A 72089-nucleotide genomic window follows, 5' to 3' on the forward strand; every position below is an offset into this window, starting at 1 on the left:
TTATTTATTTTTTCAGGACTTAAAAACGGTGACCCCGGACATGCCGAATTTGCGACATTCTGGAAAGGACCCAAAAAATCATTTTTAACCATTTTTCACAAAAAAGTGATTTTTTTAAATTTATTTTTTCGGGACTTAAAAACGGTGACCAGGGACATGCCGAATTTGCGACATTCTGGAAAGGACCCAAAAATAATTTTTAACCATTTTCACAAAAAGTGATTTTTTAAATTTATTTTTTCACAAAAAAGTGATTTTTTTTATTTATTTTTTCGGTACTTAAAAACGGTGACCCCGGACATGCCGAATTTGCGACATTCTGGAAAGGACCCAAAAAATCATTTTTAACCATTTTCACAAAAAAGTGATTTTTTAAATTTATTTTTTCAGGACTTAAAAACGGTGACCCCGGACATGCCGAATTTGCGACATTCTGAAAGGACCCAAAAATAATTTTTAACCATTTTCACAAAAAGTGATTTTTTTATTTATTTTTTCGACTTAAAAACGGTGACTCGGACATGCCGAATCCGGACATGCCGAATTTGCGACATTCTGGAAAGGACCCAAAAATAATTTAACCATTTTCACAAAAAGTGATTTTTAAATTTATTTTTTTCACAAAAAAGTGATTTTTTTATTTATTTTTCGGTACTTAAAAACGGTGACCCCGGACATGCCGAATTTGCGACATTCTGGAAAGGACCCCAAAAATAATTTTTAACCATTTTCACAAAAAGTGATTTTTTAAATTTATTTTTCACAAAAAAGTGATTTTTTTTATTTATTTTTTCGACTTAAAAACGGTGACCCCGGACATGCCGAATTTGCGACATTCTGAAAGGACCCAAAAATAATTTTTAACCATTTTCACAAAAAAGTGATTTTTTTAATTTATTTTTTCGGGACTTAAAAACGGTGACCACGGACATGCCGAATTTGCGACATTCTGGAAAGGACCAAAAATCATTTTAACCATTTTCACAAAAAAGTGATTTTTAAATTTATTTTTTCACAAAAACGGTGACCCCGGACATGCCGAATTTTCTGAAAGGACCCAAAAATAATTTTTAACCATTTTCACAAAAAGTGTTTTTTTTATTTATTTTTCGGGACTTAAAAACGGTGACCACGGACATGCCGAATTTGCGACATTCTGGAAAGGACCCAAAAATAATTTTTAACCATTTTCAAAAAAAATGATTTTTAAATTTATTTTTTCACAAAAAGTGATTTTTTTATTTATTTTTTCGGTACTTAAAAACTGTGACCCCGGACATGCCGAATTTGCGACATTCTGGAAAGGACCCAAAAATAATTTTTAACCATTTTCACAAAAAAGTGATTTTTTTTAATTTATTTTTTCTGGACTTAAAAACGGTGACCACGGACATGCCGAATTTGCACATTCTGGAAAGGACCCAAAAATCATTTTTAACCATTTTCACAAAAAGTGTTTTTTTATTTCTTTTTCGGACTTAAAAACGGTGACCAGGACATGATTTTAATTCTGAAAGGACCCAAAAATCATTTTTAACCATTTTCACAAAAAGTGATTTTTTTTATTTATTTTTTTCGGACTTAAAAACGGTGACCACGGACATGCCGAATTTGCGACATTCTGAAAGGACCCAAAAATCATTTTTAACCATTTTCACAAAAAATTGTTTTTTTTATTTATTTTTTCGGGTCTTAAAAACGGTGACCACGGACATGCCGAATTTGCGACATTCTGGAAAGGACCCCAAAAATAATTTTTAACCATTTTCACAAAAAAGTGATTTTTTTTATTTTTTCACAAAAAGTGATTTTTTTAATTTATTTTTTCGACTTAAAAACGGTGACCCGGACATGCCGAATTTGCGACATTCTGGAAAGGACCCAAAATAATTTTAACCCTTTTTGCAAAAAAGTGATTTTTTAAATTTATTTTTTCGGGACTTAAAATGGTGACCACGGACATGCCGAATTTGCGAATTCTGAAAGGACCCAAAAAATAATTTAACCATTTTCACAAAAAAGTGATTTTTTAAATTTATTTTTTTTCGGGACTTAAAAACGGTGACCACGGACATGCCGAATTTGCACATTCTGGAAAGGACCCCAAAAATAATTTTTAACCATTTTCACAAAAGTGATTTTTTTTATTTATTTTTTCGGTACTTAAAACGGTGACCCGGACATGCCGAATTTGCGACATTCTGGAAAGGACCCAAAAAATTTTTTTAACCATTTTCACAAAAAAGATTTTTTAAATTTTTTTTTCAAATGATTTTTTATTTATTTTTCGGGACTTAAAAATGGTGACCCCGGACATGCCGAATTTGCGACATTCTGGAAAGGACCCAAAAATTTTTTAACCATTTTCACAAAAAGTGATTTTTTAAATTTATTTTTTCGGGACTTAAAAACGGTGACCCCGGACATGCCGAATTTGCGACATTCTGGAAAGGACCCCAAAAATAATTTTAACCATTTTCACAAAAGTGATTTTTAAATTTATTTTTCACAAAAAGTGATTTTTTAAATGTATTTTTCGGGACTTAAAACGGTGACCCCGGACATGCCGAATTTGCGACATTCTGGAAAGGACCCCAAAATAATTTTTAACCATTTTCACAAAAAAAGTGATTTTTTAAATTTATTTTTTCACAAAAAAGTGATTTTTTAAATTTATTTTTTCAGGACTTAAAAACGGTGACCCCGGACATGCCGAATTTGCGACATTCTGGAAAGGACACCAAAAATATTTTTTAACCATTTTCACAAAAAAGTGATTTTTTAAATTTATTTTTCACAAAAAGTGATTTTTAAATTTATTTTTTCATGATTTTTAAATTCATTTTTGGACTTAAAAACCACGGACATGCCGAATTTTTCTGGAAAGGACCCAAAAAATAATTTAACCATTTTCACAAAAAAGTGATTTTTTAAATTTATTTTTTCGGGACTTAAAAATGGTGACCACGGACATGCCGAATTTGCGACATTCTGGAAAGGACCCAAAAAATAATTTAACCATTTTCACAAAAAAGTGATCGAGGGAGAGCGATTTAAGAAACCCCTCACCTGCTCTTCACTAACAGCTCTCTGTGTCAATTCTGATATTCCAAAACGGAACCGTTGGCTAGGATACTCGCCGACGCTGCAGGGCCAAAATCATGAGGAGACGCTCCTCCTACAGCGTTTAAGCTAGAAATGCAGTTCCAATATCAACAAATTCGCAACGGTCTCGATCAAGTTGTTTGTATAGAATTTTTGATATCTGTTATACTGTTTCCGTTTTTTCACTTTCTTGTCCACTTTATGCCCTCCTTCCGCTTTCATTGAATCTCTCAAGAAACTCAAGTGCCCCATTGTGACGTCATCACTTCCAAGTGACATTCTTTGTAAGTGAAATCAAGCCATTGACACAAATCAGCTAATAAATCCACTTTGCAACCACTTAGACAAGACATGTCAAGTGTTCCAGCTTCGTCTACTTCTCTGCTACTCAAATCTGGAGTTTGGATAGAAAAATTATACTCGCATCAAAAGTTACAGGAGGTTAAGTAACAGCACCAACATCAGTTTCTGTAACATTTTGGCAAGCAGTGTCTATTTTGACCAATACTGCAACAAGTTAGACAAGAAGTTAGAATGAATGCGATATTCGTCTACTTCTCCGCTATTCATGGCTGTGTGCAGAATCAAAATATTCCACACGGAACTACGGTACAGCGGTTTTTGTAACTGCATTACCACGTGTTTTTCAACCTTCGTTTGACCACTTTCTGAGCATTTTTGAGGAAAAAAGTTCCGCAAGCTAAAATCTGCCCCTGCTTCTCTGCTCTTCATAGAAAAAGTTGGATTTCAAATCGGGGCTACCAATCTCTAACTATAGCCATTTTTGTAACCCATCGCCTCACTTTCAAGTGTCTGTAAATCATGCCAGCAGCAAGGCAATTTATTACTTTCCCAAACAACTATTGTTTTGACCACTAAACAAACAGTTACACAAACATAGTTTGGCATAAAATCTTCCTCTACTTCTCTGCTTCTCAAGGGCGGAAACGCTTTTAAAATTGGGTCTACCGTTCTCGAGTGAGAGCGATTTAAGAAACCCCTCACCTGCTCTTCACTAACAGCTCTCTGTGTCAATTCTGATATTCCAAAACGGAACCGTTGGCTAGGATACTCGCCGACGCTGCAGGGCCAAAATCATGAGGAGACGCTCCTCCTACAGCGTTTAAGCTAGAAATGCAGTTCCAATATCAACAAATTCGCAACGGTCTCGATCAAGTTGTTTGTATAGAGGAGCCTCTTAAAGAAGAAGTTACAGGTCTGTGAGAGCCAGAAATCTTGCTTGTTTCTAGGTGACCAAATACTTATTTTACACCATAATTTGCAAATCAATTCATAAAAAATCCTACAAATGTGATTCTGGATTTTTTTTCTCATTTTGTCTGTCATAGTTGAAGTGTACCTATGATGAAAATTACAGGCCTCTCTCATCTTTTTAAGTGGGAGAACTTGCACAATTGGTGGCTGACTAAATACTTTTTTGCCCCACTGTACATCCACATCCTTTCTCCTGGACCCGTCTGCAGCACTTGAAGCTGTCTGTGATCAGATTTTAACTGTGTGTGTATGGTGTAAGTTGAAGCTTACTGGCGTAAATGAAGATTTTTGAGACTCAAATCGTGTGCGTGAAATACGCTTGATATTCATTAATATCGGTATGAATGAGGTCGGGGACCAAGCGAGTGTGGTACATTAGGTATTACAGTTGGAGCTGGTACCGGGGAGAATGATGAAAAAGTCGCAGGCTTGCTGATGAGATGTTTGCACAGAGTTATATCATAGAATATTGAGGGGGTGTGCATGTTGGAAAAAGTGTTAAACTCTATTAACGTAAAATTCTGTGTGTAGATTTATATTATGAGGTTTGAACTATACTAATATTGTAGAATTACATAATCAACATCTGAACATACTTACGTTAAACATTAATTGAGCCACTGAGTAATAGATAAGATATATACACTAGGTACGGGAGACGGGGCGACGGGTGTGGTCGATGTAAGACGGGAGTGGTGTTCTAACCAAGTGCTGAGAAATAAGGTAGATTTGTTTTGTTCTTTTAATTAATTTACACAAGTACTTCCCGGTTATTGATTTTGGTTTGATTGTTCAGATAACACCATAGAAATTAAACAGGAGGTTAAGGTATACTAACATTAGAATCTGTTTTCATTATGGGGAACAATGAAAGGCCCGCAGATTGGATTGCAGGCTGATTTTATTTTATGTTAAAGGGACAGTGTACATTTATCACAGTTGTGTGTCTGTCTAATGGCAGGGTATTTAAGAAGTATTTTGGGGAGACAATTTGGAGAAACACGAATAAGACATGAAACATCGAGACAAATTATTTGAGTTTGAGGGGATTATCATAATTATTAGGTTTTGTTTTTGTAGTAAATGTTTTGGGTTTAAGGGGATTTCCATGTTCCCAGAGACATGATATGAAATATTATAAGTTTTTATTTTCTGAGTCTTAATTAAATAAGTGAAATCTTTTGATAAAGGAATGTTGTTTAATATAGTAAGGAACACTTCTTTGGAGGGGTGGTATGACTTATGACCTCCATTGTAACTTTCCTTTGTGGTCTGATCAGCCTCATTGGAAAGCCATTTGGATGGAGAATCTAGGGTCATTTGTAATACTGATATTAAGGTAATTTAATACAAAAAGGCAGTGAAATTTACATTATAGTGTCATTATATTTTCTCTGATGAACGTACGAAAGTTGCATTTGCCATTTATTACTTAGCTAATAAAAAATGCATAGTATAAAATCGGTGACTCATTGTTATATTTATCCTGATACCAGATTCGAATTTACGCAACTCTAACAGATTGATTTATTTGGATGATTTACCAGAAATCATGAAAATGGAGTTGACTTGCCAATAACAAGGCAAGTCAAGTGTGAGAATCCCGATTCTATTGGAAAAAACACTCATTGTAATAGGATTTTTTTACTTGGGGGCCAGGGCTCAGGGTTGGAACATCCATTGCAGTGTGTAATGCAACCTAGTTTTATTTACACCATCTCAGCAGCTATCTTAGAAATATAACTTTGCTCTGTGCTTCTCTGAGCATGCACTTCGTAGCCTATAGGCTATGGATAATTTGAACGTTTTCTTTTGTAAAGACCATTAATGCATAATGAAAAGGCTAGGCTAAGCTATGTAGAGCGTTTTCGAAGGTGTAGCTAGGCTACAGGTTGATGCACATTAGGTACATCATGTGGGGGAAGAACTTTATTATTTAAGGAATGGTAAATACTTAAATGGCGAGCCTACATTTATTTTTAGGAAAGAGCGCCTCTCCACCTTTGACCTGGATTACCATAGCAACAGGGACGCGTCAGGACTTGTCCATTGTAAGCAGTGTCATTATTAAAAATATATTTTTTCAACCTCCTTTATTAGCTAACCTTGATGATAAAGCAAATATAAAAGCTGTAACATCAAATGTACAAGTATTTCCCGATAAAGTGTTTGTAAATAACAGGCTTACAAAATAAAATAAATGGAACATGCCTGGCAACCGTAGTATCTGGTGAAATGGCGTCTGGTTACCTTGTGCTCGGTTTATTTTAGCTATTTGATTAGCAAGCTATATTCAATAACCTTTGACTGTGAATAGAAGTTCATTTTCAATAGAATAAATAACGTCATTGTTATATATTTCAAAATGTCTGACTCAGAAGAGGACAGTCAAGATAAGCAACTTAAAATTGTAGTCATCGGGGACGGCGCATCAGGGAAGGTAAGTGATTTTCAAGCTAAATGAGCTAGCAAGCTAACAGACAGACTTGTTATTTTGAGTAGTGTTAATTTAGCTGGCTAGCTAGAAACATAACTATGTGGCTAATTGGGTAATTACTTTGCAGTAGGTAACTTTAGCTCAGAAGTATTTTACAGAATGTTCATACATAGCAGCGTGTGCTATGCCAACGTTTTGGCTATGCTTGTTAGCTGTTTAGCTAGCTAGTTAAAGTTAACTAGCTAGCTCTTCAGCCAGGTAGAAGGGAAAACATCACCTTGGTTTGTCAGACAGGCAATGTTTGTTGTCGCATAACTATAGCCAATGATGCAATTTTTGGGGGTAATGTTATAGTTACCGTCTTAATTTTGCACAACGGGCAGAGTAATGTTAATAGCTAGCTCTGGTCTGGGGTCGAAACGTTAGCTAGTTTACGACATGGAATCCAATCCCAGTTACTGTCAATAATAGGAACAGTGTCAACATACGGGACAATTAAGCCTGTGGTGCGCAACATGTTGCCTGGCCACAGACGGTGACAAGGGCCACGTTTGTAGAACGTCATCATTCTTGAAGGAGACCGAAGAAGTCGCAGCCTAATCTGCCACATTTAGGGCTGATGAGTTCAGTAGGCTAATATATTGCTCTGATATAATCTATAGGCTATGTGTTCAAAAAAAGTTTGAGCAGCTGAGTGCATCAACATGCCTAAACTAGGTTGGTTCATAAATGGGGTGAAAGTAGGAATATATTTATTCCTGGTACGGGACTTCCGATATATACCACATTTTTCATGGGCATAATCATAGAATTACAAATAGACTCCCTATGAATTCAATATGATCTCTGTGGGCCTAGTCGTAAAGATTTGTCTTAACTTTTTAAAATGTATTACCTTTTATTGTGGCATAAACACAACCAGTCATCATGTTTTTATTTAAGTCAAACAATCACTTCAAAGGGCATGTTCATCCACTCGCAACATACAGTATTTCCAGCCTCTAATGGAAAGAGACACAACACCAAAAAAGTGTATTGACATTTGCCAATTGTCATTAGGCAAGAATTTATGCATCCACTGCTGTCCTCACGTGTCTCGATGTTGGCCACTCATCTTTGCTTTGGCAAAATGTTGAATCACTTCACATTTTGGCGCGTAGGCTATACCACCCGTTTTCAAATCCATTCGTTCATTTTCTATGCCTCTTGACATGCGGTAATGATAAGTGGTAAATAGCCTATAGTTTTCTGGACATTTGTTTTTCATTATTGTGATAGGCTCATGTTTTACCGGTACGCCGTACCCCTGCTATTTATTTTGCAGGACCACCTTACTGTCATCCCTGAATACATCTCAAAATATATGCTCCAATCTTCAATTCAGAATTGTTCAGAGGGAGATTGCCAAGGTGATCACCAGATCCATAAACTGCTTCGAAGCATATTGGATTTAAATCTGTCATGAATCCTGTTAACCGTACCTGACCCTTAATCCAGGTTACATGTGCTTTTGGAGAGGTTTTCTGGAGAGCTTTGGACCGTAGTACTCTGGTTGTCTAATGTTACTTTGTTAGCCACTGTTTACAGGTAGGCCACACAGGTGTGTGTGTGTGTGTGTGTGTGTGGAATACACAATAATTAAGTTGCTGTATTGCCTAGTACAACGTGGCCTAACAGACTATCCTACATATAATGTTTAAAGCCTCTTTTCACAATCAATGTTGTAGGTCTAAGTTACAGGGAAATAATATGGGCCTCATTTGCTCACGCAGGCATAACATTCAATGTATATAAAATTGTGCCTAGAATGTAAAGCTTGATTGTTGAGTAGGGAAAAAAAGTGTAGCCTATATCTTAAAGCAAACCATTCCTTGCTCTATATTCAGGAGTGAATGTTCTCATTTGACTCCCTGCTGCTTTAACATGACGGCTGGGATCTTGCAGTAATGACCGTTTCCTTCATACGAACCAGCAGGGGACAAGTCTGTCTGCCGAAATGGGATTGATCTCGTTCCAGATTGCACACACCTAAGACTCAAATGGCGTTTATGGATTTCTTAGGCTTACACTGAAAGCTTATCATTAATTTCTTCTATTACATTTGGAATTGAACCAACTGTGGTAGAAGTTTAGTTGGAAGAGGCATGGAGAGTTGTGCACTGATAAAATGTTCAGGCGGCATCTGAATCGTTGTTGGGCGACTTGCTTGCTGTCAACAATGAGGCCAGTAATAAAACCTGTTACCATTATGGACACGTTTTCTTTAAAACAAAAACAAAAACTAGAAACTCAAACCTCACCTAAAACTTTTAACATTCTATGCATAGGCTTTAGACCCAGCCTAGACTGTTTTAAACTGTACATATTTGATGAGTCATTCATTCATTCTCTTCTTGGTAGATATAGGCCTACATTTTCCAGACTAGCCTACTTTGCAGAATAGCCTGAATGCAAATGCTCAGATTTATTTGAAGATACATTTTCATTTATTGGCAAATGGTTAATGAGACTGCTTGGTCTGCATGGTCATGATGCAGGTAACACAAATGTACCAACATTTGTCTTTGTCACAGCACAGACTGTTTGCAGCAAAGAGGTTGTCGTGACATTGCGGCAGCTGCAATGTTTCTTCTTCACTGAATCCTGAAATGATTTGAGTGTGAATATGCTGCATTGATTTTAAGTGCATTTTGGCTTCACTCACCTGTATTGAAAATACAGAAATAAACAAAATAAATAGAGCAATACATGTAGTTCTGCTGCTGTATGCGTTGTGTCTGCAGACTATTCTCCCACTGCACACAATAACACCTTATGTAGTTTAGTCACCCAACCAAAGTATTTTGTTCATTTTAAAATCCGGCAGACGTCAACTTGGTTGTAAAACTGACTAAAACCCAGTCGGTTGATTATTGACAAGTTTTTCTAACACTTGATAAACAGGGCAAAGTAGAAATAGGCCTATAACAGTTAGGATCAGCTTGATCTCCCCCTTTTCATAAAGGACAAACGGTGGCTGCCTCCAAAGCAATGGGAACCCCAGAAAGGAGAGACCGGGGCAGCAGCCTTAAAGGGTTAAAGAAGAAAGGGTCTAAACCATCTGACCCAGATGTTTTTTTTGGGGTCAAGTTTAAGGAGCTCCTTTAGCACCTTGGACTCAGTAACTGCCTGCAGGGAGAAACTTTGTTGCTGGGCAGGGAAAAAGAGGGACAAGCATCGGGGATAGTCGCATTAGAAGGGCTGGGAGATGAGGAAATGTTGGATGGGCAAGGAGGCATGGCTGAGTTGAACAGGAATCCTGACTTAAATGAGTTGGTGATTTAAAGAGCTCAGCCATGTGCTTGTCAGTAACCACTACATAATCAACATGAAGGGACATGGGCAGCTGTTAGGAGGGGGGTTTATTCTCTAGGTCTTTAACCATTTTCCAGAACTTCTTGTGGTTAGACCCACAGAGAGAACTGCTCCTTAAAGTAACTAACTTTGGCCTTCCGGATAGCCTGAGTGCACTTAATTCTCATTTACCTGAACGAGAGCCAGTCAGCCCGAGTGCACTTACTTCTCATTTACCTGAACAAGAGCCAGTCAGCCCGAGTGCACTTAGTTCTCATTTACCTGAACAAGAGCCAGTCAGCCCGAGTGCACTCACTTCTCATTTACCTGAACAAGAGCCAGTCAGCCCGAGTGCACTCACTTCTCATTTACCTGAACAAGAGCCAGTCAGCCCGAGTGCACTCACTTCTCATTTACCTGAACAAGAGCCAGTCAGCCCGAGTGCACTCACTTCTCATTTACCTGAACAAGAGCCAGTCAGCCCGAGTGCACTCACTTCTCATTTACCTGAACAAGAGCATGTGCATGTGCCGAGCCTTTCACCAAATGCAATTTTTGTGGTGGAGTAACTCTGCAAGATCACGGTAGAACCAGGTGCTGAACCTGTTTTTTTAATTATAATTTTCTTTATGGGGTTGTGTTTGTTATCAATACCCCTGAAAATATCAAAAAAGAAGGTCCAAGTGTCTTCGACAGAGGGGATCAAGCTGATCCTATACCATATTCATAAGGTGAACGCACCAATTTGTAAGTCGCTCTGGATAAGAGCGTCTGCTAAATGACTTAAATGTAATGTAAATGTATATTAGAGGCCAGTTTATGAAGGAAGGCTTGTTCATTAAAGTTTTTTTTAGCAAGCGTCTATGACCAATCAGGACAGATCGTTTCACTGAGCAGCCATTCATAACACCGTGATCACAGTAAACACCAGACTGATACCTATCAGGACTATTTGTGAGGATAACATCGATGAGAGTAGCCTTTTCTGGGTGTTTGGGAGTCATACCTTGTGGGATTGGTATTAATCTGAGATATATTTAGGGAGTTCCATTGCTTTAGGACTAGGTCAGGTGATTTAAGCTTGTCCCAGTTTAGGTCACCTAGCAGGACAAATTCAGACTTAGTGTAAGGGGCCTTGAGAGCGCTTAGGGTAGGTAGGGCACAGGCCGGTGCTGATGGGAGGACGATAGCACCCAGCAACAGTCAACAAAGAGCTATTTGAAAGTGTAATGCTTAAAACCAGCAAATCACCAAGTCTGTCCCCAAACAATTTGGAGACAACCGAGCACTGAAGGTGTTCCTTGGTAAAGATTGCCACTCCCCCACATTTGGAAGATCTGTCTTGCTGAAACAAATTAACCAGAAAGGTTAACATCAGTATTCAAAACACTCTTCCTTAATTAGCCATGTCTCAGTAATGACCAACACATCTGGATTGGAGCTGTGAACCCACCCATTCAATTGATCCATTTTAGGTAATAAGTTTCCAGTGTTAATGTGCAGTTAACCATTGAGGTTGAAACACTCAACAAGTTGACTTTCTCAGACCTTTTCTTCAATTCAAGATTTTAGAGTCACAGGCTTAAGTTGAATGAATATATAAGGACACTGCAACCTATGTTGAAATAGCCAAGGGCATCTAATGAAAATCTGTCTTTCTGGTTAAGTCTCCAACAGCTTTCCACATCTGGATTGTACAATATTTGTCCATTTTATTTTAAAAAATCAAATAAAAATTGGTTGTTTATCATCAGCTAGACAACCATTATCAGGTCAAGCAATTCGCTACACCAGCATTAACATCTGCTAACCATGTGTATGTGACCAATAACATTTGATTTGAACAGATTTAAGTTTGAAAAGGAAACCTGTATAGATTTTTTTTTAAATCTATCAATTAGGTTAGTATTGTGCAGTAACTACATTGTTGTTGATCCATCCTCAGTTTTCTCCTATCACACCCTGAGCGGTTTCCTTCCTCTCCGGCAACTGAGGACGCCTGTATCTTTGTAGTGACTGGGGGTGTTGAGTCACCATCCAAAGTGTAATGAATAACTTCACCGTGCTCAAAGTGATATTCAATGTCTGCTTATTTCTACCCAACAACCAATAGGTGCCCTTCTTTGCGAGGCATTGGAAAACCTCCCTGGTCTTTGTAGTTGATCTGTATTTGAAATTCACTGCTCGACCAAGGGGACCATACAGATACGTTTTGTCACATGCACAAGTACAGTGAAATGCCTTTCTTGCTCCAAACCCAACGATACAGTAATCAAATCAATGCAATACTAAAAATAACATAAGGTACGACAAACAAGGCAAGAAATACCATTAAGAACACAAGAATGTAGATAAGCATACTATATACAGGCTCAGTCTGTTCCAAATACCATATTTACAATGTGCAGGGATACTGGAGGGATGGAGGTAGATACTGTAGGTATAGGAGTAAGGTGACAGGGATACTGGAGTGATGGAGGTAGATACTGTAGGTATAGGAGTAAGGTGACTAGGCATCAGAATATATGCTAAACAGAGTAGCAGCAGCATATGTGATTATCAGTGTGTGTGTGAGAAAATGATTCAGTTTGTGGAGTGTTAGTGTGAGTGAGTATGTAGAGTCCTGTGTGTGCATAGACGGTGCACAAATAAAAGGGTCAACATTGTTAGCTATTTAGCAGTCTTATTGTTTTTGAATAGAAGCTCAGGAGCCTGTTGCTGTCAGACTTGAGATTGAGATATGTGTGTAAACACTCCAGCCAGCTGGTCTGCGCATGCTCTGAGCCATTGAATTGCAACTCCACTTTGTCTGATTGTTTGATTGCTTTACGGAGGGAATAACTACACTGTTTGTATTCGACCATATTCCCAGTCACCTTGCCATTGTTAAATGCAGTGGTTCATGCTTTCAATTTTGCACAAATGCTGCCACTGTCCACGGTTTATGGTTTGGGTAGATTTTAATAGTCACAGTGGGAACAACGTCCCCTATACACTTCCTGATGAACTCTGTCACCATGTCCGTATATCCGTCAATGTTATTCTCTGAGGCAACCCGGAACTTAACCCAGTCCGCCTGATCAAAGCAATCTTGAAGCATGGATTCCAATTGGACAGACCAGCGTTGAATACACCTTAGCACTGGTACTTCCTGTCTGTGTTTCTACCTATGGGAAGGGAGGAGCAGAATGGAGTCGTGATCTCAATCATTCAAAGGTATTTATCAAGTCCTTTTTTACATCAGCAGATTCAGCTATACAGAAACCCAGCCTAAAACCCCAAACGGCAAGTAATGCAGATGTAGAAGCATGGTGGCTAGGAAAAACTCCTTAGAAAAGGCTGGAACCTAGAAAGAAACCTAGAGAGGAACCAGGCTCTGAGGGGTGGCCAGTCCTCTTCAGGCTGTTCCGGGTGAAGAGGAACCAGGCTCTGAGGGGTGGCCAGTCCTCTTCTGGCTGTTCCGGGTGAAGTACATAGCCACTTAAGGCCAGATTGTTCTTCAAGATGTTCAAATGTTCATAGACGACCAGCAGGGACAAATAATAATCACAGTGGTTGTAGAGGGTGCAACAGGTCAGTACCTCAGGAGTAAATGTCAGTTGCCTTTTTGTAGCCAAGCATTGAATTCGAGACAGCAGGTGCGGTAGAGAGCAACAGCAGGTCCGGGACAAGATGGCACATCCGGTGAACAGGTCAGGGTTCCCTAGCCGCAGGCAGAACATTTGAAACTGGAGCAGCAGCAAGACCAGGTGAACTGGGGACAGCCAGGAGTCATCAGGCCAGGTCTTGGAGCAGCTTCTGGGATGAGTTCAATTGCCCTGGGGTGTACAAACAAAGGATCCAGTTCGGGAAAGTGGTATTTCTGGTCGTAATGCTGGTGATTTACCACCGCTCTGATATCGGCTGTATGTAATAACACAAAGTGTTCTGGGCTAATAATGGAAGAAATAACACAGAAAAAAAAAATACTGCAAAGTTGCTTAGAAGCTAGAAGCAGAGCTGCCATGTCTGTCGGCGCCATGTGAACGAGGGCAGTACTGTTGCCAATTAAGATTCTCTCTATGTTGCAGCTGTATAACTATTTGAGGGCCCATGCCAAACCTTTTCAACCTCTTGAGGGGGGAAGAGGTGTTGTCTCGCTGTCTTCATGCACCTTGCACGTGCAGACCACTTTTATGTCCTTAGTGATTTGGACATTGAAGAACTTGAAGCTCTCGACCCGTTCCACTGCAGCACGCCCCCCTGCAGGGTGGGGAATTCTCATACTAATTACAATGGCTCGGATAAACGTCATCCCAAACAGTTTCCTTTTTAAAAAGATTTATTGAGAAAAGTCATAGGCCCACGTAATTTGCAGTTAAGGAACAGGCCTGGTTGTCATACAGAACACTACTCCAACACTCAAGCTTGTTCATAAGGCTTGAAATTCAATGAATTTAGTCGTTCGCTTAGCATGATTTCTCTCTGTTTCAGACGTCCCTCGCCACCAGGTTTGCACAGGAGGCCTTTGGGAAACAATACAAACAAACCATTGGCCTTGATTTCTTTCTGAAGAGAATAACTCTGCCAGGTAAGACCCCTTCATCCTTTAGGATTGCCGGCCTGCTCTGTACCACACCACAGATACAGGCATACATTTGCACATGCATGTACACACACGGTAACACACGCGCACAAACTGAACTTTACCTGTTATAGGCACACTGATCAAATCAACGTTTATTTGTTGCGTGTGCCGTGCGCAGTGAAATGCTTACTTACAGGCTCTAACCAATGGTGCAAAAAAGGTATTAGGTGAACAATGGGTAACTAAAGAAATAAAACGACAGTAAATGGACAGTGAAAAATAACAGTAGCGAGGCTATAAAAGTAGCGAGGCTACATACAGACACCGGTTAGTCAGGCTGATTTGAGGTAGTATGTACATGTAGGTATGGTTAAAGTGACTATGCATACAGTGGGGCAAAAAAGTATTTAGTCAGCCACCAATTGAGCAAGTTCTCCCACTTAAAAAGATGAGAGGCCTGTAATTTTCATCATAGGTACACTTCAACTATGACAGACAAAATTAGAAGAAAAAAAATCCAGAAAATCACATTGTAGGATTTTTTTAAATGAATTTATTTGCAAATTATGGTGGAAAATAAGTATTTGATCAATAACAAAAGTTTATCTCAATACTTGAGATTGCCAACAAAGGGTATATAACAGAGGTCAAACGTTTTCTGTAAGTCTTCACAAGGTTTTCACACACTGTTGCTGGTATTTTGGCCCATTCCTCCATGCATTCCTCCACCCTACTTGTAGACCAGTCAAACGCCAATCACGCCTCATCTCTTTCATGTTGGCAGAACAATCTGTGCCTCTGTCATACAGTACGCTTTTAGTTTTCATAGGCTACCTAGCTAAAATTCTTGCTAGATGATCCAGAAGAAGATTGGGAGAATGTCATATGGTGATGAAACCAAAGTAGAACTTTTTGGTAAAAACTCAACTCGTTGTGTTTGGAGGACAAAGAATGCTGAGTTGCATCCAAAGAACACCATACCTACTGTGAAGCATGGGGGTGCTAGAGCATTGTATCTGGGTGCTAGAGCCGTCACTATATACCCTGGTTTGATTCCTGGCTGTATCACATTCGGCCGTGATTGGGAGTCCCATAGGGTGGCGCACAATTGGACCAGCGTCGTCCGGGTTTGGCCGGGGTAGGCCGTCATTGTAATAAAATGTGTTCTTAATTGACTTGCCTAGTTAAATAAAATATAATATGCTGCAGTGTCAGACTTTAAATATCTTAAATACTGTTTATGCATATCTACAATTATTTAGACATTATTAAAGTAGCCTTAATTCGTTTGCCAATCTTAGGTTGTGCCGAAGTTTACTTTTGAATTTCTTTGCAATTTGTTTAAAAATATGTAGAATTTTGTATTTCCTTCCCTAGCGTTTCAGGGTAGAACCAAACAATTTTGTTCCTTAGGTTATCTCAAGATTGACGGTTTCTTTCTTGGTACCACCACATTGTGGAGAATCTGCCCCTTCTCAACCTTATTCATTCTGAAAGCTGTTGTCTCTCGAACAAACACCAGGCTTTTCCCCCCTCCATGAAGCCAATGCACAACTTATGTCCAGAGGGGTGAGCCTTACATTCTGTGGGCACAGTACAGTGTAAATACATTTGAGTATTTTATATTTATCATTCTTTTATATTCATATAATTTAATAGCATAATGGCGATGGAGGGGATGGCTGACATTTTACGGGCTCCTAACCAAATGTGCTATTTTTTTTCTTCATTTTGTACGTAATGTTGCTGCTACCGTCTATTATGACCGAACGAGCTTCCGGACATCAGAACAGCGACTACTCACTTCGAACTGGACAAATATTTTTTTCTTTAATGAATCCGATAGGAAGGATATACTGCTTTGTCAAGATGAGGCCCAAATCCCCGTCATCAGCTTGAAAAAAAGGGGGAGGAGGGCGGGGTGCCTTGTAAGAATTCGCCGATGAGGGTAGTGGTGGTTTACCTAATCAGCATTATTGGCCAACGTACAATCATTGGAAAACGAACTGGATTATCTACGATCTAAGACTACCCTACCAAAGGGAAATTAAGGACTGTAATATCTTAAGTTTCACTGAGACGTGGCTGAACGATGACACCGATACTATAGAGCTGGCTAGCTTCTCTGTGCATCGGCAGGACAGAGCAGCTACGTCTGGTAAGACGAGGGGCGAGGGTGTGTGTCTCTTTGTCAGTAACAGCTGATGCCTGAATTTAATACTAAAGAAGTCTCGAGGTATTTCTCACCTGTGGTAAAATACCTCATAAGCTTTAGACCACTCTATCTACCAAGAGTATCTATATTATTTGTAGCCGTCTATCTACCACCACGAATCGATGCCGGCACTGAACAAGCTGTATAAGGCCATAAGCAAACAAGAAAATGCTCATCCAAATGCGGAGCTCCTAGTGGCCGGGTCTTTAATGCAGGCAAACTTCAATTCGTTTTACCTCATTTCTACCAGCATCACATGTTCAACCAGAGGGGAAAAAAATTCTAGACCACCTTTACTCCACACACAGAGATGCATACAAAGTTCTCTCTTGCCATTCATTTGGCAAATCTGATCATACTTTTATTCTCCTGCTTACAATCAAACCAAAGTAGGTAGTACCAGTGACTCGCTCAATACAGAAGTGGGCAGATGACGCGGATACTATGCTACAGGACTGTTTTGCTAGTACAAACTGGAATATGTTCCGGGATTCATCCAATGGCATTGAGGAGTATACCACCTCAGTCACCGGCTTCATTAAATAAGTGCATCAACCCCACAGTGACCGTACGTACATTTCCCAACCAGAAGCCATGGAGCTGACATTTTCAAGGAGTGGGACACTAATCCTGACGCTTATAAGAAATACCGCTATGCCCTCAGACAAACCATCAAACAGGCAAAGCGTCAATACATGACTAAGCTTGAATCCTACTAGACCAGCTCTGACGCTCGGATGTGGAAAGACTTTAAAAATATTACGGACTACAAAGGGAAACCCAGCCGCGAGCTGCCCAGTGATGCGAGCATACCAGATGAGCTAAATGTATTTTATGCTCGCTTCGAGGCCTGCAACACTGAAGCATGCACGAGAGCACCAGCTTTTCTGGATGACTGTGATCAAGCTCTCTGTAGCTGATGTGTGCAAGAACTTTTTAAATAGGTCAACATTCACAAAGCCGCGGAGCCAGATGGATTACCAGGATGTGTACTCAAAGCATGCGCAGACCAACTGGAAAGTGCATTCGCTGACATTTACAATCTCTCCCTGACCGAGTATGTAATACCTACATGTTTCAAAATAACCATCATACTCCCTGTGCCCAAGAAAGGGAAGGTAACCTGCCTAAATCATTTCCACCGTGTTCGGTAGCCATGAAGTGCTTTGAAAGGCTGGTCATGGCTCACAACACCATGCCGGAAACCCTAGACCCAGTCCAATTCGCATACTGCCTCAACAGATTCACAGATGATGCAATCTCAATTGCACGCCACACTTCCCTTTCGCACCTGGTCAAAAGGAACACCTATGTGAGAATGCTGTTCATTGACTACAGCTCAGCGTTCAACACCATAGTGCCCACTAAGCTCATCACTAAGCTAAGGGACCCTGGGACTAAACACCTCCCTCTGCAACTGGATCCTGGACCTGCTGGGCTTCCCCTAGGTGGTGAGGGTAGGCAACAACACAACACATCTGCCTCGCTGATCCTCATCACTGGGGTCACTCAGGGGTGCGTGCTTAGTCCCCTCTTGTACTACCTGTTCACCCACGACTGTGTGGCCAGGCATGACTCCAACACCATCATTAAGTTTGCTGACGACGCAAAACTGGTAAGCTTGATCTCTGACCTCCTCGTTGTCGGAGATCTGGCAGTGTGGTGCCAGGACAACAACCTCTCCCTCAACGTGAGCAAGACAAAGGAGCTGACCCATTTGGCATGGGTCCCCAGATCCTCAAGAAGTTCTACAGCTGCACCGTCGAGAGCATCCTGACCGGTTGCATCACCACATGGTATGGCAACTGCTCGACATCTGACCGTAAGGTGCTACAGAGGGTGGTGTGTATGGGCCCAGTTTACCACTGGGGCCAAGCTTCCTGACATCCTGAACCTATATACTCGGCGGTGTCAGAGGAAGGACTTAAAAAAGTCACCCAAGTCATAGATTGTTCTCTCTGCTAGCGCACAGCAAGCGGTTCCGGAGCGCCAAGTCTAGGACCAAAAGGATCCTTAACAGCTTCTACCCCCAGGCCATTAGACTGCTGAACAATTAATCAGATGGCCACCCGGACTATTTACACTGATCTTTGTTCTGCACCACATAAAACATTCATGTTCTTATTTGTTTACTTTAAAACCCACGGAAATAAAGCCTGTGGTCTGTATCCTCCTGAATGTGTAAAATAAAAATTTGACTAATGCTCTATTTAGACAAAAGCCCTCCGATTTCACTTCCTACCATATGAAATTGGGAGTTTCACCATTTTGAATTGCACATTTAAAGCTGTGCCAATGTATGCATGAGACTGCAAAAGTCTGCAAAGTAGATCCATTCTTTTAATGACTAATAAAATAACATTTAAGCAAGGGTGGATTAAGTACTAAAATAAACATGATAACTTGAAGTATTACATTCAGTCCTATATTCCGTTTCAGTTGGTAATGGTAGGAGAAAGAAAATGTTTTAGTAGAGATGAGGCACACCTTTGTGAAACTTGGGAAGTGCAAGGCCCTCAATGAGAAATCCCACAAACCACGCCAATCTTGTGATTTCAGTAAAACTAGTTGAACCATTATGACACGGCAAGACGGGGTTTATTCCGTAATCCATCTGCGTTAATATCGTAGGTGTAATAATAGTAAACGTTGGTTCTACACCAGAGTTGTTAAATGGAACATTTTCTAGGGGATTGGGTGTTGATGACCTGATGAAGAGAAGGGCTGGATCTGCCGTTTGGGTGGTCCTTCTGAGCTTCGTTAGGAGCCCCGCCTTCGACTGGGTGTATTGTGTGGGTTTCTGGGTCTCTCCAAGATGGGGTAGGGGGGAGTATAGCTGGCGCTGGCCCCTCTCACCATGAAGGCTCGGCTTGTCAACTTAATGTACATTTTACAATGCCGGGTATGATGATGCGAGGCCAATTGGCACACACAACAGCCTCCTCTGTGTGCTTTTTATAACAATACCTCTTCCAGATGTATCGTCTGCTAAATTGGTGGTGGGGGGGTGATTGACCTGTGATGGAAATTAACTTAATAATTTTAGCTAGTTTTGTCAATTTGAATCTTAATGAAGATCGTGCTAATTCTCAATGTTCGCTTTTGAAGCAAAATCTAAAATTGGCATTCATACTTATCAAAATGGCAATGTTTTAAGTGTGTATTTATTGGGTTCCACTGAGCTGTGCTAATGGCTAGCAAAGAATTCTAAGAACACAAATGGCCATTAAACTCACCACATAAGCAGGAATACTTTGGGTCTGTCGAGTCTTTGAAACACACACAAAGTTTATGTCTGAGTGCAGAGGATGGGTGGAGATAGCTAGCATACTGTAACACCAAGGGCAGTTATTCATTGCACTCTTCAATGTAGCTTTACATAGTCTAGATGTAGTCACTGTGAACACTTGTGCTTCCTTTCTCTGTGAAACGGGGACTTGTGTGGTGGGACTCGTCCATACTGTGTGCTCGGCTCGTCCAGCCGTGTCCATACTGTGTGCTCGGCTCGTCCAGCCGTGTCCATACTGTGTGCTCGGCTCGCCATCAGCGCTCTAGGTGAAGAAAGGGCCCTTATCACAACTCCTCACTGTCTGGTCCTGCCCTCCTTCTATGCTCAACCACCACTTTCATTTTCCAGAGGAAGAAAATATTGATTTGGTTTTGTAACCTGTCTCGCTCTTTCCCACCCCCTACCTCCCTCCTAAATAATTTGGGGCAGGAGTTTTCTTTTGTGTCTTATTTTGTGTTTAGTTATCAGTATTTTTCTCAATGCCATAAATATTTATCCTCGGTCTCCTTGACTTGGGAGCATCAAGCTCATCACTGTGCACTTTCACCACCATGTCAACATATTTCATCTGTAGCCTAATAAACTGCATAGTTACCCGAGTCGTTGTGGGAGGACCACACACCATTTCCTCATATGACTCTAAATTTACTTTGATCTGATTTTTATTATATCAATATTTGCAATAAAGGTGTTTCACAAAGATCCCACCATGTCGAACGAACAAATTTGTCTGCATTTATAAAATTGCACCAAAACTACCTGTTTCCATCACAGCTGTTGTGATTATTTTGTATACTCTCTGAAAAACTGGATGGAAACGTTGTTAACGAAGTCATATTTTCATGTTTGACTGATTTGTAAGTTTCTAAATGTTCTCTTCCCTCAGGCAACTTGAATGTTACTTTGCAAGTGTGGGATATTGGAGGTCAATCGATTGGAGGGAAAATGCTGGATAAATATGTCTACGGGGCTCAGGTACTATCACACACACACACACTTTTTTGTTTTACTATCCTTGTGGGTACCAACAATTGTTTCCCATTCAAAATCCTATTTCCCCTAAGCCACAAATAGCCTTTTCCCTTGTGGGGACCGGTGAAATGTCCCCACTTTTCAGAATTTTCCTTGTTTAATGTCCTTGTGATGACTTCTGGTCCCCACAAGGGTAGTAAAACCAAAAGAACACACAAAATCACACACTCAATAAACGCCGAGGTCGTCTGTCGTTCCTCACGTTAGAGGTCGTTGACATTAATAGGGTTTCCCTATTAGGCTTGGGTAATTAATGAATATGCCTTGATGATTATTAGTGCAGCAGGACCCTGCACAGACTGCAGCCAAGTTTTACTACTTAGCTGGTCATACAGACTACATTATGTATAGTATGAAGGGGAGTGAGAAATACCTTGCTCTTTCTCACTCTTTCATTATTTTTTTAAAACAAAATAAGCAAATGTACTAATTAATGTGAATAGGAAGAGGTTCACGGTGCCACTGCAATAACACGTGGGTGTATTTTATGTGTGCGTTTGCCGCGCTCTGCTCGGCGACGTCCTTAAGTGGTTGTTGCTCTATAGGCATGTGGAGCATAAGACCGAGACTGTTGTGTGTAGGTCGGTCATGTCTGTCTCTGTACTGTACAACCTTCTCAGCCCCCCCGCTCACTCACACAAAAATAAGGTGGTTTCCATAGAACCCGTTGCTCCTCTAGTTTATCACAAGCTCTTTATGGGCCTTTCGCAGCCATGGTTCAACGCGCCTCGGGCGATACCAGATCATAGACATTTGGTAGAGCTGCACTGTAATTGTAGCTGACGCAAACTGTCGTCACCCGGCCTTCTGTGTCGTGACATTGCGTGTCCTGTTGCCAGATCATGATGATGCAATCAAAGTCAAGGTAGTCTATTTATTTTGGCTCCTTTTTCATATTCTATAGTCTTTTGGATTGGTAAAGAACAGACTTATGACACAATTTTGGCACTTGAGGCTTTTGTTTTAAACGTGTACACTGAAGTGTTTAATTTTTGTTTACATAAAAAATGGTACAGCAGCCAGCTTCAACGGCCTGGTTCCTGGTGCCTGGTTCTTTTTGTGCTTTGCCATATGACTACTTCTGGTTTTACACCTGACAATACCTTTTGGATACGACAAATGGAGAGCGGTGAGGCTTGTCTGTCTACTTTTCTACTCAACTGCTTCCAGCTTTGAATGTATGCTGACCGTACTTACACTAAGTATTTCGACGAAGGGAGGGTGATGAGACCTAATTCGTAATTACTTTTACCACCCTCTTTTTTTTATTATTATTTTTTTAAGCCCAGACACCTTTTGTGACACAGAGAACCCAACCTCACCCCTATCCTGTTTGGCTGGGTGGACCGATTATAGCGGAGGCGTCGTGGCTCGACTGTATGTTCTTAGCATGTCTCTCTGCATCCTATTAACAGCGATATAGATCATCTTTAATCTCAGGCTAACTCCGAGAGAGCCGAGGAGGTGCCAACTCCTTGGGGACTGTGTGTAGAGGAGCAATTGACTTCCCTCAGACACTAGTGCCACCTACTGCTCACTTTCACACATTCGACCTCTCTGGCATGTTTGTTCTCATCTTATGTCAACTTAAATTCATTTTGGAATGTTGTGATTAGGCTACACCATTTAGATTTTCTGTGGTGTTGCTTTTCAGGGTGTTCTTCTAGTGTACGACATTACAAACTACCAGAGCTTTGAGAATCTGGAGGACTGGTACGGCATGGTCAAGAAGGCCAATGAAGAGTCAGACGTCCAGCCTGTGGTCTCACTGGTGGGAAACAAAAGTCGGTATTTAAAACAACTTTCTGACACACACACACTAGTTCTATTCCTTTCTTCTGCTCATAGGCCACACTCTTATGAGGCTAAAGCAGACGAGTCAACCATAATGTATAAACGCAGAGAGCTGTTAAGAGAATGCCATTTACAATGCAGTGAAGATAAATCACTAGTTTCTCTGCCGGCTAAATGTTTTATTCACACTTTTATACACTGCATGCTTTTGTAGTACAGCACAACCATATTACTGTATCCAGCTCTATTTTGCGAGCCACTGGAAATGGATTTGTCTATTGGGGCTGTTGATTATTCACTTCCCGTTCTGTCTCCACTCCTCTGCACTTTGTGGTGTGTAAGACAGCTAGGTGAGGAAAAATGTTCTTACTATGACTAGAGAATCATCCCTTCTCTGTCGGCTTTGCATTTAGACCCTTTACATAGCAAACTGCTGCTATGTCAAACACCACTCACCATCTGAGCCATGAGCACTGCACAATGCAAAGGAATGTCTAGCTTGGAAAATAAGTGGCAAGCTATGTTTTTCTTCAACCGAAAGGTGCAGTATTGAGAAATGGATTAATTGACACCGTGACCAAAATCAAACTCCCGTTGCAATTTTTTGTTTGTTTTGTTAATTCACTAATAATAAGGCTTGTGTCAGGACATGCAATAAGCAAGCTAGCTATCTAGGTGACCAGCTAAGATTATGATAACTAGCTAACCCTTTCATCTGTGGTTTTAGCTCGCTAGCTATAATAGCCACTAATGCTAGCTATAATAGCCGCTATAATAGCCGCTATGCTAGCTATAATAGCCACAATGCTAGCTATAATAGCCGCTGTGCTAGCTATAATAGCCGCTGTGCTAGCTATAATAGCCGCTGTGCTAGCTATAATAGCCGCTGTGCTAGCTATAGTTGCCGCTGTGCTAGCTATAATAGCCACTATGCTAGCTATAATAGCCACTAAGCTAAGGTATCAGATTGGAGCCAATATAGCTAGCTAATACTGTTGGGCATTCCGGCTCTTTTCAGTTAGCCAGCTCGTTCGGGTCAGCTCACCAAAAAGAGCCGGCTCTTCTTTTTTTCTCAAACAGTTTGCGGTAGTTTGACTATGATTGGTGTTAAAACAATTATACCTTAACCACAATGTATTTAAAAATGCATTGGCTTGTTATGAAAAAGAATGTTATTAAACATTTGCATTTAAAACCTTTTGATGTATATAAACAAAGTAGATATAAATCTAACCATTCAAAACGAATACAATTTGAACAACATAATAGAATATTGCACCATTTCAAAGAAAAATAAAGAAGGATGCCACATGTGCATTTAAAGTATAACTTTTGTAATGTATATAAACAAAGTGCATATAAATCTAACCATTCAAAACTAATACAATTTGAACAACATAATAATAGAATATTGCACCATATCAAAGAAAAATAAATAACAATGTACAAAACTGCAGCATCCCACCTAATATTAAACTGGTCCCTCTTTTCTCTTCTTTATTGCCATGTTATAACCAGCAGCACACAGCAACGCTGACCATATTTTGCTTTTATGAGAGATTTGCATTCAGAAATGCAAGCTGCCTCACTTTCGAAGGGGCTGATGCGGTTTCTTCTCAGTAGTTATTTGTCCTGTTTTCGAGAAGACCCTCTCGAGAAGACCCTCTCCTTGTTCTTCCACCAGCTCAGAGGATCTGCAGATCTTTGGAGGGGCTCCTCCATTATGGCATCTGCTGAGGGATTCCTTTGTGCTGCATCCCCAGTTGCTCTCTTGTCAAACAGCATTCAAACAGCAGATGTTTGTGACACTACTGCTGGTGTTTCTGCTCCATCTGATCCCTCTTCTTCCTATTTCCCTGGTGCCTGAGCCAGCTGACTGCAGGGGCTGTCCCTCCCTACTGATGAGGTTCTTCTTTGAGGAGCTTCATCAATCTCTCTGGCATCACTGAAGGCTAACTTCTTAAACCTGGGGATCAAGCGGTTTCTGATCGCACGTGATTATATTCCATTCTGTGGAACTTTCTGTCCATTGATGAACATAGGGTGTCCATCAATGTCCTGTGGTGACATTTGCTTCTCTCTGGCGGCTGACTGTGATTCGCTGCAGACCCTTAACCAGGAGTATCATTTTTTAGGCTGTCACACAGCTGAAAAGAGATAACAGTAACTTATTAGTTCAGGTACATTTTCATCTACTGCTCATATATATATATATATATATATATATAAATAATGATGTAGTAAGAACTGCTTACTGTACCTCTCCACAGTGACCTGCTCAAAGGGTTCCAGGACTCTGCACACCACCTATTCCTCTTGGGTCAGAGCATCAACAATGGCCAGGGTAGAGATGATGGCATCTTTTGACTCAAGAAACCACTTCAACATATAAAATGTTGAATTCCACCTTGTAGTGCAGTCTTGTTTAGGCCTCAGCTCAGGCATCCCCATCTGGCTTGTGTAGGTTAGTTTTTCAGCACCTACTGTGCACCTGTGGAAGTATTCCACAGCTGCTTTCACTTTGTCCACAGAGCCTCTCTTACAATCCGGTTGATTGTGTTGGCAAGACATGGATGATGGGCCCATTTTAAACATTTTCATGACTTTGGTTATGTTCGCTGCATTGTCGCTAACACAACAAACCACTTTTCCATCTACTTGCCATTTTCTGGCCACTCAACAGTTCCTCTGCCAAGTTCTCTGAGGTGTGTCTGTCGCTGAACTCAAAGCAGTCCAGAAGACAGACATCGAAAAATCTTCAATGGTAACCGACATGTAAGAAGTGGTTACCCTTGATGTCCAGCAGTCAGTAAAACTTCCGTCCTCCATGATCGAAAATGATCTGGCCTTTGGCCTTGTTTTGCTACAGACATGGACTTTGGTATAAACTGGTCCATAGAAGACTGTTGCTGACTGAGTGGATACATGTGTGGAGGTGCTGGCTCCACCACTATCACTACAGCTAGCTTCCCAGTTGGGTGCACAGTTCGCATATGCCGGTTGTGCGTAGAACCGGCTTTATATGAGATTTTGTTTTGGCAAATTCTACACTGTGCTCTAACATTGACTACATTAATAAAATGCTACTGTGCTTCCGACTCATTTTCCAGCTGTCGTTTTCACAGCTGTCCTTCCTCTCACTCCTCGGCTGCTAAGTGTGTGACTGTGAGTGAGTTGGCTCGGCCCTCCCTCACGCAACGTTGGTTCATTGGTTGACACTGCGTGTCTGATTGACAGGAACAACAGGTGAGGCTGTTAGTCTGAGCAGACAGTCAGAACGAATGTGTGTGTGCTTTAGCATTTTGGTCTATATTGTTTCATTTATTTTTCGTCTGAATTAAATAATTCTACTCATTTAAATCTTTTGATTATTCTTATCTTCATTTTTTAAATATTTTTATAAATCGATTCAGCTCTTCTGATATGCGATACGGCTCCCAACGTTCACCTACAAGAGCCGGCTCTTAGAGTCGACTTGTTTGCGAAAGACCTATCACCACTAGCTAACTTTAGTTGGTAACTATTTACTAGTGTGCTGATCTGACCAGCCTCAATCGTATCCGTAAATTTGCAGTTGATAGTCGGATTAGATGATTGTCGTAATAGGGAAAGAAGGGAGCGTATTAAAATGCCTAAATAAAGGTTGGCAATAGGTTTAGCTACCTAAGAATCATGTTTATGGACCAAGAAGCTCAATGCGCACGTTCTCGCTTAACTATGATTTGAGTCATTCAGACAATGTGCATCGTGGTTTTATTTTACCTAACCTCGCTCTCCTTGTTAGATATTATGCACATTTATGGCTTGGTAGCAAATGTCATTGCCATTGAGCTAGTTCTCATAGTAGCAGTAAACTACAACAAGTGATATGAGATGTGAAAGGGAGCGGAGTTACAGCCTCATTCTATCCAATCGTAGCAATAGGATCAATTTACAAACGGCCCATTTGTTGACAGATAGCTGAACTAGACAATTGAGTTTTGTCCTGGCAGCCGAATTGTTTAGAGATGCGTTCCTGACACCGATTTTGTTTTCTTTTTTTTTTCTTCTTCTTTCTTCCTGATCACAGAAAATGACAAAAAAATACTAGTTTCATAAGCATCCGTGATCACAAATCATTATGTTGGAGAAATTTGCATTGAATATATGTTATTTTATATTCTCAAACTAACAGCAGTGCCTATATGATGTGCTTCCATACAGGCACGACATGCTGGAGTGATGATTCTATGCAAATGTCGATCAGTAGACTAATAAAAGTCTCAAGTGGAAGGCAAACAGATTGTCATCTGTAGCACCATAGACTCCACTGATCAGCAAAAACAAGCTCAAATAACTTAATGAATGCACACACTCTTATTGAATATGATTTACCATTCAAATACAATTATTATCATTTTGTTATGTAGTTAGATTGGCGTTAATGCATACATGGCTGGGAAAATGTCCCATTCAATGTCATAACATTTTAACCTTTTGATATCGGCCTAAAATGTCAGCCATCTGCCTCCTTGACGACCACAAAATCAGTATCGGCCCTAAAAAAATTATAGTTTGTTCTGTAACTACGACTGTAGTGAATGCACTAACTGGATAAGAGCGTCTGCTAAATGACTAAAATGTAAATGTGTTGCAACCGATAATACCAGATAGGCATTTGTGTGTTGGGGCTCAAGCTAATTATTGTGTTATGATTGAGCTAATTGATAGTGAGGAGCAGGGTCTCCGTAGGCGATGGGAGATGGGATGTTTGCATGCTCTGGGAAGTGACCCTCTGTGATTAAAGACCATCCGGTGGCTACGGGGCCCCCTCCTTTTACTCTAAATCCCCTCCCCGTCCTCCAACCTCCCAGCCCGGACACCACTTTGGATGAGGTAGAGAATCTGAGATGGTAACCAGACAAAAAAAAACATCTCCCCCAGTCCGCCCCACTCGAAAATAAAGACTAATACTGATGACTCTCTTTTCAACATCCCCTCTGACAGATAGGGAGACATTGTTGCCGCCATGTTATTGTAAAATACGCGCGCACAGTCCCATTGCATGTGTAATGATGGCTATCGACTGTCCCGCCTGTAATATTTGTGTTGTGGAGAAATGACCAGGCAGGAGACGGGAGTACAGTTAGTTGTCGTTTAGTCAAAAACCCTCGTGCGCTACAGTTCGCGGCATTCCAGTGCGCATGTGCATTTCCTATTAGGTGTAGTAACGTAACACTGCCGTAATGCATTACTGCTTAGTAACAGCACAGTAACTAATATAAACAGATGTAGATCCCAGATACTACACTCCTCCCCCATAGTGTTTAACTCCCAGAGAACAAGGTAAATATGTTAGGTAACTACTAATGCAATATCTGAACAATGCATTCTTAAACATTTTTCAACTACTGGGTTGAAGCAGACTTTTCAGAGCCCAGCACAAATCCAGGGGATTATTCTGCCCCGAAGATGGAGTTTGTGTCCTAATAACTAACCCAGGTAATGTCTATTTGCTTTCCTTTTATCTAGGACATATTAAAGTGTTTGTTTTACTGTCCGTTACCTCCTTAACCAGCTCAACTCACAGGTCAAGCCTTTGAGGTGCCCTTCGCTGTCGAATAGGATATCTCCGCTCCTCCTGGGCTTCCTGTGGTGGGCCAGGTTCGGGTGGAAGGTCAGGCTCTGTCTCTCCCGTACGTCCACAGTCAGGAGAATCGTCCTGGGGGTCGTTATTGTTCTTGTTCTCTCGGCATGTCTCTGCTGGGGCGTTGGACCGTAGCAGATGATCCACATGAACGTTGACCTGGCGATGACCAATTTGGACAAAGGTCCTCTGCGTTGCAAGATCACACCTGAGTTCCACAGGCGCTTGGGGTGTCTGAAATCACGTACCATCACCCTCTCTTCCTCTTTGAATTCTCTGACAGTCTTTGAGTGTCTGTCATGAGCTTTCTTCTGCTGTAGCTGGTGCTTTGCCACAGTGCTTGACAAGTCTGGTTTCAACAATGTCAGGCGGGTACGTGGTTGGCGTTTCAGAAACAGTTCAGCTGGTGTACATTCCGTTACTGTGTGTGGGGTGTTACGGTAAGTAAACAGGAACCGGGGAAGCCTTTGGTGGATGGGCACAGACTGAACCTCGAGTCTAGTCCAGGCCTTCTTAAAGGTTTGCACGGCTCTCTCCGCTGCTCCGTTTGATGCCGGATGGTAAGGTGGTGACAGGATGTGCCTTACTCCATTGTTCTTGAGAAACATTTCAAAATCGTTTGACGTGAACGGAGGGCCATTGTCCGATACGAGCTCCTTGACTAGTCCAAAGGATGCAAACAGGTGTCTGAGAAGATTGATGGTCTTCTCAGCTGTGGTCAGTTGAGTAGGGAACACTTCCATCCACTTGGAATGGACATAGACGACAACAAGGAAATGTTGCTTGTCAATTTCGGCGTAATCCACATGGATGCGTTCCCAAGGTGTAGCAGCCCAGGACCATGGATGAAGAGGTGCAGCAGCAGGCTTGTTGCGAACAGCTTCACAAGGTGAGCAGTGGCCTACATGCTGTTGAATGTCCTGATCCAGGCCACCACAGATAACTGCAAGCGAGTGCTTTCATTCGAGTGATCCCTGGATGTCCCTCATGCAGGTCAGATAGCAGTCTCCTCTGGAATTTGTGAGGTACCACCACCCTTGATCCCCACAGAACACACCCTTGATCAGTGGACAACTGGTCTTTCTTGTCGATGAATGGACGAAGGTTATCGTCATTTACGAAGGTTGGCCAACCGCCTAATGTTAAGTCCAAGACTTTGGAAAGCACTGGGTCTTTCCTTGTTTCCTCTGCTATGTCAGAAGCAGATATGGGCAGTTCATCAATGAGAGAGATCTGGAAGACTGCTCTATCATCTTCACTGTCGGAGTCACTATTGCATGGTAGTCTTGATAGTGCATCGGCATTTGCATGATCACTGGATCGTCTGTACTCAATCTCGTAGTCGTAGGCTAACAATATCAGAGCCCAACGTTGCATTCGAAGTGCAGCAAGGGTTGGTATAGCTGATTTTGGTCCAAGGATGGCCAACAGAGGCTTGTGATCTGTCAGCAGTTGGAACTTCCTTCCGTAGAGGTATTTGTGAAACTTCTTCACTCCAAATATTATGCTCAGGGCTTCCTTCTCAATTTGAGCATAATTTTTCTCACTTGGTGACAGAGTCCGTGATGCAAATGCAATAGGGTGTTCTTCACCTGACGGTAGAACATGTGAGATGACGGCTCCTACTCCGTATGGAGATGCATCACACGCGAGTCTCAGCTTCATCTCTGTGTTATAGTGGGTAAGCCACTTGCTCTTTAGCAGACGCTGTTTGCAAGTCTTGAATGCTTCTTCGCATTGTGGCGACCAATTCCACTTTGTATCGGCCTGCAGCAGTTGGTGAAGCGGATGCAACAATGTGGACAAGTTTGCCACAAACTTTCCGTAATAGTTCAGGAGCCCCAAAAATGACCTCAGCTCTGAGATATTTGTGGGTGCTGGTGCGTTCTGATTGCATCCACCTTGCTGTTGGTTGGGTGCAGGCCTTGTGCATCAATCTTGTATCCGAGATACTCCACTGAGTCCTGGAGGAACTCCCACTTGCTGCGTTTCATTCTCACTCCGTATTTCTCCAGTCTTGACATCACTTTGTCCAGCACTACAAGGTGCTCTCCAATGGTTGGTGCTGACACGAGGATGTCGTCCATGAAGCACACAACATGGTCTATACCGTCCAAGATCTGATCCATTGTTTATTGGAATATCGCTGGAGCTGTCGAGATTCCATAGGCCAAGCGATTGAATCTGAATAGCCCCTTGTGTGTATTGATGGTCAGATACTGTTCTGACTCCGGATCCAGCTTCAGTTGCTGATAAGCGAATGCCAGGTCCAGCTTACTGAAAACCTTCCCACCAGCTAGAGTGGCAAATAGATCTTCAGCGTTTGGTAGTGGATATTCCTCTGGTAGTATGCAGCGATTTACTGTGACCTTGTAGTCACCGCACATTCTGACGGTCTTGTCTTTCTTTGGGACTACAACAATCGGAGCGGCCCAGTCGCTCCTCGCTACTTTCGTTATGTTATTCTTCTGTAGGCGGTCCAGTTCCTTCTCTACGGCTTCCTTAAGAGCATAGGGAACTGGACGTGGTTTGAAAAAGATAGGCTTGGTTCCTTCTTGCACTCTGACTTTTGCTGTGAAGTCTTGTATTTCACCGTAGCCATCTTTGAAAAGTTCTTTGTGCTTCTCCAGCATGTTAGTGAGTGTAGCCTGACTCACTGGTTTGTCATTTCTCAGACTGAAGATTTCTCCCCAGTTCAACTTGATCTTTTGTAGCCAGTTTCTGCCTAGCAAGGCTGATTTTTCTCCTTTAACAATGACAAGCGGTAGCGTCCACTCCTTCCCCTCAAACCGGACTGGTACCTGGATCTGCCCTAACACAGGAATAGTGTCACCAGTGTATGAAGAAAGGCGGATGGACGCGGGCTGAAGAGGGCACTCTTTCAGTTTTTCTTTGTAGAGTCTCTCTGGAACCAGAGATACAGACGCTCCGGTGTCCAGCTGCATTTTAACTGGTTTTCCTGCTAACTCCATGTTGAGATAGATTCCATCTTTTAGTTGTTGAGCTGTGTACACTGTGAACAGTTCCACTACTGTTTCAGTTGTACCTTCCTCTTCTTGTGCTGCGTCTGACACTTTGTGCGCTCTTGCTGTGCGTTTCGAAGCTTTACACACTCTCTGTGCTAAATGACTTAAATGTAAATGTCTGTAAATGTCAAACCTTTCCACAATTGTGGCACTTTTCCTTTTGGAATCGACATTCACTGTGCTGATGATTATCTCCCCCACATCTGTAGCAACTTGGCTTAGACCTTTTGAGATGTGGGCTGCTTTGTTCTTGTGTAACCTTGAGGACGGGACTGAAAAAAGTGTGACTTTTGTGAGCTTTTTTCACCACGTGCATCACTGACCTTGTGAACACCTTTCTGACGTTCTGCATGTCCCGATAGCTCAATAGTATCCCTGTGGGCAAGCTCGAGTCCAAGTGCTATATCACAGGCTTTCTTAAAGGTCAGGTCCTTCTCTGACAGGAGCCTTCTTGTGATATGCTTCACCTGTGAGACCACATACAAACTTGTCTCGGAGAGCATCATCAAGAAATTGTGCAAACTCGTGCAAACGCTCCAAATAGGAATCAAAATCCTCTTTTGTAGCCTCAAACTCTGGTACTCGACCAATGGTTGCCATTTTCACAGTTAATTGTTCAGTTTCCTTATATTCCTTAATTTTCTGAATATTCATCTACTTCTTCACTTCAGAAGTTTCTGCAATTACTTCATTCACTGCACTCATTTGTATTAATGTACACACCGTGTTACATCCCTTCTTCCTTTTTTTTTTTTTTTTCCCTTGACAATATTTCTCCACTGAGATCGCCTTATTTCAATGGGTTCAATGACAGTTTCTTTTATTTAACCACCAGAGGGCAGTGTCGCTATTCTGGACTCCAATAGTCTTGCTTACTTGGCAGCTCCTGAATACTGTACTAGCAGTGCTAGCAGTGCTTAGCCTACTCTACTGGCGAAATAAAAAATAAAAAAACTGACAAATTACATAATTATTTTGAGTTTCATTACTCACGCAACATTCTTCCCTTCAAGCAATGTCCGTTTATGTAGTTTAATCACCTCGTCGCCACTGTAATATTTGTGTTGTGGAGAAATGACCAGGCAGGAGACGGGAGTACAGTTAGTTGTCGTTTAGTCAAAAACCCTCGTGCTCTACAGTTCGCGGCATTCCAGTGCGCATGTGCATTTCCTATTAGGTGTAGTAACGTAACACTGCCGTAATGCATTACTGCTTAGTAACAGCACAGTAACTAATATAAACAGATGTAGATCCCAGATACTACACCGCCTTGAACCCCACCCCAATGATGAACTGCCCACAGAGTGGTGTCTACACAGGAAGCCTCTCGCTAATGTTACTCAACAGGGCCTTTAGGTCAGGGCTTAATCTGCCTGTCTAGCATAGGGATTCTCTTGTCTTTGCATTAGTGCGCATCTCTTAATGCCCGGGCCTAACGTCAGGCGCCTCTGTATTTAGGCTACATTTCGTATACTACCGGTGAGTGTGTCTGTGTATACGTGTGTGTAAGTGCGTTATGTATTTAAGCAGCGTATACCCCACTGTCAGGGTCCCCTCGCCCACTCAGTCAGTCTGCTCTTCATGGCCGTATTGGTGAGAATCGCGCATATGTGTTTTTCTGCTCCTAAAGTCCGCAAAGAAAAACTAAATCCCACACAGATTGACCTACCTGGAGCAATCAATTACCTAGCGAGACTTTATGAATCCCTGAATCCTCTCAGACTCTGTTTTTTCAGAGGGCATGAAGAGACTTAGTCTAGCGATCTTGTGGGAATTGCCCACACAGACGTTTCTGTTTTTCTATAATTGTTGTTCTTATTTTTACCAAGTGCCCGCCCCTCACCCAGTTACAATGCATAGAATAAAAAATATACACCATTCTCGGGGAGGGTTGTAGGTTCATGAAATCCAAATGAGTGAAGCAGCCGCCAATCCTCAGACCGTGTTTATGACGTCTGTAATGGAATGACAAACCTAACCAGGCGTTTCATAGCCACACCATCTGCACCATACAAATGTATGTCCACGAGAGGGTCTTCTGGGAGATCCCTTCTCTCTCTCTTAACCACGGACATCTTAGTGTTTCCCTTCATCATTCCCTCACTTATCAAATATGTAGTATGGAAATATGCAGTGTTATTGACTCACGAGTTGCTTTTGGATGTCTACACTATCCTGTACGAACAATCTGAGGGGGTAAATCTTTAAAAATGACGGTATGACTCCCACCATTTATTTTTTACCTAATGCAGTGCTTTTGAGACAGATGCTAATTTATCCTCTTTACCTTTACCTACTCTTTACACTGACCGCCCTTCTGTGCCCTTTGACAAGTGGGGAACAGCCTCCCCGTTCTTCTGCTTAACACGGCCGTGTAGGGATAAGTTTGCTTGTTAAGCTCGGCGTTGTGCACCCTTTGCCCTCCACATGCTGCCCAGAACCTTATGTTTAATAATGGCACCACTTGTAACAATTCAGGGAGGAAGCCAATTAAATATTTTATTGAAGACACCCACACAGAAACATGCACACAAACACACACACACACTGTGCACACTCACACAGAGAAACATAGACACTGAAACACTTGCAGGGGGTGGGCTTTGCTGGGAAAGCATGGGTAATGGAAGAACTCTAAACTCCTGGTCTGTATAAACATACTATAATAGTTTATTTCAGCTTGGCCCAGTTGAACACCGTATGGTACAAAGTATCCTCTCCGGAAAATGTAGACTTCATATCCATGCAGTCTCCCACACTCACGAAAGTAGTGTTTTCCTATATTATTCAAAATGATGTTTGATATTTTATTAGTTTTACTGTCATACATCTTGAATTACTGACGGATAATTGGGCTAGTTAGAGACCTGTGGTTTGTGTAGAGAAAGGTGTCGTGCTGTGTGAGGACAGGATGTAAATGTTTTCATCTCTAGGTGAAAGATGGCACCATTAAATAAATGATCTGGTACTTTTGTATACTTCTTAGCTAATATTTCTGAAAGTAGCGCGCACGAGCTGAAAGTGGTCCCAGAAAATTCTGAACTATGTCACATATGAAGCTCATTTTGCTAGAACTCTAATTGCTAGGGGTCTCGTCCAAATGTTGGGAAAATGGCGAAGCACAGCTTCCAGAAAGATGGTTGTTTCAAACTTGCTTCTGCCCATAGATTATGCATGTAAGAATACTGTTCATTGACTAGAAGATCAGCACAAAGCTCAGGACCCTGGAACTGGAACCTCCATCTGCAGCTGGATCCTGTCCTTTCTAACAGGCCGCCCCCAGGTGGTGAGGGTAAGCAACAACACATCTGCCACGCTGACCATCAACACTGGGGCTTCTCAACGGTGTGTGCTCATTCCACTCCTGTACTCCCTATTCACCCACGACCGCTTCGCCACGCACGACTCCAACACCAACATAAAGTTAGCTGATGACACGACGCGGTAGGACTGATCACTGACAACGATGAAGCAGCCTACAGGGAGGAGGTCAGAGACCTGGGAGTGTGGTGCCGGGAAAACAACCTCTCCCTCAATGTCAGCAAGACAAAGGAGCTGATCGCGGACGACAGAAAACATCCACATCGATGGGGCTGCCGAGGAGCGGGTTGAGAGTTTCAAGTACCTCAATGTCCACATTTCCTAAGGAATTAACATGGTCCACACACACAGTTGTGAAGAGGGCACGACAGCACCCATTACCCCTCAGCAGGCTGAAAAGATGTAGCATGGGCCCCCAGATCCTCAAGTTCTACAGCTGCACCATTGAGAGCATATTGACTGGCTGCATCACTGCTTGATATGGCATCTGCAAGGCACCCGACCCAAAGGCGCGTCAGAAGGTGGCGAGTACGGCCCAGTACATCACTGGGGCTCAATTCCCAGCCGTCCAGGACCTCTATACAGGCTTATTCTGAAATTGATGAATTATTTTATTTTTTTACCTCATCAATCTACACACAATACCCCATAATGACAAAGCAAAAACAGGTTGTTAGAACTTTTTGCTAATGTATAAAAAACTTTTTTTTTTTTATATATAACATTTACTAAAGTATTCAGACCCTTTACTCAGTACTTTGTTGAAGCACCTTTGGCAAATCGGAAAGATAGCTAAGAGCAAGCCCATGTAATGCTTTGTAGGTTAGCAGTAAAATCTTGAAATCAGCCCTTGCCTTAACAGGAAGCCAGTGTAGGGAGCACTGGAGTAATATGATACATTTTTTTTGGTTCTAGTCAAGATTCAGCTGTATTTAGCACTAAATTGCTTTTATTTAGGTCCTAAACGATATCATAACTGCCAACGATAAAAGACTACTGTGCAGCCATCTTCATCGACCTGGCCAAGACTTTCGACTCTGTCAATCACCGTATTCTTATCGGCAGACTCAACAGCCTTCGTTTCTCAAATGACTGCCTCTCCTGGTTCACTAACTACTTCTCAGACAGAGTTCCGTGTGTCAAATCGGAGGCCGTGTTGTCCTGACCTCTGGCACAGGGTTCAATTCTCGGGCCGACTCTATTCTCTGTATACATCAAATGCAAAAGAGCACATGTTGCTCTTGCTGCTGGTGATTCACTGATCCACCTTTACGCAGACGACACCATTCTGTATCTTCTGGCCCTTCTTTGGACACTGTGTTAACTAACCTCCAAACGAGCTTCAACGCCATACATATATGCCATATCTCCTTCCGGGGCCTCCAACTGCTAGTAAAAAGGAAATGCATGCTCTTCAACCGATCGCTGCCCGCACCTGCCCGTCCAGAGTAGTGATGCTAGTCGGGCGGTTCTGACTTAGAATACTCTCCTTCCAGAGTCACATCAAACATCTCCAATCCAAAATGAAATCTAGAATTTGCTTCCTATTTCGCAACAAAGCATCCTTCACTCATGCTGCCATGCTACCCTCGTAAAACTGACCATCCTACCGATCCTCGACTTCGGTGATGTCATTTACAAAATAGCCTCTGACACTCTATTCTGCAAACGTGATGCAGTCTATCACAGTGCCATCCGTTTTGGCACCAAAGCCCCATATACTACCCACCACTCCGACCTGTATGCTCTAGTCGGCTGGCCCTCGCTACATATTCATCGCCAAACCCACTGGCTCCAGGCCATATAAGTCTTTGCTAGGTAAAGCTCCACCTTATCTCAACTCACTGGTCACCATCGCAACATCCACCCATAGCACGTGCTCTAGCAGGTATATCTCACTGGTCATCCCCAAAGCCAACAACTCATTTGGCCGCCTTTCCTTCCAGTTCTCTGCTGCCAATGACTGGAAGGAATTGCAAAAATCACTGAAGTTGGATTTATGTCTCCCTAACTAACTTTTAAGCGTCAGCTGTCAGAGCAGCTTACCGATCGCTGCAGCTGCACAGAGCCCATCTGTAAATAGCCCATCCAACTACCTACCTCATCCCCATATTCGTTTTAGTTTTTCTGCTCTTTTGCATACCAGTATTTCTACTTGCACATCCTCATCTGCACATATCATTCCAGTGTAAATGACTTCATTTGCACACACTGTATACAGATTTTTTTGTTTGTGTTATTGACTTTTGTTCTCTGTTCTTGTCGCACTGCTTTGCTTTATCTTGGCCAGGTTGCAGTTAGTTGTAAATGAGAACTTAACCTACCTGGTTAAAAAAGAAAAATGCTTTCCGGTATCTAAGAGCTCCCGAAGCCACTCCTGCATTGTTTTGGCTGTGTGCTTAGGGTCGTTGTCTTGTTGGAAGGGGAACCTTCGCCCCAGTCTGAGGTCCTGAGTGCTCTGGAGCCGGTTTTCATCAATGATCTTGTTGTACTTTGCTCCGTTCATGTTTGCCTTGATCCTGACTAGTCTCCGAGGCTCTGTCGCTAAAAAACATCCCCACAGCATGATTCTGCCACCACCGTGCTTCACTGTAATGTTGGTGCCAGGTTTCCTCCAGACATGACGCTTGGCATTCAGGCGAAAGAGTTTTTGCTCTGACCTGCACTGTCAATTGTGGTACCTTTTATATAGACAGGTGTGTGCCTTTCCAAATCATGTCCAATCAATAGAATTTACCACAGGTGGACTCCAATCAAGTTGTAGAAACATCTCAAGGACGATCAGTGGAAACCAGATGCATCTGAGCTCAATTTCGAGTCTCTTTGCAAAGTTCTAAAAACCCTTTGCTAACATTTCTAAAAACCTGTTTTCTCTTTGTCATTATGAGGTATTGTGTGTAGATTGCTGAGGATTTAATCAATTTTAGGATATGGTTGTAACGTAACAAAGTGGAAATAAATCAAGGGATCTGAATACTTTCCGAGGGCACTGTAGCTAGAATCTGTTTTGAAGAGATTGTACTTTTGTTTTGTTGCAATTTAAACACTATTTGTGGTTGTCATTAGCAGTCCTTGCAAGAATGAAAATATGTATTATTTCTGGCAATGAATTCTAACAAAAAATATAATAATTTCTGCCAACATATCAGTCATTGCATTCCTATATTATTATATGCAGTATTGTTTTATTGTATTTTTAAAAATTAATTTACAGAACATTATTAAGTCTTCTATCTTGGCATGTAGGAACTTGTAAGTAATGGTCAAGTTTTTTGACCCAAATGTATACGTGGCCCATGTTTATTTTCATTCGGGAGGCACTTTGAGTCTCTTGGTGAGTATTGTTTCTCTGGTATTCCTGTGTGAGGGAACGTAATAACTTAGGCTAACTCTCCCAGCGACTGCAGGAGCAAAATAACACATGCCTACTCTCCCATGTCTTAAGATTGGCTCACAAATTCTACAAGTTAGTCTTTTGTAATTATGGAGCAGGTTTTTCAAAATGAACATTTAGTCTATTGCTTTGTGTAATGAATTGCATTTTGGTAGGATATTTTGGCTGACAGAATTGGGCCTGGTCCTTTACACACAATGTCTTACCAAATATTCAGTATATTTTTGTGTTCTTGCAACTCATCAAACAATGTGTTTCTAGTATTTCTAGGGATATACTGTAAGTTCATTATTTGCACACATTTTTTTTCTTTGCATCCACAATAGGTTCAGGTGTGTTTTAAACTGTCACCTATATGACTATGCAATGATAGAAGACAACAAGGGTTGTTTGTCTTTGTATGGCCTGTCATGACAGCACAGAGAAACCTTATTTTAATTGCTTTATCTTCACTTCTCCCCATTGTCAAGTTTACTTAGTGTCCTGCCACTCCACGGCCCCAGTGTGTTAATGTTGGCTAATCTGACTCTGACAGATGATTGATAACCACTCCCAAGTGTGCAGGATCCAAAGGATTAGCACGGTTTACTTCTGGTAGCATGCGGGGTACGTTCCCTCTAAGTCACGCTAATTAATAATGTGCTGACGCCTAGAAGACAGCCATGTTTATGCGGGCGGAGAGATGCGACAACCTGTGTGTGTGTGTGTGTCTGTCTGTCCAGGGGGACTAAAAAGGTTTGTGCAAGTTCCAGACTCCTATGTCATGACACATACAATAACTTTTTCCCAGTTAGGTGGTCCCAATATTCTTAGAATGATTCACATGACAACAACAAAAATCACAAAAGACTGTCTAAAAATGTGCCTTTCTCTTGGAAATGTCTATGGATGGTGACTGGCCTGTTTATATTTGGGTCACTATGACTTATTATGTTATTAATAATACTGGAGGGCACTGTTTACATTGCTCTTCAGAACACACACATACACACACACACACTCACTCACTCACACACACACCCCGAAACCAAGGGGCATGAGAACAAGAGAAAACACTGACTGCTTGAATGAAGCTTCACACAAAGAGCAAAACTCGGAGGGACGAGAGAAATTCAACTCCATACAGTAGCCTACTACCTCCTCCGTCTCCCATAGACACGTCTGCACCAGATACCGGGCGTGGCCATCTCGTCATACAAATCCAGTAACAAAGTGGGAAGCTATTGCTTTCAGCAGCAAGACCCCCCAGATGACCTTCCCTTGTGACTCAGGTGTGACCCTGTATTGGGGAAGGGGAGATGTGAAACGCCTGGTATCACTGTGTGACAGGTTAAAGGAAATATTCATAGCCTGTTATACATTAAAAAGTATTAGTAAGTTCATAGTATGTGAGGATCTTAAAACATCTAAGGTTAAAAAGATGCATTCACTATTAGTTGATAGAGATTGATAACATTCATATAATTGTGTTAAAGTTCAAATCTGTCAAAGGGTACGAATTGTGAGAGTAATGTGTAAACATTATATTGATTACTTTATTTTGTGGTGCCTAAAAGTGTTAATCTGTGATCTACGAAATGCTCTTAATCTATGGGCCGGAGATCGATTGCTCTGGTCTCCACCCATATTCCTGGGGAAAATCGCGGTCTTTTCTCGTTGAACTAAAGTTGAATTGAGAATACAACACCGTATCACTCTCGTGATTATTTCTCCCGTTTTCAGGGGCGTAACAACTGCACCAGAGTTGAATGCACAGAGACGCAGGCACAATGGCTAGAAAGGAAAGCACTAGCATTGTACCCATTCTGTAAATCATCGTGGTGTTGACAGACCTAGTTTTTAGGCCGTTGTGTGCACCTTTTAAAGACCTGATTTCTAATTCAGCTTTTTCTCAACAGACACCCATACTTCTGGGTAAGAGCTGGGCTCTTTTGACTTGGTCCATGTAGAGCTAAATATGCCTATGTTATGGAATGTGTGACACTGCGCTTAAATCGCACCTGGAAATGGAGGCCTTGGGACTCTGAATTAGGGTTGCAAAGCTACTGGTAATTTGCCAAAGTTACCTGAAACTTCAGCAATTTAGCTAATTAACAGAATCTATGGCAAACCATAACTTTGGTAACTTAAATAACTTTATATATATATATATATATATAGTATTCATTTGTTTTATATCTGTCCATATTGTCCATGAGTTTCTACTAGATAGATCATGATTAAAGAGAAAATAGCCTAATTAATTTGAAAAAGTACATAATCAACAATGGCATTATTTTCAATGCTCTGCAACTTTTCCAACTATTTACTTTTTTCACAACTGCCACCAGTTTGATGCCAAATTATTGACAACAAATACATATTGACATAGTTCTAGTAAATCAATAAAAGTGTGTATAAAAAATATGAAGGATATTTAATGATGAAACAATGGTATTCACTAAGTTTATGGTTTAATAATGATAATGTTTTTATAATAAAATCATTTTATTTAATGATCTATACAGGCATTCGGAAAGTTTTCAGACCTTCACTTTTTCCACAGTTTGTTACTTTACAGCTTTATTCTAATATGGATTCAATAAAACTTTTTCCTCAATCTACACACAATACCCCATAATGACGAAGCGAAAACAACAGGTGAGGTTGAGGTCGAAGGAATTGTCCGTGGAGCTCCAAGACAGGATTGTGTCGAGGCACAGATCTGGGGAAGGGTACATAAACACTTCTGCAGCATTGAAGGTCCCCAAGAACACAGTGACCTCAAAGATACTTAAATTGAAGTAGCTTGGCCGAACGTCCAGCACTAGGAAGTTCCGAACTGAGAAATCGGGGGAGAAGGGCCTTGGTCAGGCAGGTGAGCAAGAACCCTATGGTCACTCTGACAGAGCTCCAGAGTTCATCTGTGGAGATGGGAGAACCTTCCAGAAGGACAACCATTTCAGAAGGACTCTACCAATCAGGCATTTATGGTAGAATGGCCAGACAGAAGCCTTCTTAGGGTTTGCCAAAAGGCACCTAAAGGACTCTGACCATAAGAAATAAGATTCTGTGGTCTGATAAAACATAGATTGAACTCTTTGGCCTTCCAACAAGACAACGACCCTAAGCACACAGCCAAGACAATGCAGGAGTGGCTTTGGGACAAGTCTCTGAATGTCCTTAAGTGGCCCAGCCAGAGCCCGGACTTGAACCTGATCGAACATCTCTAGATGTAGAGATGTAGAGAGACCTGAAAAAAAGCTGTGCAGCAATGCTCCCCATCCAATATGACAGAGCTTGAGAGGATCTGTAGAGAAGAATGGGAGAAACTCTCCAAATACAACACTCCCCAAGCTTGTAGCGTCATACCCAAGAAGACTCGAGGCTGTAATCGCTGTCAAAGGTGCTTCAACAAAGTGCTGAGTAAAGGGTCTGAATACTTCAGACTTCACAAAATCGATGGCATCATGAGGGAGGAAAATGATGTGGATATATTGAAGCAACATCTCAAGACATCAGTCTTGGTTGGTTGCCCAAATGGACCGCAAGCATAATTCCAAAGTTGTTTGCAAAATGCCTTAAGGGCAACAAAGTCAAGGTATTGGAGTGGCCATCACAAAGCCCTGACCTAAATCCCATAGAAAATTTGTGAGCAGATCTGAAAAAGCGTGTGCGAGCAAGGAGGCCTACAAACCGGACTCAGTTACACCAGCTCTGTCAGGAGGAATGTGCCAAAATTCACCCAACTTATTATGGGAAGCTTGTGGAAGGCTACCCGCAATGTTTGACCCAAATTAAAACATTTAATGGCAATGATACCAAATACTAATTGAGTGTATGTAAACTTCTGACCCACTGGGAATGTGATGAAAGAAATCAAATCTGAAGTAAATCACACTCTCTACTATTATTCTAACATTTCACATTCTTAAAATAAAGTGGTGATCCTAACTGACCTAAGACAGGGAAGTTTTACTAGGATTAAATGTCAGGAATTGTGAAAGACTGAGTTTAAATGTATTTGGCTAAGGTGTATGTAAACTTCCGACTTCAACTGTGTTGTGTGCCAGATTTTCTAAAAACCTGATTTTGCTTTGTAATTATGGGCTATTGTGTGTCGATTGATGAGGGGGGGGGGGACAATTGAATACATTTTAGAATAAGGCTGAAACTCTCAATGTGGAAAAAGTGTCTGAAAACTTTCTGACTGCATTGTATGTGATAAGGCCACACAGACAGCCAGAGGTAATTACAGACACCTGTGACAATCTGAAGTAGCCAAAGGGGCCACTAGATGTGATAAATTACATCAAATCCTTGAAAGATACCAACAAACTGATAGTTTACTGGTAAAATTATTACGTTTCCCGGAATATACCCTCCCTCTGCAACCCTAGTTGCAACCCTAGTTTCCCCGAAAAGGAGAAAAATTACAAAAAGGTGCCTTAACTGAACGTGACACAACAATTAAATGATGTTGCCAATTATCTACGTCAGGCAGACCCTGAGTGTATCTTGAGCTCGTGTAAACCTCATAATTTCTGTGCAAGTCCAGAAATGAGGTTCGCTCTGTCTGTGTACTGTGTAACCCTGTGTGAAGTCAATCTTGCTATCGGTGTAATTTGCTGACATATTGCATTTCGTCCACAGTTGACCTGGAGCACATGAGGACAGTGAAGGCTGACAAACACCAGCGCTTCTGCCAAGACAACAGCCTCATCAGTCAGTTCGTATCAGCCAAGACCGGAGACTCAGTGAGTCAGTTTACCCAGTAAATTACATCAAAAGTGACGCGCACACACACCAACAACAACAACAACAAAATGACCACTGAAATACTTTGCTGTGATGATGACTAAGCAAAATTGATGCGGCGCAATATTTGTTTATTTGCGCACATATTCTGTGTTTCTGCTCATCGCTCTTTCCTTTTGCCACCCTGCCTTCCCTTCAGGTGTTCCTGGCATTCCAGAGAGTGGCTGCAGAGATTCTGGGGGTGAAGCTCAACAAAGCAGAGATTGAGCAGTCCCAGGTGAGTCTTCATTAGGCCTTTCTCTTGCGTTTCCCAGAGAGAATTATATAGCAGCTCCTCGAGTCATGTCGCCATTTTTTGGGGGACGGTTTCTTCTAACCACACGCATGTACACAAGGTCAAACAGAGTGCGCCAGGTCATGAGTTCACCGCACCCGGTAGAGGACTCTTGTTACTCCTGTGATGCTGTACCTGTGACTGACACTGTCCATCTGTAAATACAGCCATGTTGTTGATGTTAGAGCCCAATGGTGTGTGAAGCGAGAGGTCAAGAGGTTGGAAGGTTTGTCTGAATCTTCTGATTTATTGTGTTTATCTCCCGCCAATGTGGGCTGAACGGGGCCTCCTAGCTCGGCCTCGATGAACCAGCCAGACCAGGCGGCCTTGTCACTGGTGGGATTAAGGCAGGGCATCTCCCCCAGAGGCATTAATCCTGGCTGTGATATGACTGGCTGGTGCCGCGCTGGCTAGAGAGCGGCTGATGAGGCTGATTCTATGGGGAGGTCAGGACCCCCCCCCAGAGACGGGAGAGCACCAAGGGAGCGAAGGCTAGGAGGTGACTCTCAAACGCACTTCCACCCCTACCCTGCCCCTTCTGCTGTCAACAGACCGAGGCTAATGAATGTGTCCATCTCCACTCCCCTCCGTCACCTCCCATGAAAGCTGCCTCAATAAACCCAAGTGCTTTAATCCAGGCTAAACAAGCTGGATGAGTGGTCTGATCTGTCAGTCAAGATGTCTGTCACAGAAACATAATCTATGATGTTCATGTCTCGCTCCAGACATGTTCTCTGGAGATTATTTTCTAGATGGGGTTGAAGTCGGAAGTTTACATACACTTAGGTTGGAGTCATTAACTTTTTCAACCACTCCACAAATTTCTTGTCAACAAACTATAGTTTTGGCAAGTTGGTTAGGACATCTACTTTGTGCATGACACAAGTCATTTTTCCAACAATTGTTTACAGACCGATTATTTCACTTATAATTCTTCATCTTCGATAGAGAATGGGTTCGGTTTGGGGTAAGACTGAGGTTACAATAGTTGAAGGCCTCAACGTTCACTGGAGAAAGAAATAAGAAGCAGAAAGAATAAATGTTTTTGAATTGTCTGCCAAAAAACAGTCCGTTTTTCTACCTTGTGATGTGTAGTGTCAACAATTATGTTGTGAGTGGTAGGCATTTGGGGATGGAGGCCAGGGGGCAGCTCTAGGGTCTTGTAGGGGTGGGGGGGGCAAGAAAAGCCTCATTATCAGCTGTCGGGTTTAGCGAGCTGTACATGGGGGTATGGGCCCCTGGCAAGATCTCATTGGCCAGGGAGCCTACTCCGTCATTGCCCCCTGCCTGGACGATCAGATACTGGGGCCGCTGATTACTCACAGGGTCCGACATCAGGCGTCGGCAGCTCGTTAATCAACCAACCAACCAGGGCCTGGGTTTCAACCACGATGTCTGGTCTTTGCTGGCTCCCCAATCCAGTTCTGAGTTTGAACTAAGTTCAGAACCTGCCCTGTTACTGTTACTCAATGTCCAGGGCCCGTATGCATGAAGCGTCTTGGGTTTTGCCTTTTGGATCATAATGAATTGGACGGGAGGGAACTGATCCTAGATCAGCACTCCTATTCTGAAACGTTTTTTGAATACAAGCCCAGATGAGCTCAGTTGGATTTCTGACAGGGTTAGCTGTAAGATCACTTTCACTCAGAGACGTCAAGAATAGGGAAAGGTGCTCGCTATACCTTTCCTCATTGAAGATGTAAAGGTTGATTTTAAAACTTCACCTGGTAAAATGTTAGTAGAAGAGGAGCCGAGGACGCACACATACATTTGGGCAGACTAACGGCTTAAACTTAGAGAGTTTTTTTTTCAAGTCTCACTCGCTACAATACTCCCAAATCTTTATTGAATGGATAAACCAACACACACACACAATTCATATCTGCCTGGGAGTATTACAGTCACACACAGATATATATATTTTTCTGAGTGTTCTTCATTTGTAAATGACCATGTTTCACACATGTATTTTGGTCATGGACATTTTCCTGCGTAAACCCCGGTGCTTCTCATTTGTTTATTCTCCTGTTCAATCTATTTCTCAAGTTTCTTTTTCATTTTTCTCACTGTCACCTCCATGACCCTGTCTTCACCTCTCCTCATCCTGCATTCTATCCAACTGTACCTCCTGTCTGCATCTTTGTTTTCCTTCCTGTCCTCTCTCCTTTCTCCTCTTTTCTTTTTCTTTCTTTCTCGTTTTCTTTCTCCTTCTTTCTTCTTTCTCTCTCTTTCTTTTCCTCTTCTACTCCCCCTGGTTTTGTCTCCTTCCATCTCTCCATTGGTGTGTGCTGCACAGAGGATCGTGAAAGCTGAGCTGGTGGACTACCATCAGGACGAAGTCCCCGTTAGACAGGAGACCAATCAGAGCAAAATCTGTTCGGTTCAGTAGTTGGAAGTATGTCAACACACAGTCGCACACAGATATATTTTTCTCCTGAAATATACTGTAAATATTAGTGCCTTGTATGAAACCGCAAGACCCCTTACGAAGTGGTTGTGGTAGAGGTTGTTGTTGTATTTTAATTGTGGGAATTAAAGTGGAACTGACAGTGTTTTAACAACATGAAATCTTATTCAAATCTGTTTATATACACCCCCAGGTGTATGGAGAAGCGAGCACTTAGAAATGGTAATTTTCACGTTTTCGTACTTTCAAAGAATGTGTTTGAGAATACTGTATCTCTGAATGGCTAGGGCACACTGGTCTGTGTAGAGTCCAGTCCTGGATAAGAATGACATGTTTTTATTCGGTTTTATTTACTGCAGTGTCTATAAATTGTCCAAACGCGCGGCCACTTTCCCATTCTATATTGCTATAGACTTTTCACAAACACCTTTAAGGCATTTTAGCTAGCTAAGTAAATAGCTCCATAAATGGATGTTTGCCTATTAGACACATTATGACTGACTTGTGGTCATTGCCCGCGCTAGTTTGATTGTATTGACACTCCCAGCCTTAGTTACATTCTTCCGTTATTGTCTAAAACATTGAGTCATTGAAACTGAAACATTGCATCCCAAAGGGCTGGAGGCAGCAACACATGTACCTTCCGGGTTGGAGCGAGCGGTCGCATCTGCACTCGGTCCGCAGGTAGTATTACATTTCATTATAGTACAACGGTTTGATTTGTCTAATCTTAGCAATTTCTTCTTAGCTAGCTACATAGCCGTCTTTGTATCATAGATAATTGCGTAATTATCGTATTTCGTCGTCCTAACGCAGTCTACACTGCCCTGCAGCTAGCCAGCTAGCTAACGTCCACCGTTAGCTAGTCCACCGTCTACCGATTAGCAGCACAACTATTACACTCAACTGAACGACTTGATTAGTGTAGTGTTAGCTAGCTACATAGTTGTCTTTGCTGTCTTCGTATCCAAGATAATTGTGTAGTTTAGAGTGTGTAGTTTTATGTCGTCCTTAACATAGGAGACTCTGCTAGCTAGCCAACAGCTAGCCAACGTCTACCGAACAGAACTTCTGCACTCAACAATCCGGTCGCATTTAAACCGCTCCACAGGTAGTATCACATTTTTCATTTCATTTCATTACAGTACAACGGCTTGATTTGTTTGATCGTAGCTAGCTACATAGCTAGCTACATAGCCGTCTTTGTATCAAAGATAATTGTGTAGTCTAGAGCGATTTCCTAGGTTAGCTAGCCAGCTATTGTCGTTCTTTTAACGCAACGTAACGTAATCAACACTGCTAGCTAGCCAGCTAGCCCCGAATAGCAGCACAGTAGAAACTATTACACTCAACGGAACGACTTGATTAGTGTAGTGTCAACAACGCAGCCAATGCCAGCTAGCCTACATAGTCAACAACGCAGCCTCTGCCAGCTAGCCTACTTCAGCAGTACTGTATCATTTTAATCATTTTAGTCAATAAGATTCTTGCTACGTAAGCTTAACTTCCTGAACACTCGAGACGTGTAGTCCACTTGTCATTCAATCTCCTTTGCATTAGCGTAGCCTCTTGTGTAGCCTGTCAACTATGTGTCTGTCTATCCCTGTTCTCTCCTCTCTGCACAGACCATACAAACGCTCCACACCGCGTGGCCGCGGCCACCTAATCTGGTGGTCCCAGCGCGCACGACCCACGTGGAGTTCCAGGTCTCCGGTAGCCTCTGGAACTGCCGATCTGCGGCCAACAAGGCAGAGTTCATCTCAGCCTATGTCTCCCTCCAGTCCCTCAACTTCTTGGCACTGACGGAAACATGGATCACCACAGACAACACTGCTACTCCTACTGCTCTCTCTTCGTCTGCCCACGTGTTCTCGCACACCCCGAGAGCTTCTGGTCAGCGGGGTGGTGGCACCGGGATCCTCATCTCTCCCAAGTGGTCATTCTCTCTTTCTCCCCTTACCCATCTGTCTATCGCCTCCTTTGAATTCCATGCTGTCACAGTTACCAGCCCTTTCAAGCTTAACATCCTTATCATTTATCGCCCTCCAGGTTCCCTCGGAGAGTTTATCAATGAGCTTGATGCCTTGATAAGCTCCTTTCCTGAGGACGGCTCACCTCTCACAGTTCTGGGCGACTTTAACCTCCCCACGCCTACCTTTGACTCATTCCTCTCTGCCTCCTTCTTTCCCTCCTCTCCTCTTTTGACCTCACCCTCTCACCTTCCCCCTACTCACAAGGCAGGAAATACGCTCGACCTCATCTTTACTAGATGCTGTTCTTCCACTAACCTCGTTGCAACTCCCTCCAAGTCTCCGACCACTACCTTGTATCCTTTTCCCTCTCGCTCTCATCCAACACTTCCCACACTGCCCCTACTCGGATGGTATCGCGCCGTCCCAACCTTCGCTCTCTCTCCCCCGCTACTCTCTCCTCTTCCATCCTATCATCTCTTCCCTCTGCTCAAACCTTCTCCAACCTATCTCCTGATTCTGCCTCCTCAACCCTCCTCTCCTCCCTTTCTGCATCCTTTGACTCTCTATGTCCCCTATCCTCCAGGCCGGCTCGGTCCTCCCCTCCCGCTCCGTGGCTCGACGACTCATTGCGAGCTCACAGAACAGGGCTCCGGGCAGCCGAGCGGAAATGGAGGAAAACTCGCCTCCCTGCGGACCTGACATCTTTTCACTCCCCCCTCTCTACATTTTCCTCTTCTCTCTCTGCTGCTAAAGCCACTTTCTACCACTCTAAATTCCAAGCATCTGCCTCTAACTCTAGGAAGCTCTTTGCAACCTTCTCCTCCCTCCTGAATCCTCCTCCCCCTCCCCCCTCCTCCCTCTCTGCAGATGACTTCGTCAACCATTTTGAAAAGAAGGTCGACGACATCCGATCCTCGTTTGCTAAGTCAAACGACACCGCTGGTTCTGCTCACACTGCCCTACCCTGTGCTCTGACCTCTTTCTCCCCTCTCTCTCCAGATGAAATCTCGCGTCTTGTGACGGCCGGCCGCCCAACAACCTGCCCGCTTGACCCTATCCCCTCCTCTCTTCTCCAGACCATTTCCGGAGACCTTCTCCCTTACCTCACCTCGCTCATCAACTCATCCCTGACCGCTGGCTACGTCCCCTCCGTCTTCAAGAGAGCGAGAGTTGCACCCCTTCTGAAAAAACCTACACTCGATCCCTCCGATGTCAACAACTACAGACCAGTATCCCTTCTTTCTTTTCTCTCCAAAACTCTTGAACGTGCCGTCCTTGGCCAGCTCTCCCGCTATCTCTCAGAATGACCTTCTTGATCCAAATCAGTCAGGTTTCAAGACTAGTCATTCAACTGAGACTGCTCTTCTCTGTATCATGGAGGCGCTCCGCACTGCTAAAGCTAACTCTCTCTCCTCTGCTCTCATCCTTCTAGACCTATCGGCTGCCTTCGATACTGTGAACCATCAGATCCTCCTCTCCACCCTCTCCGAGTTGGGCATCTCCGGCGCGGCCCACGCTGGATTGCGTCCTACCTGACAGGTCGCTCCTACCAGGTGGCGTGGCGAGAATCCGTCTCCACACCACGTGCTCTCACCACTGGCGTCCCCCAGGGCTCTGTTCTAGGCCCTCTCCTATTCTCGCTATACACCAAGTCACTTGGCTCTGTCATAACCTCACATGGTCTCTCCTATCATTGCTATGCAGACGACACACAATTAATCTTCTCCTTTCCCCCTTCTGATGACCAGGTGGCGAATCGCATCTCTGCATGTCTGGCAGACATATCCGTGTGGATGACGGATCACCACCTCAAGCTGAACCTCGGCAAGACGGAGCTGCTCTTCCTCCCGGGGAAGGACTGCCCGTTCCATGATCTCGCCATCACGGTTGACAACTCCATTGTGTCCTCCTCCCAGAGCGCTAAGAACCTTGGCGTGATCCTGGACAACACCCTGTCGTTCTCAACTAACATCAAGGCGGTGGCCCGTTCCTGTAGGTTCATGCTCTACAACATCCGCAGAGTACGACCCTGCCTCACACAGGAAGCGGCGCAGGTCCTAATCCAGGCACTTGTCATCTCCCGTCTGGATTACTGCAACTCGCTGTTGGCTGGGCTCCCTGCCTGTGCCATTAAACCCTACAACTCATCCAGAACGCCGCAGCCCGTCTGGTGTTCAACCTTCCCAAGTTCTCTCACGTCACCCCGCTCCTCCGCTCCCTCCACTGGCTTCCAGTTGAAGCTCGCATCCGCTACAAGACCATGGTGCTTGCCTACGGAGCTGTGAGGGGAACGGCACCTCAGTACCTCCAGGCTCTGATCAGGCCCTACACCCAAACAAGGGCACTGCGTTCATCCACCTCTGGCCTGCTCGCCTCCCTACCACTGAGGAAGTACAGTTCCCGCTCAGCCCAGTCAAAACTGTTCGCTGCTCTGGCCCCCCAATGGTGGAACAAACTCCCTCACGACGCCAGGACAGCGGAGTCAATCACCACCTTCCGGAGACACCTGAAACCCCACCTCTTTAAGGAATACCTAGGATAGGATAAAGTAATCCCTCTCACCCACCCTCCCCCTTAAAAGATTTAGATGCACTACTGTTCCACTGGATGTCATAAGGTGAATGCACCAATTTGTAAGTCGCTCTGGATAAGAGCGTCTGCTAAATGACTTAAATGTACCAGGCCAGCTGTGATTTACAACCTGATAGCAATAAGTTTTGGTCTACCAAGAAAAGTATTGGTGAATTAGATATATTTATCACGTACTGAACTGCATCCATCTATTCTGCCAACAATGCCTTACTCTGCAGCATGTCATTTTTAGACAAACACAACCTATTTTTAATTCCTCTTATAAAGGTTTGATATTATGATTGTCTGTTTTCATATCTGCAAAGTAGTTAACGCTGTCAGTTCCACTTTAATTGAGTGATTAGTTAGTTTGATTATTAACAGAGAAAATCTTTGGTTGGTTTAGACTGGTCCTACAGTAGTTTGGCACAAACATTTTGTTGGAGTAACATATTTTATGTCGCATCATTAAGAGAAATGACACTGGTATAGAAGATGTTGCCAGGAATTCCCGACTATTTCAGTGGGCTGCATCAGTATGATCCAGAGAAGTGGGCTTGGTCCCCGGACAGAGTTTGTGTCAGACTGACCTTTGTTTGACCTGTTTCTGCGCTTGTGATTGCAGATGCAGCCAGCTCAACGCCAAAGAGACTAGAGCAGAATGTTATTTATACCACAACATTCATCCATTAACTTGTATACTTCAGTTTACATGTTTTTCTGAATGTGACAAATGAAAGGTATTTGAATTATATAAGTATGGTCTGGGGCCTGGGAAGGAAGACCTGGGGCCTGCTTTGTGATCCATAGATTTCTGGACTATGCAGGAACAAATTGCAAATATTTTGTAGTATCCATTAGGTACATTTAATATAATTAGTGTTTAAAGTTGCACGATGCAGAAATCGCTCCTCCATTTCCTGGTTGCTAAAATTCTAATAGTTTACCAAATTTCAGTTTGTGACAAAATAAGATGGTATAGTGTAGAGAATCATTATACCTTCTAATCCGCTGTGAAATATATTTTCTATAACCCAAAGTATTGTTTCAGCTATTTGAAGCTGGTGTACAAAACCAAAAGTAAAAGACATGAAAACTCATTTTAGGAATGGAAGCATAGAAATAGCGCACATAGAACTGATATACCGCTTCTTAGACTTGCTTTCAAGTAGAGATCATAGATCAGTAGAGATCATAGATCAACATTTCTATGTGAAATTTTTCAGGTCGCCCAAAAAGTGACATATAACCACTTTACATCAGATGGATTTTCTTGTGTGGTGGCAGCTTTCTCATATTTTGCCTCTGTTTATGTCTTTCTTTATGTCTGTGTGTTTCCATAGCGTGTGGTGAAGGCAGACATCGTGAACTACAGTCAAGAATCTGTGGCGAGGACAGTCAACCCCCCGCGCAGCTCCATGTGTGCGGTACAGTGACCCCCTCTCTCCCCCACCTCCCTCTTGCCCCTCCACAAACTGACGATAGCAGTGAGGGCTTCTGACCAGCAGGCTGCCCCCAACACACTGGCCCATAGCCAAAGCAGGGGAATTGAGACAGCTTGGTTTATTCTGCTGCACACACACACAAACACAAACAAACAAAAAAACAAACACACCTTCTCTCTCAACGCACAAGTCTTGAGAAAGGCTTTATATCAGTATTTCCTTGAGGGTTTTCAGGGTCATCGGATATGTTAAGATTTGAATGTGAGGATCTCTCTGTATGTACAGTTTGTATTTATAAAGGGACCCCACAATATATTCCTGGCTTCAATACATTTAATATATTTTCATGAATAATTTCTTGAGTAGTAATCAGCTTTGGTTGCAGCATACGTCTGTTTAAACATGAAGTTATGCTGAAAGCAAATGGGCCCTCCACTTTTTCAGCAATATATTTTGAGCAACTGTTATTCTTTTGTCATTTTTTTCCCTTCTACTACGTCTTCATTATTCAATTATTCTTCAAAGGACCATTTTTGTATGTATGTATGTATGTATGTATGTATTCAACAAAAATTTAAACGCAACATGTAAAGTGTTGGTCCCATGTTTCATGAGCTGAAATTAAAGATCCTAGAAATTGTCCATACGCACAGAAATGTATAATTCTATCAAACGTTGTGCACAAATTTGTTTACATCCCTGTTCGTGAGAATTTCTCCTTTGCCAAGAGAATACAACCACCTGACAGGTGTAGCATATCAAGAAGCTGATTAAACTGCATGATCATTACACAGGTGCACCTGCTACTGGGGACAATAAAAGGCCACTCTAAAATGTGCACTTTTGTCACACAAAACAATGCCACAGATGTCTCAAGTTTTGAGGGAGCGTACAATTGGCATGCTGCCTGCAGGAATGTCCACTAGAGCTGTTGTCAGATAATTTCATGTTAATTTCTCTACCATAAGCTGCCTTCAACGTTGTTTTTAGAGAATTTGTCAGTAAGTCTAACCGGGCATCACAACCGCAGACCACGTGTAACCAGTCCAGCCCAGGACCTCCACACCCATCTTTTTCACCTGCGGGATTGTCTGAGACCAAACAGCTGATGAAACTGAGGATTATTTCTGTCCGTAATAAAGCACTTTTGTGGGGGAAAACAAATTTTATTGGCTGGGCCTATGCCCTCCCAGACCCACCCATGCCTGTGCCCCTGCCCAGTCATGTGAAATCCAAAGATTAGGGCCTAATGAATTTATTTCAATTGACTGATTTCCTTATATGAACTGTAACTCTGTAAAATCGTAGAAATTGTTGCATGTTGCGTTTCTGTTTTTGTTCACTATATGTGGCATTTTTAACCTTGACAATGGACATTTAAGTACGTATTGGTGCAGCTTAAAGGTAGGACAATATATCTGTATCTTTGTAGCCTTTTTCATCTGTCTGTTGTAGAACAGAAAAGTCTGCAATGAAGAACTGCTTGGACACAGTGCTTCGTAGGATCTTCATTTGTACCAAACAAGCTGAATAATAGCCAACCTACACTCTTAGAGAAAAAAGGTTCTAAAAGGGTTCTTTGGCTGTCCCCATGAGAGTCCTTTGAAGAACCCATTTGGGTTCCATGTAGAGAGGGTTCTTCAAAGGGTTCCCCCATGGAGACAGCCAAATAACCTTTCTTTTCTAAGAGTGTACATAAATTACAGGCATGTGTTTTGTACAGATACTCATCCCTCAAAATAAGTTGGCTTATCTTGCAGTTTGTATTGTCAAAATATTTTCTTTGACTAATATGGTGTACTTGCACAGAGAGGATGTCAACATTGTACCAGAAAATACATGACAAAACAATGTGACATGGTTGGATTTTACTCTGTAAACCATGGCGTTCGCCTTATGTGTAAAGTGTCTTTATAAATGATAAATGCGTTGCTTTGTGAAAGATCTTATTTTCAATGCTGCTCACATTTCAGTAAGATGTAAAGAGCTTCCCTCATTGGATGGAATAGCCTCTGTACTCCCTATGACTTTTGGTCATAAAAAGAGAATGTCTAAAAGTGAAGTATGAAATCATGTTATATATATATTATCTGTACACTTAGAAAATGGTTGTCAAGTAAATATTCAAAAGTAGTACAGACTTTGTATATGGAAAAATAAAAATGCTATTGAAAAAAATGCAATAGTTTATGTAATTACTAGGCTACTGTATAGTTTGTGCAACATTGTGCCTCCTTGGAATTCTGGAAATAAATATTATGTGAGTGTGTGGTTGTGTGTATACTTCTTTACCTGTGTGTATGTGCGTGTGGCGCTCGCACTCCTGCATGCACACACACTTGTAATTCCAGTTTAGCCAGGTGTAACAGTGGTAAGGTGTTTGGACTGCTGTTGGGACAGCTTTATGGAGACCCTAATAGTTTGCGGGCACTGTTTGTCACTGTTCTAGTCCAATTATTGTATTGATTTGTGTTGTGTAGTGGCTTTGCTGGTATGCATCCCAATTAAAAAATGTTGAGTTGGCCCCACCAAGGTTAACATTCTAAAATCACCACTGGTCATAGAGCAAAGTGTGAGGAAAACGTGTGTTTATGAGAGTCTCAGCTTTTCATATCTAACTTAATAGTTTGTAGCTCAAACCATTTGGACTCTACAGATGTTTTTGTAAAAAGACCTGGTCCCCTCAATGGTACAACCCAGAAGTCTAACTCAAACACAATGTTTAAAAGCATCAAATCACGCCAGCATCATGGTGGGACTCATTGGGTTAAATAGTTGCTATGCCCTCGTAATGGCCGGTGCGCATTTCCATATCAAATCAAACTGTATTTGCCACATGCGCCGAATACAACAAGTGTAGACTTTACCGTGAAATGCTTACTACAAGCCCTTAACCAACAGTGCAGTTCCAGAAGAAGAACATATTTACCAAGTAGGCTAAAATAAAAAGTAACACAGTAAGAATAACGAGGCTATATACAGGGGGCACCGGTAACGAGTCCGGTTGCAGGGGTACAGGCTAGTTGAGGTAATCTGTACATGTAGGTGGGGGTGAAGTGACTATGCACGGGGGTGTCAATGTAAATTGGTGGCAATTTTTATGAATTATTGAGCAGTCTAATGGCTTGGGGGTAGAAGCTGTTAAGGAGCCTTTTAATCCTTGACTTGGCACTCCGGTACTGCTTGCTGTGCGGCAGCAGAGAAAACAGTCTATCTCAAAGCAATATCTTGGTTGTAAAATAGTTGAAATTGAGTTGAATATTGAAAGTTGAGAAATAAAAATACCTACAGAAAGCAGATACCCTCATCTCTTCGACAGGGACAAGGGGACTAAGCTCCCAAAGCTGCGTTTTTCTTGCACATTTTGAAATGTTATACAATCAGAACACATTTTTCTCTTGAGTACATGGTGGGAGAGCGACTTGCTAATCAAAGCAGCAGGCCTCAGGGAGGCAAATTGTTCATTCTTAAGGCCATGTCACATTTATTAAAAAAATTTATAAAAAAAAAAAAATGTGTGTCAATTATTATTATTTAAAACATGACTGTAATTACAAAACTCCTGGGCACTTGTCCACTTCGGCGTGTCTTTGGCGCCAGAAACCAACTTGAAGACAATTGCTGAGTGGGACCAGAGTTGGAAGTCACTCCATGGATGTCCCATCCATAAGCAGAAATGAATATGTGTGGTTAAAATGTAAGGAGTGAGGCAGATTACAAGGTCTTGTGCTTTGTGATTATTTTCATACTGATTCCAAAAATACTGTCGATCCTAAACATGATACTGGAGCCATTCAGTGCTATTAAAGTCGAACTGACACGGCTTTAACTACTTTGCCTATATAAAACAGACAATCATATCAAGCAAAAATATCAAATTCCCAGTTTATGCTACAAAACCATTTTTATAAGAGGTTTAAAAAAAATAGGTTATATTTGACTCAAAATTCCATGAAGTAGAGTAAGGCATTGTTGGCAGAATAGATGGATGCAGTTCAATGTGTGATAAATATCTAATTCACCAATACTTTTCTTGGTAGACCAAAACGTATTGCTCTCAGGTTGTAAATCACAGCTGGCCTGGTACATGTGTTGCTGCCTCCAGCCCTTTGGGATACAATGTTTCAGTTTCAATGACTCAATGTTTTGGACGAAAACGGACGAATGAGTGTCCAGTGGTGTGTATTAATGGATGCCAAGGGAAGCCAGGCTTCCCCAAATATTTAACCAATAAAAATAATAAAATAATTCATCTTTCATTTCTCTGTGTTTTCAGAATTTTCCGTCAATCCCTAAGTGGTTGAATCTCACCGGAGAAATCATCAGAGGGAGAGAAACAGCTCACCTCTGTCTCAGTGTGTATAGTATCTGATGCTGTCTGGAACCAAAGAGTATGACATATTGCCTCTGTAGCATTTGATTGATTGACGCCAGTAAACATTTGGCCTCCCTTGATCATTTTTTAAATAAAATAATTAGCCAATTAGCTTTGAGCTGAGCTCAACTGTGGGTTGTCCTGGTGCAGCAAAACGCCCCCCAAGGGAGGCCAGTTTGGATTTGGCTTTACATCAATCAAGTCACATCCTAAGCTAAACGTCATCATTGTCAGACAAATGTTTCTGGTCTGTTTGTGTTGATGTCCTGCAGTAGCCAGCTTGCTAAACCGGCCCTTTCCTAAGCTATGGATGGAGATGTGGATTTGGACTGGTGGTTTTGACAGAATTCTCTGTACAGGCCAATGATTATGATGGCGATTCTGATCTGACCATAAACTCATATATTGTGCCACTGGCCTGAGATGGTTGAAGTTCAATATGTAGCCGAGATGTAACCTAGTAGGCTCACGTTAACTAGCTAGCTACTTTAGCTGATTCGTTCTTGCCCTTGTGAGGAAGTTAGGCTAGCAAGAATTTTAGCTAGGTAGCCTATGAAAACAAAAACTAAAAGCGTACTGTATGACAGAGGCATAGACTGTTATGCCAACATGAAAGAGAGGAAGATGGACATACACAGAAATCAGTACCATGGACAGCCTCATGATGTGTAGCAACATTCATTGGACTAAATCATTTTTGGTATATTTAAGTTTGTTTTCAGTGTATTAAACTAAGCATATATGTAGCCTTGTTGATTTGATGATGTTGAAATGTTTAAGTTGAAATGGTGCTGGAATATCGGAGGCAGTGCTCCTGTTGCCTTTGTGCTGACTTGCTTTAACTCTGTGGTTATAAATGAGCAGCTAGTTGTTTAGTAAACTGTTGTTGTGCAATATTTGCTTTGTGGACTTCACCGGACAGATATTGGTCTCCGGTTTTGTGCTGAAAAATGTATGTGTAGTTCAATTTATTCCCCCACTGTGTGACTGTTGTCTTTTTGTTGTCACGGCCTTGTATATCACGGTGGTGTATGAACTAATGGGTTATAGAGCAAACAACGCAAATATCACAACATATTATGGCTATTTTATTGGTTTGGTTTCCCCAGTGATTTTACCCACACACCCCCACTGGGAATATCAATACAATGAAACTAGCAAGGGCAATGACAACAAGTCTGTCATAACATGGCTAATAGACAAGCAGATCTATTTATGTAGCTATTTATTTAGCAAGCTAAAAACATGGAGCCTAACGCTGACTTTTCCCGCATATCGTTTTTCGGGGATTCAGCTAGAGATGCAGGTGTCATTTGGTTAGCTAGCAAGAAATGTGAATCACTTTGCTAGCTAGCTATGCTGAACTTGAATGACTGTTATCCACAGTTAGCATATCTCTTAATCAAATGTATTTTCCATCGATCAAATGGGAGGGCATGCAAGTTCCCATACAGTTGTCAAAATGTGGATTGGGACAAGCATGCATTGGCAGGCAAGTTGCAGAAAGGTGAGCAGGCTACTTTTCCCCATTGTTTTCAGTGCAATTTTGAAGGCCAACTACAAGCTTTGAGAGGGTTTATCTACTGTTGTAAGTCGCTCTGGATAAGAGCGTCTGCTAAATGACTTAAATGTAAATGTTTCCTTATTAGATTTGAACAAATCCCGTTCTGGCTAACATTAGTTGTTGATCTTGTTGATGTACATAGGCAACTGAGGGATAGAGCCTACCTGTTCATGCTGTTTGATCAATAGGACTGTAAAGTTCCCAAATGTAAGAGAACTCCAGTGTTAATTACATATTTGCAGAAATTCATGTGATATTTGGCAAATTCTTTCTAATGATCGAAAGTTGCACTGTCGCTACTGCCTGTAAACACAGTCAAGTTTAAAGTGAAAGATGGCAGGCCCCTGATTGGCTGTGGCTCACCGGTCTTTGTAGAGCCCGGTCCTGGACAAGACAAATAGGTTTTATTTACTGCAGTGTCTATCAATTGTCCAAACGCACGGCCACTTTCACACTGTATATTGCTATAGAATTTTCACAAATGCCTTACTCTACGTCATTCACAAACATTGTATGAACATGTAAAAATGACCATATCTAAGTTGCTTCATGTTGCTAAAATGCTGTCAGTTCCACTATAAACCGTCTTAAGGCTAGGGGGCAAAGTAAACTGCGTGCTACTCAGGCCCAGAAGCTAGGATATGCATATAATTGGTAGATTTGGATAGAACACTCTAAAGTTTCTAAAACTGTAAAAATGTTGTATGTGAGTATAACAGAACTTAATTGGCAGGCTAAACCCCTAGGACAAAAACTTGATGTCACACTCTTTTCAATCGATTTCTATGTGGATCGATATTTCTAAGGCACTGGCTTGCATTTCCTATCGCTTCCACTAGATGTCAACAGTCTTTAGAAATTGGTTGATGTTTTTCCTTTGAGAAATGAAGAAGTAGCCATTTCCTTTTTGGGAGTCAAGCCAAGTGTACTGTTGTGGTTGGGGTGCGTGGCCTGAAAGCTCGCTCCACTTTGTTTTCATCCGGTATTGAACACAGTGTATTCCGTCTTAAATTTGATCAATTATTTACGTGTAAAAATACCTAAAGTTGGATTAGGAAAGTTGTTTGAAATGTTTGCATCAAGCTTACAGGTAACTTATTAAATACTTTGTAGTCATGTTGTGTGAGTTGGAACCGGTGTATTTTCTGAATCAAACGCGCCAAATAAATTTTTATTTATTTATTTATTTCACCTTTATTTAACCAGGTAGGCAAGTTGAGAACAAGTTCTCATTTACAATTGCGACCTGGCCAAGATAAAGCAAAGCAGTTCGACAGATACAATTGACATTTTGGAGATATAACAATGGAATTAATCGAACAAAAGGACCATTTGTGATGTTTAATTAATGGACATATTGGAGTGCCAACAGAAGAAGATCTTCAAAGGTAAGGCATGAATTATATCGTTATTTATGACTTTTGTGTCACGCCTGGTGGGTTGAAATGGTATTTTCATGTGTTGGTATGCTGTGCGCTGTCCTCAGATAATCGCATGGTTTGCTTTCGCCGTAAAGCCTTTTTGAAATCTGACACTGTGGCTGGATTAACAAGAAGTTCATCTTTAAACCGATGTATAACACTTGTATGATTTATGAATTATCATTATGAGTATTTCTGTTTTTGAATTTGGCGTGCTGCTATTTCACTCTGTGTTTTTAACGAGATTGGTGCGCGAAGGGGTCACTAAGAAGTTAAGTGCTATTCGTTATACCAATGAAAATAGCATTATCTGTAGAAGGAGATTTGTAGTTGTTTAAAGGGGATGTTAAAGTGTTTTCTTCGCTGAGAAAAATTTGAGAAAAGCATGCTGTGGTGTTCCCTCACATTTTGTTCTGGGAATAAAACACATCAAATAGTTAAATGTATGCCTTTACTACTTATTGGAGGGCACAACCTTTTACAGATTTGCACAAGTATGCTAATTCAATGTTCACTGGCACCTCAAAAACATCCCATTTCACTTGTGTCAGGGTGGAACATTTGCTCCACGTTCTAATTTGGCGTGGTGTAGTCTACCAAGCCTGGCCTTATGCAGTGGTGTAGTCTACCAAGACTGGCCTTATGCAGTGGTGTAGTCTACCAGGACTGGCCTTATGCAGTGGTGTAGTCTACCAGGACTGTCCTTATGCAGTGGTGTATGTAGTCTATCAAGACTGAACTTATGCAGTGGTGTAGTCTACCAAGACTGAACTTATGCAGTGGTGTAGTCTACCAGGACTGGCCTTATGCAGTGGTGTAGTCTACCAGGACTGGCCTTATGTAGTGGTGTAGTCTACCAAGACTGGCCTTATGCAGTGGTGTAGTCTACCAAGACTGGCCTTATGCAGTGGTGTAGTCTACCAGGACTGGCCTTATGCAGTGGTGTATGTAGTCTACCAAGACTGAACTTATGCAGTGGTGTAGTCTACCAGGACTGGCCTTATGCAGTGGTATAGTCTACCAAGACTGGCCTTATGCAGTGGTGTAGTCTACCAGGACTGGCCTTATGCAGTGGTGTAGTCTACCAAGACTGGCCTTATGCAGTGGTGAGGTATATCAGGACTGGCCTTATGCAGTGGTGTAGTCTACCAGGACTGCCCTTTTCGCAGTGCATGCGTCCCAAATAGGCTGGGCTCTGGTCAAAAGTAGTGCACTATATTGGGTATCCACTGCAGTGTCTGTCTATTCTCATCTGTTGTGGAGGAGGAGAAAGAATGTAACATCAACACGACATCATGTCAAAACCAGCGTCGACATTGATGAGTGACGGGGCGTGCGTGTCCGTTTCTGTCATTGGTGGGTGTAGCTGGTGCTTGGAAGTCAGGCGCAGGAGAGCAGAGTGGACAAGGTACTTTACTTAGGCAATCATAATACAGAACGCAACTGCGTCACAAGAACAAATGCCCAAAGAACAAGTGAGGCAGCACAAAGTACCGGCTGCCACAAAGCACTAGTATAAAACAAAACCCGGCGCAAACCAGACGGAAGCATGCCAACCTGACAAACAATACCCCACACAGACACGGAGGGAACAGAGGGCTAAATACACATAGTAATGATGATGAGATGTGTGCAGGAAAACAAGACAAAAGAAATGGAAAATGAACATGATGCCTTCTAATTGCAGTCGCTGTACTCGCCTTACGGCGAGGATAGCTGTGTTACAAGCCCAGCTTCAGACGCAATCGTTAGGCAAGGGTAATTTCAGTGTAGGAAAGGATGAAACAGCGTCTGTGCCACCAGTAAGTACAGATAGTAGTATAAATCCCCTGGCACAGTCCCCGCAGCCGGACAACTTTCTCACGGTTTCTGGAAGGAAATGCTGTAGGAACGCTCAACCGGTGTCGCTCATTCAGCCGACAGAAACTTTCAACCGGTTTTCCCCATTAAGCAGCGGGTCGGAGTCAGAGGCCGAGTCTTCTCTGGACTCTACTCCTCCCGTTACGGGGTCTGAGACGCCGAAGCTTCCCACCATTAGCTCTGACAAATTGAAAACTCTAGTCATTGGCGACTCCATTACCCGCAGTATTAGACTTAAAACGAATCATCCAGCGATCATACACTGTTTACCAGGGGGCAGGGCTACCGACGTTAAAGGCTAATCTGAAGATGGTGCTGGCTAAAGCTAAAACTGGCGAGTGTAGAGAGTATAGAGATATTGTTATCCACGTCGGCACCAACGATGTTAGGATGAAACAGTCAGAGATCACCAAGCGCAACATAGCTTCTGCGTGCATATCAGCTAGAAAGATGTGTCGGCATCGAGTAATTGTCTCTGGCCCCCTCCCAGTTAGGGGGAGCGATGAGCTCTACAGCAGAGTCTCACAACTCAATCGCTGGTTGAAAACTGTTTTCTGCCCCTCCCAAAAGATAGAATTTGTAGATAATTGGCCCTCTTTCTGGGACTCACCCACAAACAGGACCAAGCCTGACCTGCTGAGGAGTGACGGACTCCATCCTAGCTGGAGGGGTGCTCTCATCTTATCTACCAACATAGACAGGGCTCTAACTCCTCTAGCTCCACAATGAAATAGGGTGCAGGCCAGGCAGCAGGCTGTTAGCCAGCCTGCCAGCATAGTGGAGTCTGCCACTAGCACAGTCAGTGTAGTCAGCTCAGCTATCACCATTGAGACCGTGTCTGTGCCTCGACCTAGGTTGGGCAAAACTAAACATGGCGATGTTCGCCTTAGCAATCTCACTAGGATAAAGACCACCTCCATTCCTGTCATTACTGAAAGAGATCATGATATCTCACATCTCAAAATAGGGCTACTTAATGTTAGATCCCTTACTTCAAAGGCAATTATAGTCAATGAACTAATCACTGATCATAATCTTGATGTGATTGGCCTGACTGAAACATGGCTTAAGCCTGATGAATTTACTGTGTTAAATGAGGCCTCACCTCCTGGCTACACTAGTGACCATATCCCCCGTGCATCCCGCAAAGGCGGAGGTGTTGCTAACATTTACGATAGCAAATTTCAATTTACAAAAAAAAGAATGACATTTTCGTCTTTTGAGCTTCTAGTCATGAAATCTATGCAGCCTACTCAATCACTTTTTATAGCTACTGTTTACAGGCCTCCTGGGCCATATACAGCGTTTCTCACTGAGTTCCCTGAATTCCTATCGGACCTTGTAGTCATAGCAGATAATATTCTAATCTTTGGTGACTTTAATATTCACATGGAAAAGTCCACAGACCCACTCCAAAAGGCTTTCGGAGCCATCATCGACTCAGTGGGTTTTGTCCAACATGTCTCTGGACCCACTCACTGTCACAGTCATACGCTGGACCTAGTTTTGTCCCATGGAATAAATGTTGTGGATCTTAATGTTTTTCCTCATAATCCTGGACTATCGGACCACCATTTTATTACGTTTGCAATTGCAACAAATAATCTGCTCAGAGCCCAACCAAGGAACATCAAAAGTCGTGCTATAAATTCACAGACAACACAAAGATTCCTTGATGTCCTTCCAGATTCCCTCTGTCTACCCAAGGACGCCAGAGGACAAAAATCAGTTAACCACCTAACTGAGGATCTCAATTTAACCTTGCGCAATACCCTAGATGCAGTTGCACCCCTAAAAACTAAAAACATTTCTCATAAGAAACTAGCTCCCTGGTACACAGAAAATACCCGAGCTCTGAAGCAAGCTTCCAGAAAATTGGAACGGAAATGGCGCCACACCAAACTGGAAGTCTTCCGACTAGCTTGGAAAGACGGTACCGTGCAGTACCGAAGAGCCCTTACTGCTGCTCGATCATCCTATTTTTCTAACTTAATTGAGGAAAATAAGAACAATCCGAAATTCCTTTTGATACTGTCGCAAAGCTAACTAAAAAGCAGCATTCCCCAAGAGAGGATGACTTTCACTTTAGCAGTGATAAATTCATGAACTTCTTTGAGGAAAAGATTATGATTATTAGAAAGCAAATTACGGACTCCTCTTTAAACCTGCGTATTCCTCCAAACCTCAGTTGTCCTGAGTCTGCACAACTCTGCCAGGACCTAGGATCAAGAGAGACGCTCAAGTGTTTTAGTACTATATCTCTTGACACAATGATGAAAATAATCATGGCCTCTAAACCTTCAAGCTGCATACTGGACCCTATTCCAACTAAACTACTGAAAGAGCTGCTTCCTGTGCTTGGCCCTCCTATGTTGAACATAATAAACGGCTCTCTATCCACCGGATGTGTACCAAACTCACTAAAAGTGGCAGTAATAAAGCCTCTCTTGAAAAAGCCAAACCTTGACCCAGAAAATATAAAAAACTATCGGCCTATATCGAATCTTCCATTCCTCTCAAAAATTTTAGAGAAGGCTGTTGCGTAGCAACTCACTGCCTTCCTGAAGACAAACAATGTATACGAAATGCTTCAGTCTGGTTTTAGACCCCATCATAGCACTGAGACGGCACTTGTGAAGATGGTAAATGACATTTTAATGGCATCGGACCGAGGCTCTGCATCTGTCCTCGTGCTCCTAGACCTTAGTGCTGCTTTTGATACCATCGATCACCACATTCTTTTGGAGAGATTGGAAACCCAAATTGGTCTACACGGACATGTTCTGGCCTGGTTTAGATCTTATCTGTCGGAAAGATATCAGTTTGTCTCTGTGAATGGTTTGTCCTCTGACAAATCAACTGTAAATTTCGGTGTTCCTCAAGGTTCCGTTTTAGGACCACTATTGTTTTCACTATATATTTTACCTCTTGGGGATGTTATTCGAAAACATAATGTTAACTTTCACTGCTATGCGGATGACACACAGCTGTACATTTCAATGAAACATGGTGAAGCCCCAAAATTGCCCTCGCTAGAAGCATGTGTTTCAGACATAAGGAAGTGGATGGCTGCAAACTTTTTACTATTAAACTCGGACAAAACAGAGATGCTTGTTCTAGGTCCCAAGAAACAAAGAGATCTTCTGTTGAATCTGACAATTAATCTTAATGGTTGTACAGTCGTTTCAAATAAAACTGTGAAGGACCTCGGCGTTACTCTGGACCCTGATCTCTCTTTTGAAGAACATATCAAGACCATTTCGAGGACAGCTTTTTTCCATCTACGTAACATTGCAAAAATCTGAAACTTTCTGTCCAAAAATGATGCAGAAAAATTTATCCATGCTTTTGTCACTTCTAGGTTAGACTACTGCAATGCTCTACTTTCCGGCTACCCGGATAAAGCACTAAATAAACTTCAGTTAGTGCTAAATACGGCTGCTAGAATCCTGACTAGAACCAAAGAATTTGATCATATTACTCCAGTGCTAGCCTCTCTACACTGGCTTCCTGTCAAATCAAGGGCTGATTTCAAGGTTTTACTGCTAACCTACAAAGCATTACATGGGCTTGCTCCTACCTATCTCTCTGATTTGGTCCTGCCGTACATACCTACACGTACGCTACGGTCACAAGACGCAGGCCTCCTAATTGTCCCTAGAATTTCTAAGCAAACAGCTGGAGGCAGGGCTTTCTCCTATAGAGCTCCATTTTTATGGAACGGTCTGCCTACCCATGTCAGAGACGCAAACTCGGTCTCAACCTTTAAGTCTTTACTGAAGACTCATCTCTTCAGTGGGTCATATGATTGAGTGTAGTCTGGCCCAGGAGTGGGAAGGTGAACGGAAAGGCTCTGGAGCAACGAACCGCCCTTGCTGTCTCTGCCTGGCCAGTTCCCCTCTTTCCACTGGGATTCTCTGCCTCTAGCCCTATTACAGGGGCTGAGTCACTGGCTTACTGGGGCTCTCTCATGCCGTCCCTGGAGGGGGTGCATCACCTGAGTGGGTTGATTCACTGTTGTGGTCATCCTGTCTGGGTTGGCGCCCCCCCCCCCCTTGGATTGTGCCATGGCGGAGATCTTTGTGGGCTATACTCAGCCTTGTTTCAGGCTGGTAAGTTGGTGGTTGAAGATATCCCTCTAGTGGTGTGGGAGCTGTGCTTTGGCAAAGTGGGTGGGGTTATATCCTTCCTGTTTGGCCCTGTCCGGGGGTGTCCTCGGATGGGGCCACAGTGTCTCCTGACCCCTCCTGTCTCAGCCTCCAGTATTTATGCTGCAGTAGTTTGGGGGGCTTGGGTCAGTTTGTTATATCTGGAGTACTTCTCCTGTCCTATTCGGTGTCCTGTGTGAATCTAAGTGTGCGTTCTCTAATTCTCTCCTTCTCTCTTTCTTTCTCTCTCTCGGAGGACCTGAGCCCTAGGACCATGCCCCAGGACTACCTGACATGATGACTCCTTGCTGTCCCCAGTCCACCTGGCCATGCTGCTGCTCCAGTTTCAACTGTTCAGCCTTACTATTATTCGACCAAGCTGGTCATTTATGAACATTTGAACATCTTGGCCATGTTCTGTTATAATTTCCACCCGGCACAGCCAGAAGAGGACTGGCCACCCCACATATGCTCTCTCTAATTCTCTCTTTCTTTCTCTCTCTCGGAGGACCTGAGCCCTAGGACCGTGCCCCAGGACTCCCTGACATGATGACTCCTTGCTGTCCCCAGTCCACCTGACTGTGCTGCTGCTCCAGTTTCAACTGTTCTGCCTTATTATTATTCGACCATGCTGGTCATTTATGAACATTTGAACATCTTGGCCATGTTCTGTTATAATCTCCACCCGGCACAGCCAGAAGAGGACTGGCCACCCCACATAGCCTGGTTCCTCTCTAGGTTTCTTCCTAGGTTTTGGCCTTTCTAGGGAGTTTTTCCTAGCCACCGTGCTTCTACACCTGCATTGCTTGCTGTTTGGGGTTTTAGGCTGGGTTTCTGTACAGCACTTTGAGATATCAGCTGATGTACGAAGGGCTATATAAATAATTTTGATTTTGATTTGATTTGCTGGTCTCATAGGAGAGAGAAAATAAAACAACAGAATTGGCCTGTTAACTAATTTTATCATGATTGTGCAGAATGATCATCATTTGGCTAATGGGCTGCTGTCCCATAAACATTTTGAGATTCTATATTTTGAGTAGCCACCTTTTTCCTTAATGACAGCTTCGCACACTCTTGGCATTCTCTCAACCAGCTTCATGAGGTAGTCACCTGGAATGCAGGTGTTCTTTGTTAAAAGTTCATTTGTGGAATTTCTTTCCGTAATGCGTTTGAGACAATCAGTTGTGTTGTGAAAAGGTAGGGGTTGTATACAGAAGACAGCCCTATTTGGTAAAGACCAAGTCCATATTATGGCAAGAACAGGTCAAATTAGCAAAGAGAAATGACAGTCCATCATTACTTGAAGAAATAAAAAATTTCAAGAACTTTGAACGTTTCTTCAAGTGCGTTTCTTCATGAAACTGGCTCTCATGTGGACCGCCACAGGAAAGGAAGACCCAGAGTTACCTCTACTGCAGAGGATAAGTTCATTAGTTACCAGCATCTGAAATTGTAGCCCAAATAAATGCTTCACAGAGTTCAAGTAACAGACACATCTGAACAACTGTGTGAATCAGGCCTTCATGGTCGAATTTCTGCAAAGGAACCACTACTAAAGGACACCAATAAGAAGAGACTTGCTTGGGCCAAGAAACACGAGAAATGGACATTAGATGAGTGCAAATTTGCGATTTTTGGTTCCCACCACCATGACTTTGTGAGATGCAGAGTAGGTCAACAGTTGATCTCCGTGTGTCTGGTTTCCACCGTGAAGCATGGAGGTGTTATGGTGGGGGAGTGCTTTGCTGGTGACACTGTCAGTGATTTATTTAGAATTCAAGGCACACTTAACCAGCATGGCTACCACAGCATTCTGCAGCGATACGCCATTCCTTCTGGTTTGCGCTTAGTGGGACTATCATTTGTTTTTCAACAGGACAATGTCCCAACACACCTCCAGGCTGTGTAAAGTCTATTTGACCAAGAAGGAGAGTGATGGAGTGCTGCATCAGATGACCTGGCCTCCACAATCACCCGACCTCAACCCAATTGAAATGGTTTGGGATGAGTTGGACCGCAGAGTGAAGGAAAAGCAGCCAACAAGTGCTCAACATATGTGGGAACTCCTTCAAGACTGTTGGAAAAGTATTCCAGCTTAAGATGTTTGAGAGAATGCCAAGAGTGTTCAAAGCTGTCATCTTGGCAAAGGGTGGCTACTTTGAAGAATTGTATTTATTTATTTAACACTTTTTTGGTTACTACATGATTCCATATGTGTTATTTAATAGTTTTGATGTCTTCACTATTATTATACAATATAGAAAATAGTCAAATGAAGAAAAACCCTTGAATGAGTAGGTGTCCAAACTTTTGACTGGTGCTGTGTCTTATTTTAAATATATACATGTCCTTTATTATTTTCCCCTAATCCTACCACTCCTCCCCTAATCTGAGTAAACGAATGGACAACAACACTTAGGCTTCGACTTCCATTTTATACATACTATATACATTTTAGGGACACAATATTTTACATTAGTTATCTGTTGTTTGTTTTTTGTCCAATCCTTCAGCTACCCTCAACCCCTCTCACCTATCTCTGAAGACCATCCACTTTCTATTTGCCATATATTTTTTTAACTGTGCTGTTTCATAACATTTCTGGACCTATTTGCATTTTACTGACACATCATATTTTACATTAGTTATCTTGTTTTTTCGTTATTTATAGTCCCACCCTTCATCTTCCCTTAAACCCTCCCATCTATCTCTGAACACCATTGCAACATTTACCTGGAGTTAACTCTGCAAATAGCATTGCTAGGTGATCTGAAAAGTCTGTTAATTGATCAATATTATAATAATACTCTTAGCAAAAATGTTTATCTTTAATTTACAATCTGTAGAAACTCTCTGAGAAGATTCTGAACTTTTGTGAAACATCACAGCACAGTTGAAAAATTATAATGATAGGTGAGGTGTCACGCAGATGAGCAGGGACTTTGGTCATCTTTCTTTTGGTGTTTTTCAGAGTCTGTAGAAAGGCCTCTTTAGTGTCCTAAGTTTTCATAAATGTGACCTTAATTACCTACCGTCTGTAACTGACACGTCGCGTGCGCGAGCGTCGCAAAATAAATTTAGAAATCCTTGTTATTCGATTACTGCTCGCCAACGAGTGTCTGCTTTGCCAAGGGCTAAAATAAAACTCATTCCTATTTCTGACTCAGATGGCGCTGCAAGTCCTGCCTCTCCCATCTCCTCATTGGTTTATAGATGCAGGTACCCACGTGCCTTCTCCTCATTGGTTATACCCACGTGGTTGAATGAAATGAATAAATATATGAATGAATAAATATATGCATGATCTTAACGACCGTTCCACAGGTGCATGTTTATTAATTGTCTATGGTTCATTGAACAAGCATGGGAAATAGTTTTTAAACCCTTTACAATGAAGATCTGTGAAGTTATTTGGATTTTAACTAATTATCTTTGAAAGACAGGGTCCTGAAAAAGGGACGTTTTTTCTTCTTGAGTTTAGGTATAGTTATTAAAGTAGGTTTGCATAGATAATAACAGAGAGTAGCGGGGGGGGGGGGGGGGTAAATGCAAACAGTCTGGGTGGCCATTTGATTAGCTTTTCAGGAGTCTTATGGTTTGGTGTAGAAGCTGTTTAGAAGCCTCTTGGGCCTAGACTTGGCGCTTCGGTACCACTTTCCGTGTGGTAGCAGAGAGAACAGTCTAGGACTAGGATGGCTGGAGTCTTTGTCCATTTTTAAGGCCTTCCTCTGACACCGCCTGGTATAGAGGTCTTGGTTGGCAGGATGCTTGGCCCCGGTTATGTACTGGGACATACGCACTACCCTCTGTAGTGCCTTGCGGTCGGAGGCCGAGCAATTGCCATACCAGGTAGGGATGTAATCAGTCAGGATGGTGCAGTTGTAAAACATTTTGAGGATCTGAGAACCCATGCCACATCTTTTCAGTCTCCTGAGGGGGAATAGGTTTTGTAGTGCACTCTTCACGACTGTCTTGGTCTGCTTGGACCATGTTCGTTTTTTGGTGATGTGGATACCAAGGAATTTGAAGATCTCAACCTGCTCCACTACAGCGCCGTCGATGAGAATGGGGGCGGGCTCGGTCCTCCTTTTCTTCTAGTCCACAGTCATCTTATTTATCTTGATTACGTTCATGGAGAGGTTGTTGTCCTTGCACCATGTGGTCAGGTCTCTGACCTCCCCCCTATAGGCTGTCTCATTGTTGTCGGTGATCAGGCCTACCACTGTTGTGTCATCAGCAGACTTAATGATGGTGTTGGAGTTGTGCCTGCCTGAGCACGCACCCCTGAGGGGCCCCCGTTTGGCGGATGTGTTGTTACTAGAGGTCGACCAATTAATCGGAATGGCCGATTTCAAGTTTTCATAACAATCAAAAATCAGTATATTTGGGTGCCGGTTTGCCGATTAAAAAAAATAAAATATTATTTATATATTATTTTTAAATATATAAAAATAAATAAATATATATCTATTTTACACCTTTATTTAATCTTTATTTAACTAGGCAAGGGTAGCCTAGTGGTTAGAGCATTGGACTAGTAACCGAAAGGTTGCAAGTTCAAATCCCGAGCTGACAAGGTGAAAATCTGTCGTTCTGCCCCTAAACAGGCAGTTAACCCACTGTTCCTAGGCCATCATTGAAAATAAGAATTTGTTCTTAACTGACTTACCTAGTAAAATAAAAAAGTTAAGAACACATTCCTATTTTAAATGACGGCCTAGGAACAGTGGGTTAACTTCCTCGTTCAGGGGCAGAAAGACAGATTTTCACCTTGTCAGCTCGGGGGAGCCAATCTTGCAACCTTACAGTTAATGTAGTGGCAAATCGGTTCAAATATGACACAACCAAGAACTTTGTGAAAATCAAAATAGACTTTTAATACAACAGTATCATAAGCCGGAGCGGTCCGCGGAACACACACACTTTTTCAGAGCACTCGCTCTGAGTTATACACATACCACATAAGTCCCTCCCATATGCAAATTAAGTTACATCCCAATCTGTGCATCCTGCTTGTTCAGCCCAATAACGCAGATTATAATTTAATTTAATCTTTATTTTACTAGGCAAGTCAGTTAAGAACAAATTCTTATTTTCAATGACGGCCTAGGAACAGTGGGTTAACTGCCCGTTCAGGGGCAGAACGACAGATTTGTACCTTGTCAGCTCAGGGATTTGAACTTACAACCTTGCGGTTACTAGTCCAACGCTCTAACCACTAGGATACCCTTGCTTTGACCGAAAGATAATATACATCCCTCTTTCCTGTGGCCTGTGTTTAGACCCTGTAATTAACTCCATGTGTCCTTTTGTATGTCTTTCATCTCCTCTAGCTTTAGGGTGTCCAGCTGTTCTGGTGTCCATGTGTCACCTTCGTCATATGGTTGTCTAAGATTAAACAGACTTATGTGTCTCCCCTGTGATGTGATTGATGTCTGTAATCCATCAGTTGGTCATTTGGCTGAGCCCCTCCTTTGTATATCCCTCTGATCTTTGTATGTCCAGCTGGTCTAGGCGTCTATGTGTCTGCATTTTTAGTGTTTCCAGCTGTCCCATACTCCCATGGCCTTTCTCTGCTTCCTGTCCTATACAATAGACAATGCATTTTACCAGAACAGGAAATGAACCCATAAGTGTATCTTTCTCTTGTGTTACAATATTTATGTATATAATTACTCCCACATTAACTAGTCCAACGCAATAACGACCTGCCTCTCTCATTGCACTCCACAAGGAGACTGCCTGTTACGCAAATGCAGTAAGCCAAGGTAAGTTGCTAACTAGCATTAAACTTATCATATAAAAAACAATCAATCATAATCACTAATTAACTTCACACTGTTGATGATATTACTAGATATTATCTAGCGTGTCCTGTGTTGCATATAATCTGACGGAGCATACAAGTATCTAAGTATCTGACTGAGCAGTGGTAGGCAGAAGCAGGCGCGTAAACATTAATTCAAACAGCACTCTCCTGCGTTTTGCCAGCAGCTCTTCGTTGTGCGTCAAGCATTGCGCTATTTATGACTTCAAACCTATCAACTCCCGAGATGAGGCTGGTGTGACCGAAGTGAAATGGCTGGCTAGTTAGCTCACGCTAATAGCATTTCAAACTTCACTCGCTCTGAGCCTTGGGGTGGTTGTTTCCCTTGCTCTGCATGGGTAACCCTGCTTCGATATGGGGGCTGTTGTCGTTGTGTTGCTGGTTCGAGCCCAGGGAGGAGCGAAGAGAGGGACGGAGGCTATACTGTTACACTGGCAATACTAAAGTGCCTATAAGAACATCCAATAATCAAAGGTTAATGAAATACAAATGGTATAGAGGGAAATAGTCCTATAACTACAACCTAAAACTTCTTACCTGGGAATATTGAAGACTCATGTTAAAAGGAACCACCAGCTTTCATATGTTCTCATGTTCTGAGCAAGGAACTTAAACATTAGCTTTCTTACATGGCACATATTGCGCTTTTACGTTCTCCAACACTTAGTTTTTGCATTATTTAAACCAAATTGAACATGTTTCATTAAATATTTGAGGCCAAATTGATTTTATTTATGTATTATATTAAGTTAAAATAAGTGTTAATTCAGTATTGTTGTAATTGTCATTATTTCAAATACATTTTTAAAAAGAAATCGGTATCAGCTTTTTTGGTCCTCCAATAATCGGTATCGGTGTTGAAAAATCATAATCGGTTGACCTCTAGTTGTTACCTACCCTTACCACCCGGGGTTGGGCCGTCAGGAAGTCCAGGATCCAGTTGCAGAGGGAGGTGTTTTGTCCCAGGGTCCTTAGCTTAGTGATGAGCTTTGAGGGCACTATGGTGTTGA

The 72089-nt window shown here is 42.3% G+C and overlaps 1 protein-coding gene across 4 annotated transcripts; it reads left to right on the plus strand.

The window, feature by feature from the left end:
* Positions 1 to 6595: 6595 nt before the first annotated feature.
* Positions 6596 to 54150, plus strand: LOC115121712 (ras-related protein Rab-28). Of its 4 annotated transcripts, XR_010461302.1 has the most exons (10): positions 6596 to 6820; positions 14624 to 14720; positions 21108 to 21196; positions 22908 to 23037; positions 43047 to 43150; positions 43351 to 43428; positions 45782 to 45880; positions 46086 to 46114; positions 46509 to 46576; positions 51780 to 51863. XR_010461302.1 is itself a non-coding variant. In XM_029650844.1 (8 exons), the coding sequence occupies exons 1-7, from the start codon at positions 6746 to 6748 to the stop codon at positions 45872 to 45874; spliced, it is 666 nt and encodes a 221-aa protein (XP_029506704.1). In that variant the 5' UTR covers positions 6596 to 6745; the 3' UTR covers positions 45875 to 45880; positions 51780 to 51868. The 4 variants fall into 4 exon arrangements, 2 of the variants coding, with proteins under 2 accessions (XP_029506704.1, XP_029506703.1); XR_010461301.1 differs by having other exon boundaries at positions 46086 to 46576; XM_029650844.1 differs by lacking the exons at positions 46086 to 46114; positions 46509 to 46576 and having other exon boundaries at positions 51780 to 51868.
* Positions 54151 to 72089: the final 17939 nt, after the last annotated feature.

The sequence above is a fragment of the Oncorhynchus nerka genome, linkage group LG26, assembly GCF_034236695.1.
Source record: "Oncorhynchus nerka isolate Pitt River linkage group LG26, Oner_Uvic_2.0, whole genome shotgun sequence".
In the NCBI taxonomy this organism is placed as follows: domain Eukaryota; kingdom Metazoa; phylum Chordata; class Actinopteri; order Salmoniformes; family Salmonidae; genus Oncorhynchus; species Oncorhynchus nerka.

What these genes read in the sequence shown, in the direction of transcription:
- LOC115121712 (XM_029650843.2), top strand. Translation starts at nt 6,746, where the DNA reads ATGTCTGACTCAGAAGAGGACAGTCAAGATAAGCAACTTAAAATTGTA. An exon ending in GAAGAGAATAACTCTGCCAG is followed by an intron (nt 14,721 to 21,107) that starts GTAAGACCCCTT and finishes CTCTTCCCTCAG; the next exon opens with GCAACTTGAATGTTACTTTG. An exon ending in CAGAGATTGAGCAGTCCCAG is followed by an intron (nt 43,429 to 51,779) that starts GTGAGTCTTCAT and finishes GTGTTTCCATAG; the next exon opens with CGTGTGGTGAAGGCAGACAT.